Here is a 53,644-nt window from a genome sequence, read left to right as displayed (position 1 = left end):
TGGCAATCACAAAGCTCGGGGAGAAATTGGGGAGGAAGAAAGGATTGGGGGAGTGAAAGAAGTGACCTGGGACCATTATGTGAGATAATATCCCGACATTTGCCTCGTCCGAATCAAGAAAAACTCAGAAAAACCTTACTCAGGGTAGCTGACCTGAGAAAACTTCTACTTTTTCGACCGAGTATCCCCACCGGGAATTGAACCCAAGACTGCTCGTACCAAAGGCGAGATTGAGGCAATACGTTGTGAAACTAGTTGACTATACAAATGCAATAATCTAATTACAAGTGACAAATTTACCATTTCTGCACTAAAAAAGCACCATTTAAACACTTTTAGAACAGATTTTGAGTAGAAAATTGGTCAAATAATGTTTACAAAGTGTTCTTAGCGTGTCCTAAAAGTGTTCATTTTCAAAAACAGTGTCTAATTGAACATATTTTAAACACTTTGTCCAACACAGTATGTTTAGAAATTCAATAACCAAACTCCGAGAGACGATTCCTTATATCAAAAAGTTCTTATACATATAGGCTGAAAAACGCCATATTTTAGAATTATAAACAGCAGAAGATGTGAAATATTAATCGTAGGGATACGGCTGTTTCGGTGTAGGATGTTTCGGTGTAGGACGTTTTGGTGCAGGGCGTTTCGGTGGAGGACGTTTGGGTGTACGGATGTCTCGGTGTAAGGACGTTTAGGTGTAAGAATGGTTCGGTGTAAAAGTTCCAATGTTTACACCGAAACGTCCACTCTTCAAAATGAAAATTATTCGTTAGGGAGAAATAAATTCATGAAGTAGAAAATATAAATTAATAAATAAAATAAAAATTAAATGGTGCTGTAATTGACAGGGGTTACTTATTTATAGTGAGTCCCCTCGCTTCACTCTATGTCAGAACTTCTTATATCCTCAAATGTTATAATTATGAATTGATTTGGAAAACGTTTTATGGTAATGGTATATAGTAAAAAAAAATTGTGTGTGATGCATAAACATTGTGTACACCACACACACCTTATTACGGCAATAACTGTGCACAAATTGCAAAATACTTCACAATCTTCGAAAGGAAATTTTCAAACACAGGTGGTTTTTCTTCTAAATAACCGCTTTTATATCATGCATACCCAACAAGATTAGCAAATCTAGGAGAAGAAAACTGATTATGAATCAGTGTTGGGATCTTAATTATATTATTACGGAGATATAAATTCATGTTATAGTTGTAGAGGACAGTGTCAGAAAAAAGCCTCAAGAAAATTTTTAACGGCCTAAAGAACACAAGAAGAGGCTGAATCCTACCAGTTCCTGCAGAAATGGTTTCTATTATGAGTTACTCTTTTGTTCTTAAAATAGGTTCAAAATTGATGAATTGTGACCACTCCACGAAGCTAATAACAAAATGGACTTTGCATTAGACGCTTGAAGAAAAATCTCTTGGAACCATGATCTCACAACACTTAATGTTAATTGTCCCGGATTTGACGCTTTCACAAGGATATTTTCAAATTTAAAGAAGTTGTGTTGGACTATAAGACCAAATGTTCCATTGTTTTCCTACAAAACAATTAACAGTTGTGATAACAAAACATTATTTGCAGAAATTAAAAGGCTGTATGATGTAGCTACGAGTCATAGAATTTACTGACTGTGTCACACTTTCTACTGTTTGTATACCTGTAAACACTAGAGTACGTCCCGTCTGCATTTCCAAATTAAACCGTATTGATCAGAGTTATAAATATTTTCTTTTCCAATAACACGTATTGCTTCACATTCGCGACAAATGCATTGGCACCAGTTGGGATAAGCGCTTTTCCACAGCCCTTCAATTTTCCTATTATATATTCAAAACATGCCCAATGTGCTGATTCATTTCAATTGGAAGTGTGAAATTCGGTAATTTAACTCTTAATTGATTTCCTTATTATGTCTTTTGGTTTTAAATTGCGCTCCTAATGAGTAAAAGGCAGGCACATTACTTGCACTTAAAAATTAAATGTAAGTGAATGTGTGTTTCAGCGTTTATGAAAATTCCTCTTCTAGCGGAAGAAAGATGGAGCAATTTTGTATAATGTTCATATTTCCTGTTTGATATTCATTAAACCTTATTCTAATCCGCAGTGGCTCAGTGGTCGAGCGGTCACCTCTGGTGCATGGAGTCCTTGGTTCGATTCTAGTCCACGCCAAGTGATCTTTTTGGTGGACAAACATCGTGTGCGTGGGTTTTGTCCGGGTTCTCCTGTTTCCTCCCACTTTCTTCATCCCACCATTTCATTCATTTCTCATCATCATCGTCTCCTTTAACCTACCCGGCATAATCGTGAGACGTAAAACTTAAAAGATTTCATTTCATTTATTCTTATTCTAATCGTACGAAGAAGGAGCATTTTTGCTTATATAATAATAATATAATTTCTTAATATACTTTAGGAACGTAGGGATATTGCATTAAAACATGCTACGGTACACATTGTACTTTTGATGTGTTCAATTGGAGATGCTACGCCCACCCCATACGACATTCCAACCCTTGGCCTTGGCTTCCACATATGAAGATAACACGTGTAAGAGAACAGTGGTTGTTTTGAATACAGAACCTTCTTGAACCTTCTATATTCATCAAATAAACACATTATGACATTACCATTGAAAGGTTTACACATTCCATTGGTTTCCGGGGCCTGAAGGAAATGGTTGGTAAACAGGATATGGTATTTAACGTTCATATATATATATTCACCATGGTTAAAGTCATAATGTTGATAAATAAAATTCCTATTAAATCACGTGGTTGAGGAGAGCTAAAAAATCAATAATATCCAAGATCAACTTACGTACGTATACCATGAGGACAGCAAAGGTAAGGAAATAAAATCCTTTGCGTTCAATGTTGCCAGATCGTCTCACACAAAAATCCTACGAACGAATGTCAAATATCTCTCATGCTAGCAAAATATCCCTTTCTCAATATATGAATAGATAAGATAGTAGGGTGCTATCTTCTTCTTCTTCTTCTTCTTGGGGGCGCAGTGGCTCAGTGGTAGAGCGTTCACCTCCGGTGCTTCGGGTCCCTGGTTCGATTCAAGCTCGCGCCGTGTGGACTTTGTGGTGGACAAACACCGTGCTCGTGGGTTTTCTCGGGGTTCTCCCGTTTCCTCCCACTTTCTTCATTTCACAATTTCATTCATTTCTCATCATCACTATCTCCTTTAGCTTCACCCGCATAATCGTGAGACGTAAAACTGAAAGATTTCATTTTCTTCTTCTTTTTAAGTTTTACGTCCTACGAGTATGCTGGCTAGGCTAAAGGAGACGATGATGATGAGAAATGAATGAAATGGTAGAATTAAGAAAGTGGGAGGAAACGGGAGAACCCCGAGGAAACTCACGCACACGGTTTTGTCCACCACAAGGCTCACTTGGCGCGAGCTAGGATCGAAACAAGGATCCCCTGCACCAGAAGTGAACGTTCTACCACTGAGCCACCGCGACGTGGTGGGGTGTTATCGTATACAACACATCTTCTTCTTCTTCTTCTTCACCTCAACCATAGGTTGGTGGGCAACATGGAAATATTAAAACTTTTCTCTCGCTTGAGAGAGCTGTTTTATAATTTTAAGAGTAATTCAAGAATAATTTTAAAAAAATAAACCATCTTCATCTTAAATACTTCTGCTCATTCGTAATTGTGAATTGCTCTAACGAAAGTGGTGAAATGGTGACTAAAAAGAATCCTGGTGTCTTTTGAAGGAAATTGGTAAGGAAAGGTAAAAAATCTTAGGAATATGACTTTATTACAGATGCATTTTCCAGAAGATCGATAAAATTACTAACAGTAAGAACTGATATCTGCTAGAAGCAAGGAAACCAAAATAAACAAATGTTAAATTTCCAAAAGTTTCAAAAAAAAAAAAAAAAAAAAAAAACTTTTCAGTCGCAAGTAGTACAGGATACCCTGAAAATCCCTACATTTCAGACGCGTCGCTAAATTTCACTCTCAAGCCTTGAAACTTCATATACCGTGAGATCCATTCCTCAACTTGGCAACACTGATTTTTTTTTTTTTTTTTTTTTTTACGTCGCAACTAGTTTGTGATGAATTTTAAACAAGTTAATATTGGCAATTTTCGTATGCGTCCATTTTCATATCGGCATAATTATTGTAAAATATACACAGAACTTTCCATCTAGAACTAAGATGTAGAAGAACCTTTGGATTCACATCTTGATCAAGGTAGACTTGATGGATTAATTTGGAATTTGGCATTCATTTCCAGTCACCTTTTTAACTCCGCCATGGCTGGTTTCACAAGATCGTGCTGAGGAAAGGATCCCACAGGAGGCAGGTGCCTATCTCTGGCCTGCCGAAGCTGTTCCGCACATGAAGGGTCTTCACTACAGCGAAATTAAACTACCGCTATTGTTTAGTTCACTACGTTTCTGCTTTTCGGATATTTTTATTTGTTTTGAGGATATTACAGAAAAACTCTAAAATTAGCGGTAGTTTAATTTCGCAGTACTGAAGACCCTTAAGGCATGATAGTCTATCGTACCTATTTTGACGAGAATTAAAAAGTCCTTCCTTGTGGAAAGATTTTTTGCAAAGTACACACTTTCTTTTTTATCGAAGTAATAGCTATAAAATGTAATATTACAGTTTTAGATCTGTTTTCATCCTGTTAGATATTTCTTAACTTTATTTGTTTATTTTACTAGGTAAATAATATAAGGTAACAAGTATGATTCTAAATTAAGAATAAAGCTGTTCTAGATTCCATTAATAACATACAGAAATAAACTTACATCTAAAACTAAATATATACGTAATTTAAACAAACGTAACGAGTTTCTAACCATTTGACTTAACCAACATTTGTGTCTCTGTCCGTTCTTCTGTCTGTTTCACCACAACTCTAGTAAAAATTAATCTATTTTAATGAAACTTGGAATATGATTTCCTCCAATCTGTCAATATAAAGGAATAAAGATCCGCTCCACGTTGCAAGTTTTCACATACAAAAATAATTTTCTGTTTCAAATTACGTAAAAATAACTTGAATTCGATAAAAAAAAACGTAGTGGATGCTTTCTTTAGGAACGGTTGGAATTAGTCAAGGACAAGGGGATAAGTTCCCCTAACTTTCCAGATTTCATTATTGAAATAATATGATATTAAGAAAATAATTTTATGTGATCACTTTCACAAAAATGGTTTGATTCTGATGCAATATAGATTATACTATCTCTTAGGTTTCCCAATCACCCCATTACTCTTGAAAGTCAGTCAAGAATTTAAGGCCGAATTTCCGATGAAAAAAATGAATGCAAATAAATTTGATTTTATAACATGATGCATATTTCCTTTGGTCTTTTCAATGACTCCCCTGGACGCAGTAAATCATTTTTAATACGCGTTCCAGCAACCTTAGGCAAAAGAAAATATACACTAAACCATATGTATTGAAATGTCACTTGCTATCGAAATGCTTTGAAACTACTGTAGTTCTTAAGGAGTTTGATTTATCAAAACTCCTTTATATAGGTATATGTATTTATTAGGGATGGGCAAAACCGGTTTTTATAAAAATCGGAAACGGGTTTCTCGAATAACCGAAATCCGAAAAACCGACATTTCGGTTTTCTCCAAAATCGGTTCGGTGTTTCACCGAAACTGGTTTCGGTTTTCTCAAAAAACCGATTCGGTTTTTCACCGAAACCAGTTTCGGTTTCAACAAAAAACGGTTTCGTTTTTCAACTAAACCGGTTGTTTTCACCGAAACTTGTTTCGATGCAAACTTTTGGAAAACACATAAAACTATTTCTGTGCAAACGGAATCAGTTTTTCGGAGAACAACGAAACACTATTCTGCTCAGAAATAGAACCAATTTTGAAAGAAAGAAAAGAACGGAACCGGTTTTGAAGGAAACCGAACCGGTTTTGGGAGAAAACCGAAACCGGTTTTGGGAGAAAACCGAAACCGGTTTCGGTGAAAACTTTGTTTTGTGAAAATTTTCAAAACCTGTTTCGGTTTTCTAAAAACGGAAAAACCTGATTTTATGCTCACCACTAATATTTACCCAGTCTATCTGTCCGTCTTTGCTAGAGACTAAAAATCTCAAGAATTCCTTAGACGAATCACCATTGATTTTGGGCAGAACGAAGGGGGTGTAAAGTTGGGTATCCAGTTTATTAAGATGATATCCAAATCAAAAATGGTAGAAATCAATCATTCCCGATTTTGACGGTTATGACAATGGAGCACAAACGGAAATATAAAAGTAACCAAGAAAGTTCTGTCGCTTTTCTTGGAGGTTTGTGTTCAATGACCCTCACACTATGAGTTGAATGCGAATGGAGATAAGGCGAAGGCCAGTTGTTGGTATGGGTATATCCAACATATTACCTGGTTGTGGCAGTTCAGTTACACCGTGAACTTGCGTACGGACAGAGTGAACACGAAACCTCCTCAGAGCGTCATAAGGGCGTGTATGCTGTACGAGTTTAAACTGGGGTCAAATGCCACTGCAGCGGGGTGGGTGGAAGATATGCCAGGCCTTTGGTGAGGGTGTCGTGTCTACGTGGACAGTGCAACGGTGGTTTAACAAGTTTAAGGACAGTGACGAAACACACGAAGACGCATCAGGTGCCGGAAGACAAATACATGTACAAAATGAAGATCTTCTGGCAACAATTGAGGTGCACAGAGAAAAATCCGTTCTCCGGAGAGCGGTATATTGTACAAATATACGGTATCCTCTTGCTTACTATAGAAATCAGTACGAAGCATACGTTATCCGTATGCTACATAGGCACTACCCTTAGATGTTACATCATGCCGTTGCAGGATGTCTGCCATCTAACAGTTTTCCGTGTATCACATGCATATGCTTATGTTAATTTCATCAGCTATATGTTATATACGTCCATTCGTATGTGAGATCCTGACCACCTACATTGTTTCATACAGAAAGTACGTATAGATGGAATACTTATACAGAAAGTATTATAAAACATGCGTTTTCAGTTATACGTCTGCTGTACGTTGTCCAAAAACTACAGGAATTACGCATGTAACCTATCTTTTTAAGTACGACACCTACATTTTATTTTCTCAGTGTGAATATTGGCCACACATGTGAGGAACTGGGACTACAATTCAGTGTGGGTGGAGAAACCATTCGGCAGCACCTCCATCAACTTGGGAAGCACTAGAAGTTGGGTCGATGAGTTTTACATGATTTGACTCCGGGCCAGAAGGAAACGCGAGCAGACACTTGTGTTTCTTTCCTATCTCGTCTGAGGAAGGACACATTTCTGAACGGGTTGTTGACATGTGATGAGAAGTGGGTTGTGTACAAAGCTCCACGGCGCCGTCATCATTGGCTAGCATGCCATGAACCGGTCCCAAAACAGCGGAAACCAGCACTGCACCAGTAAAAGGTCCTCCTGTGTGTTTGGTGGACTGCTCGCGGCGTCGTACATCAGGAACTGCTACCAGCTGGTCAGAGCATCCATGCAACTGTGTACTAACAACAGTAGCACTGTGTTCAACAAAAACTCAAAACTCTGGAGCCAGCACTTTTGAATCGCAAAGGAGTCCTCCTGTTACAGGACAACGCTAAGCTTCACGTGGCAAGGATGACCCGGGACTAGTGATGTGAGGTGGAAAATTTTCCGTTGTAAAAAAATATCAGTAATCAACTAACAATTTTTCAGCAATCATAAAATTGGTTGAATTCATGTACAGAAATGTAAAAAAGTGAAAGATCGTTTAAAGAATCTGAAAATTTTAATGGCTCCCACAATTTTCAGTATCATGTAGGAACAAGTTAAACAATTTTCCATGAATCGAAATATTTTCTGTCTTATATGGAAAAATTGAAGAACTTTTTATGAGACGGAAAATTTTCATCATTTTGAAGCAAAAAGTAAAACAACGCTTTGTGAATCGGAAAGTTTTATTGCTCTGTAGAAACAAGTGAAAGGAATTTTCATAGATCGGAAAATTTTCATCACGATGTAGAAACAAGTGGAAAAAACTTTTCGTAAGCAGGACAATTTTACATATTATGTATAGTGATGTTAGGTGGAAAATTTCCACTATATTTAACTGCACATTCAGCTACAAAATTGAATTTCTGTAAAGGAAAGTTAGTCACCAACAAATTATAATTTTCCAATTAGCTTTCGGGAACCGGAAAATTTTCTAATATTTCAAGTTGGGAAGTAAACTTTCACACAGTGTTTCTCTCTCTCTCTCTTCACCTGCGAGCTCCTTCGTTGCTAAGCGGTTAGTATACCCGGCTTTGGCATGGAAGACCTGGCTTCGATTCCCAGCGGGAGCTCATGTAGTTCGGATTGTAATCAGTTGGTCCCGTCTTATATAGTCTCGCTGCTGAAAGGGACGTTAAACTCAAAATCAGCTCAATTCAACACCTCTCTCTCTCTCTCTCTCTCTCTCTCTCTCTGTGTGTGTGTGTGTGTGTGTAAAGTGCAGAGAACATGAGTTCGTAGAGTACAAATATCCAATTCTATTATTTAAAATTTCAATTTATCAAAAGTCATGAATGTTTTCTGATTCATGAAAACATACTCCACTTATTCCTACATCGTTGTTTAGCCGTAGAATTTGTTGGTAATAAATATTGTCTTAAAAAGTTTCATGAAGTGAAAATCTAACGATTCTTCATTTCAAGAATGTTTCAAAAACTTCAATGCGTTCTTCCCTCAGAATCCACCTTTGATCTTACAATATTAGATTTCGTCAGTTTAATACGCATAAGACGGTTTTCTCATAGCTTTACTACTTTTATAGATTTACATTCTGTAACATTTATAAATGAGTAGATATAATAGAGAGAGAGAGAGAGAGAGAGAGAGAGAGAAACACTATGTGAATTTTTACTTCCCAACTTGAAATATTAGAAAATTTTCTGGTTCCCGAAATCTAATTGGAAAATTATAATTTGTTGCTGTCTAATTTTCCTCTACAGGAATTGTATATTTCAATGTGCAGTTAAATATAGTGGAAAATTTTCCACCTAACATCACTATACCTAATATACAAAACTGTCCGGATTATAAAAAGTGTTTTCACTTCTTTCTACATCATGATGAAAATTTTCCTATTCATGAAAATTCCTTACATTTGTTTCTACAGGGCAATAAAACTTTCCGATTCACAAAAAGTTGTTTTACTTTTTGCTTCAAAATGATGAAAATTTTCCGACCCACAAAAAGTTCTTCATTTTTTCCATACAAGACACAAAATTATTCGATTTATGAAACATTGTTTCACTTGTTCCTACATAGTACTGAAAATTGTGTGAACCATGAAAATTTTCAGATTCTTTAAACGATCTTTCAATTTTTAACATTTCTATACATGATTTCAATCAATTTTATGAATACTGAGGAACTGTTACTTGATCACTGATATTTGTTAAGAGCGGAAAATTACCGGAAAAATATAGAAGAAAATTTTCCACCTCACATCACGGCTAAACAACGATGGAGGAATAAGTGGATTATGTTCTTATGAATCGGAAAATTTTCTGTTTCAAAATTTTCCGGAAAATTTTCATCAGTGTACAGGACAGACAATTCTTCGATTCATGAAAAATTCTTTCACTTGTTCGTACATAGTACTGAAAATTGTCTGAGCCATGAAAATTTTCAGATTCTTTACATGATCTTTCACTTTTTAACATTTCTATACATGATTTCAATCAATTTTATGAATACTGAGGAACTGTTACTTGATCACTGATATTTATTATGAACGGAAAATTTTCCAGAAAAATATAGTAGGAAGTTTTTCACCTCACATCACGTCTAAACAGCGATTAGAAATAAGTGGATTATGTTTTTATGAATCGGAAAATTTTCCGTTTCAAAATTTTCAGGAAAATTTTCATCAGTGTACAGGACAGACGATTCTTCGATTCATGAAAAATTCTTTCACTTGTTCCTACATAGTACTGAAAATTGTCTGAGCCATGAAAATTTTCAGATTCTTTAAACGATTTTTCACTTTTTAACATTTCTATACATGATTTCAATCAATTTTATGAATACTGAGGAACTGTTACTTGATCACTGATATTTGTTATGAACGAAAAATTTTCCGGAAAAATATAGTAGGAAGTTTTTCACCTCACATCACGTCTAAACAGCGATTAGAAATAAGTGGATTATGTTTTTATGAATCGGAAAATTTTCCGTTTCAAAATTTTCCGGAAAATTTTCATCAGTGTACAGGACAGACAATTCTTCGATTCATGAAAAATTATTTCACTTGTTCCTACATAGTACTGAAAATTGTCTGAGCCATGAAAATTTTCAGATTCTTCAACAATCTCAATTTTTAACATTTCTATACATGAATTTCATCAATTTATGAATACTGAAGAATTGTTACTTGTTCACTGATATTTCTTAAGAACGGAAAATTTTCCGGAAAAGTATAGAAGAAAATTTTTCATCCCACATCACGGCTATACAACGATGTAGGAATAAGAGGAGTATGTTTTTATGAATCGGAAAAATTTCCGGAAAATTTTCATCACTGCCCGGGACACCATTCTACGCATTGGATGTGTAACACTATTATATCGTCCGATTATCACCTGTTCCATTCCTTGGACAATCAGCTTAGAGGACGCTAGTTCAAATTGCTAGTAGAGGTGCAAAATACACTTGATATCTTCTTCACTTCACGACGCACCAAGTTCAACCGATATGGAATCCATGACCTTCCAGAACGTTTTCAGAGGTCGTCGATGCTGATGGGGACAATTTTTTTCTTCCAGATATGTCTTAGGTGACATATCGATGTTCGAAGGTGGTGGGTGAAAAAGCGACAGAACCTTCTTGATTACCTTTATACAGGATGTTTTAAAACAACACCGACAAAAAGTATAGACCAACCTGGGTGCACAAATGATTCCTTTTGGAGTTATGGGCTGCCGAAAACATGAAAAAATGAACTTTAAAGGTTCATAGCTCCAAAACTATGGGACCTACCGTAGTCGGCCTCCCAAAAATACATTGTATCTCCATCCTTAACTCTCTACTAAAACCGAAAGTGATATATATATTCACTTCAACTTCTGGTTTAAATATTGTTCTACATAGAGAAGGACTTTTTTTTTAAATCTACTTAGCGTTCTAGGACTAAGTGATATCTCTTAACCCTTTATTCAAACTGGAAGCAGCAAAAGTCAACCACTTCCAGTTTTAACATTGATCGTTGCAGAGTTAAAAACGATCATCGGTAACATGAAGAGGTTCTCTGCAATCAATTGAGCGTCCCGTGAATATTTCCATGTTCACTCTTAATCTCTTTACTAAAACCGGAAATGATAGATATTCACTTCAACTTCCGGTTTAAATATTGATCTACAAAGATGAGTTTTTTTTTTTAAATCTACTTAGCGTTTTAGGCCTAAATGATATCTCTTAAACCTCTATTCGAACTGGAAGCAGCAGAAGTCAACCACTTCCAGTTTTAACATTGTTCGCTGCAGAGTTAAAAACGATCATCGGTAACGTGAAGCGGTTTTCTCTAATCAATTATGCGTCCCGTGAATATATTCCATGTTCACTCTTAATCTAAGTAACTAACTAACTCTATGGCCTATGGAACCCGGAGGTTCAATGCCGCGTTCACAAAAGCTCTCCACTGATCTATCCTTAGCCAATTGGATTCAGTTTCTATTTTGTATTCCTATCTCTGAGAGATCCATCTTAAGATGAGAGAGGTCCTCCCATCTACGTCTAGGTCTTCCTAATGGTCGTTTTCCGATTGGTCTTCCAATCAAAACTTTGAAAGCGTTTCTACTTTCTTCCATCCTGGCTACATGACTTGCCCACCTGAACCTGCTAGATTTGATGACCCTAGCAATGTTTGGTAAACCGTATAAACTATGTAGTTCCTCGTTTTTAACTTTCCACCATTCGCCATTCCCGTTTCTCTTGGGTCCGAATATTCGTCTCAGGATCTTGTTCTCAAATACTTCCGGTTTCTGTTCTTATCTCAGAGTAACCATGCAGAATAACAGGCATGATTATCGTTTTATATAGTTTAAGCTTCAAATTCCTCTACAGAATTCACGACGACAAGAGATTTTGAACTGAATAGTAACACGAATTCCCTGCTTTTAGTTGACATTTAATTTCTTCGTGAATATGATTTTCCACTGTTCTTTACTAAAACCGCAAATGTTAATAATCTATTACTGCTTCTGATTTCAATATTCATTTGAGAAAATATCGTTATACAAACCGATATACATGTGACATTGTTACTTGTTTGAAATCTCAGAGATTTTCTTTCAACTTGTTGATGTATGTTTCCCCGCTGGACAGGATTGTAAAACCGTTAGTGAGAAACTGTTAATGCTGGCACCAGTGGAATTAATGATTTTTATTTTATTTTATATTATTATTTAAAGGAAAACCCTATAACAAGAGATACTAATATAAAAATATGTGATTGCCTATGTGTAACATATGCATGAACACTTTTTTTTATTTTTTTATTTTAAATTTTCCTTTACGAAGACTTTCATTCTTATCATGCATATGTTATGCCTTCTCTATGGCGAGTGAATTATCAATGTTTTGGACGATCGAAGAGGAGATGATTTTCAGGCGATATTCTAGTGATTTGTGGTCGGATGGAAATTTAAATGAATATGTTTAGGTTCTTGTTTTTACGAGCACAGATGAGAGTGATCACGGTGGCTCAGTGGTTGAGCGCTTACTTCTGGGTTCCCTAGTTTAACCCTCGACCAAATAAGTTTGTGGTGGACAATATCGTGTTCGTGGACTTTATCATTATACTCCCGTTTCCTCCCATATTTTCATTTCACTAATTCTCCCATCATCATTCACTTGCCTAAATCATTGCCTCTCTTGGTCTAAAGGGCATAAACGTGCGACTTTAACTCAAAAGATTTACAAGCATATATGGAAATAAAGTATTTACACACACACACACACACACGATTATATATATATATATATATATATATATATACAGTGACGGATCCAGGATATGATCAAGGGATCATCAAAACCATAGTTGCCGTTTTATCCAGTGTAAAGTAGGATTGAAGCCCATTTTATCCATTGTATAGGCCCTACCTGAGCGCCAATGGGGGCTATAGCCCCTATAGCCCCCCTTGGATCCGCCACTGTAAATATATATATGGATAGATAGATAGATAGATAGATAGATAGATAGATAGATAGATAGATAGATAGATAGGTAGATAGATAGATAGATAGATAGATAGATAGATAGATAGATAGATAGGTATGTATGCCAATAAGACGTAGGATTCCAGGTAAACGAAAAGTTTGAATGTGTGGATGAAGTAGATAGATGAGGCGATTAGGTTTGTTCCTTTTCATAAATGAGAAGTAGATATCTATTGGCGGATAAACATATCGTGATGTAGTAGGAGCTTCGAGTAAAAGGTCATCAATGAGCATGAATACTACGAACTTCAAACTGTGAATATACAGGGTGTTACTAAAATGTGTCACAAAATTTTTTGAACAGATTCCTCAAATTAAAATAAGGAAAGAAGTTCATATGGACCTATGCTTAAATATGGATAGTTTCGGAGTTATAGGGTACCGAAAACATGAAACAAGTAAACTTTAAAAGTTCATAGCTCGACTACTATGGGACTTATCGTAGTCGGGTCAAGATATCACTGAGGAACTGGTATGTAAATTATCCAAGTATCCATGTTTAAGAAATGCTCCAGTACTTGCACACCAATTTTTAGAGAGGTAGGTGGAGAGTGATCAAGTACTCCCAAAGAGTCTCTCTAAAATTGATTGTGCTATTACCGGAGGTACTGAAAGATGGATATTTGGATAGTTTACATACTAATTCCTCAGTGGTGTTTTGACCTGACTACGATCAGTCCTATAATAGTGAAACTATGGACCTTTAAAGTTTATTTTTTTTACGTTTTCGGCACCCTTTAACTATGAAACAATGCACTTCCGACCAGGCCCGTATCCACGGGGGGCTAGGGGGCCGGCACCCCTAAACTTTGGTTAGCCCCCCCTAAAAGTTTCACGATAGGCTTGCAAATGAACTATAATATAGTATGATTGGGTCGGGCCCCCCTAACTTCTACCGGGCCACCCCTAAATTGTTGGGCTGGCTACGGGTCTGCTTCTGACCACAGATCCATATGCACTTTTTTTCTTATTTTGATGGACGGAATCTATTCTCAAAATATTGTGACAATTTTTTTTTAACAACCTGTATATTATGCATATGAGACGCAAGATTCCAAGTAGACAAAAAGTTTGAATAATGGAAAATGGATGTGTGGATGACGTAGCTAGATGCGATGATTAGGTTTGTTTCTGTTCATTAATCGCAAGTAAATGTCTATTGGCGGATATACGTATCGTAGTGCAGTAACAGTTTGGCCTGAAAGCTCATCAATGTGCATGAATTCTACGAACTTCATTCTGTAAATATATATCTGGTATCTTTGACCCACACTCAAGGACTGACAGCGATTGATTGGATATTTATTATTACTAGTGATCAATCATCACAAGCGAACGATGGTATTATAATTGTCGTTTGTGTTGTATCATCGCATCTCATAGGACATATCTTATTGTGAATGTACTGTTACCACCCAGTGTAAGAGACTTTTTCGCTCTTACCTTCATACTCTCTAATATTATAGAACATTTGGTTAAATGATTATGTTGCCTGCTTTTGTTAAGTAACGTTATTTAGCCACCATTCTAAACACTTCTTACAAATGCCTTATAATTCGTAACTACTGGTTTAAAAGCCACATAATATTATGACAATTTTAGCTAGGAGAATTACTTTTTGTTACCGTTAAGTAGACTTGAAAAAGTTATTTTTTGCTGAGTTATCTAGTGAGCTTCTTTTCGTTAAATCGTGCTTCACTTTAACACCATGTTACTAGTAAAATACATGTACATGATTGGTAACCATACCAGTTTTAAGCATGAATGAGCTATAAAAATGCTTAATAATTATCTTTCATTGTCAATGTCTAATGTCCCACTCAGCACCGACATTGTAATACAAGTTGTGCAATATACAATGCAACCCGGAGTTTGGGATAGTAGAACTTTTGAACCTGAAGCGATTGGTCAAACCAAAATGAAACCTTCTTCATGCATATATTTTTAAACTAGAAAGCAACGATTGAAGTACACTAGGAACCACACAGTCTTGCCAGATGTAACCGACGGTGTATTTTTTTTTTTTTTTTTTTTTTTTTTTTTTTTGCAAAACACGTGAATTGACTCATACGTATAGATGTTCTGTCGTTAATTTTCAGTTTGTATAGTTGGGGTAGCTTGGAAAATATGGAGCAGAAAAAAGAATTTCTCAATTCCACCGATAACCAATCGGATGAGGCCTCTGTAAGGGGAAACTAGGGAAATCGTAGTTTTCATAAATTAACATTTTGAACTGGCAACACTGCCGATGTTTCAGTGCATCAAAAGGTGTGTTAAGAATCTGTCTACAATATGTAATTCTTGAAAACAACGATAAACAAACTTTGAAATTATCATGATAAAACCTTTACTTACATGCACCCGGCAACACTCCTATTATCACGAAATAAGTTACAGCTCTACAGGAGATACTGGATGTGCCCCCTGTTTTGATTCAAACACTGGTTCACACGTTGCAGCATGTTGTCAGCAACTTTACGAAGAGTAGAAGTGTTCATGTTCTCAATGGCACTGTGAATGTTTGTTTCTAGGTCTTGTATAGTTCGAGGATAGCTCTTGCTTTAAGTAGCCCCATAGAAATGAATAGCAATGTTGCCGGGTGCATGTAAGTAAAAGTTTTATCATGATAATTTCAAAGTTTCTTTTTCGTTGTTTTCAGGAATTACATAATGTAGACAGATCCTTAACACATCCTTTCATGCACTGAAACATAAGCAATGTTGCCAACTCGGAGTGTTAATTTATGAAAACTACGATTTTCCTAGTTCCCCCTTACAGAGGTCTCATCTGATTGGTTATCGGTGGAAATGAAAAATTCTTTTTTCTACTCCATACTTTCCAAGCTAATACAACTAAACAAACTGAAAATTAACGACAGAATATCCAGACGTATGAGTTGAGTCAATTTACGTGTTTTGTAAAGACAAAAAATAAATAAATATTATTTACAAACATTTATCGTTTAGTCTTCTAAACGTTAGTCTTCTTTTCATATTGGTACGTCCAATAGTGGAATTTAATATACTAGGCAATCCTCTTTCACATGCACTCGCTTATTTTGACCGTAAAATTAATATTTTTATAACGGACTATTTTTAATAAGTACCTTCATATCCTCAATTTCTAAATGTACGTGTGAAGTGGAAACAATAGAAACTTATTTCTCGTTATCTGTTTTTTGTTGTTGTTGTTGTTGTTTTGTTTTTACTCTATAGAGAGTACCGTCTCCTTTAGCCTAACCGGCATAACCGTGGGACGTAAAACTTAAAGATTTCATTTTTCACTCTATAGAGATTCAGCACAAAAATCAGTGGATCGATCTACCTCTTCCAGTTTTAACAAGCAAAAAAGAGCACAATTTCTTCTTTCAACCCTATAGATGTCTCTGATATTTTTAGTTATATAGATAAACCTTTAGCGGAACAATTATTTATATATCCTTGGATGTACTCATATAATATAAAATTTTCAGACAATAACCGGAACAAGAGCAGGTACACAATGAGAAAAGTATTGTTCATTAGTATATAAACAAAAGTTCATTCTATTTTTAAACTGGTGGTAAGAAAGCGTTCTTACTGTTTCAAAAATATAGTGTGTGTGTGTATCCTAAAAGTTTTAATTCTGAACCTGCTTTATGGTATAGCTCAGAAACGTTGTAAGAGATAACATGATTAAATTCAGGCCAATGAATTATTGTTTGTCTCAGTAACCAATTTGGTGTTTCCAAATATAACTTATTTCTCCATGCAAATGCATTCCATTTTCTGAACTATCAGATTGTAAACAAATAAATAAGTCCAAAGCTGGGGCTGCATTTCTTCTTAAGGTTAAAATTTACACCGCATAAAAACAGCTTTTATTAGAGGTCTGTGCGTTTGCTATCGCGGATATCGTCAACAATATAACATTTTTCTGATATATGGAGTATTTTTATTTTATTTATTTCTTTTTAGTTTTGAGGATGACGGAGAAAATTGTGTAGATACTCTTAATTTTTTTTCAGCCTTAGATTCAGGGGCAAAAGTGAAAGGGAACGCGGGTGGACGCTGCCCCACTGCCACATTTGTTAATGGAAACTTGACGCACCGTGACCCACTCTGACTCATCACTCACTATGACCCACCGTGAACCACTCTTATCCACTGTGACCTACTTTGACTCACCAAAATCCATCGTCATCAACTCTGAACACGATCCACGGCCTCTTCTGTACTGACTAAAGAGTTTACACTTGTAATAAAACAAGACTGTGAAATTGTCACTAATCGGAGTTTGAATTTCTAGTCAAACGCTCAAGCACCACTCTGTTAGAATAACGGTGAATCTGACCTTTATGATATAAAATGGTAAAGTGTTTGTCAGTGAGGAAATTGAAACAGTTCGAGGTGGGGGGAAATTAGTGTGTGCCTAAAATATATTTGTACTAAGAGAGTATTCTTGCAAGTGTTAATTTCTGAACGCATTCCAAAAGAAACTTCTATTCGCAGGAAAATACCCCTGTACAATATGGAAAAGGTTATGGTTTCTCAGTTTACAGTATTTTTCTCACAAAAGATTTAAAAAATAAGTTTTTCGTAGTGTATAAAGGTGCTCGGGTACCCTATGTGAGAGAATCTCCATAAAGTATGTTCATAATTGTAATTTGTGTAATCACTAAAACACCACGTTAAATTTAAGTTACAAATATGCATAATTGCAATTATTATGAATATTTATTCAAAAGTAGTTTACCTAAAGCAAAGAAGAGACTTATTAAAAATTAGGTACAAAGTTGAATAACACAAATAAGCCATTAGTAATACAAGTATACATTTTCCATAACTCGTAATTTGTCACCTTAAAAAAACGAATCTGAAATCTTGTTTATTTCCTGTTGGCCTCCAGAACTTTTTCGTGGTAAATCATCCGCAGCGGAATGATGTCCATCCTTCAGCCAAGAAATAACTAAAGTCTGTTCCAGGCAACCTGATAGGAAACTCCCCTACCTCCCACCACTTACCACTGCAGAAGGGGAAAGCAAGTCGGTGACCTTCACAGAGAGGGAAGTTTTTCTAATAAACAGAATCGGGCAAACTCTAAATTCGTTCGTCAATTCGCTCGTATCTGACATTGAGAAAGCATTGCTCTTCGTTTTAGCTATCAACCCCAAATAACAATCAACTACTGTTTTTAATTTTTATCCTGTAGAAAAGTATTGCATATCATTTATATACTAAAGTTTACTCTACTGTAAAACATTTTATTGTCTTGCCAAAAATCGGAAACATTAAAATCAATAAGACTTCAATCTGACAATTTTTTTATGAATGTGGAAGTTGATCTCTAACACGAATACAAAAACGGGAAATGATGGGTTTCGAAAATAAAATGTCGATAAAAAAAAATTGGAACAAACGAGGCATAAATCCAGGCGAAGGCGAATTAAAACGCTATATAAGCTTTTATTTCACAACAACTACAGATCACGAAGAGAAATATTAAAGTTAATATGCATAAGATAAGTATGACACGTTCCTTGTATGGGAAATAAGCACTAAGTCACCAAAACCTATTCAAAAACTAGGAGAAAGGGACTATTAAGTGGGCTTCCGGCTTCCGGACAATGTAAAGCGGATCTTTGAAGGTTGGTTGATAAGAAAAATGGTACATTGACTTTTCGCAGGTTAAAATCTAATGGAAATGTTTGTTTCTGCTACGATGAGCTTTTCAACCCTAAGGCAAAGCGTTCGTTATTTTTGTATAATTTAACAAACTCTTATTCATATATATATATATATATATATATATATATATATATATATATATATATATACAGAGTGTTGATTAATTCGTGTGTCAATTTCATTTGTTCACTGTGCAAAAGTGGTATGAGGTAAAGCCGTGGAATTTGGTGTAACTTTAGACGAAGGACATAAGTTTTGTTTCGCCATAGAAGTATGCCACTTGTACTAAAGATTGAAGAGATATAGGGTCAACGGTCAAATTTCGATTTTTTCCTTATGGGATTCCAATGTTAAATTCTGAAAGAGTCTGAAAAAACGTAAATCGAAGTGATAACAAAGAAAAAGCTGTATGGTATGATTCTATGTCGCCAGCCGACCAAATATGCGTCAATCAAGTGTCAAGATCAGAAGTCACGGTCAGACCAAGGTCACAGGTCATCTTGAGAACCCACTTGAATACACTGAAAACAACGCAATGTCCGTACCTCATCATGTCAAATGGGTACAATAATCAAGTCTTGTTACAACATAAGACTATCCTGCACGCTCGAGGCCGCTGTGGCCCAGTGGTAGAGTTTTTACCTGTGGTGCATGGGGTTCTGGTTCGATCCCAGCTCGCACCAAGTGAACTTTGTGGTGGACAAGCACCGCGTGTGTGGGTTTCCTCAGAGATCTCCCGTTTCCTCCCATTTTCTTCATTCCACCATTTCTCATGATCACCTTCTCCTTTAGCCTAGCCGGCATAATTGTAGGACGTAAAACTCAAAGATTTCATTCCATTTTATATTCTGCACGCTATAACCGCCCCTCTCTTGCAATTTAAATATTGCAAATGATTATTCCTATTAATGGAGACCGATATTTCTAAGACAATGAAAAGTAACTTCCCCCTTCTTCTGCAAGAGATGCTCAGCAAACAAAATTATTATTGGAATAATATTATCAGTGTTTATATATAGTTCTTTTCCTTCTTGTTCTTTTTAATGTAAGAACATCTGTTAATAAGATAGGAAAGGAGAAGGTTTTTTTTTTTCAATATTTCAGGTTCTATTTTTATCAACTTAACGCTCTGATAATTTACCCATACATATAATTTATCCATTAACAGATGTTCTTTTTAATGTAAGAACATCTGTTAATAAGATAGGAAAGGAGAAGTTTTTTTTTCAGTATTTCAGGTTCTATTTTTATTAACTTAACGCTCTGATAATTTACCCATACATATAATTTACCCATTAACAGATGTTCTTTTTAATGTGAGAACATCTGTTAATAAGATAGGAAAGGAGAAGTTTTTTTTTCAGTATTTCAGGTTCTATTTTTATCAACTTAAGGCTCTGATAATTTACCCATACATATAATTCACCCATACATATAATTTACCCATTAACAGATGTTCTTTTTAATGTAAGAACATCTGTTAATAAGATAGGAAAGAAGAAGTTTTTTTTCAGTATTTCAGGTTCTATTTTTATCAACTTAACGCTCTGATAATTTACCCATACATATTGTACTTGGTTTTCGAATTTACACCGTGTGCGTGGGTTTTCTCGGGTTCTCCCACTTTCTTCATTCCACCATTTCATTCATTTCTCATGACCGTCTTCTTTAGCCTAGCCGGCATAATCGTGGGACATAAAACTTATAAAGATTTCATTTTCGGTTTTCAAATTTATATTTTGAATTTTTTGTACTAATAAGTAAATACTTATTCAATTACCAACCCCTGCCATCCCTTGCTATTCCAACATTATGTCTCAAGCCCGACTGCCGAAAAGAAGGGAAATAAACAATACAACTGTTTACTGTTACAACTGTTACTTACCTCACCAAAACAGGCAAATGTAATTAAGTGTTTTAGAATACATAGTGTTATTATGAAAGTTGTCATTTATAATTTAGACATATTTAGATACAATTTATACTTCCGTGTGCGGGGGCTGATGGTGGAAGATGGAACACCAACACTTACCTGTACTTGAGCGTGGTGCGGGGAAAAACTTTTTCCTATCAGGTTACGTGAAACAGATTATAGCTCGTCTACTTTGAGCTTGTCTAGCGGTGGGCCATCAACATTGATGAACAACAAGTTAGACAATGTTTGAGCACTTAGTCTATTTCTAATATCAGTCATCTGTAAATTCATAAAGGGGAAATCCCTGTTCGCACTCTGTCGTGGAAATTGATAATACTTCTACCCGATTTCTGCAACTCCTCATCGACAATCTGCTTGTTAGACTTAAGTCTGATAACGATTTTTCTTTTTCAGTTCCGAAATACTCAGCAAGAAGTATCATCTCTCTATCACCATACAACATCTTTTCCACATCGACCATGTCAGCTGGCAAAGTCGACTCATGGAGAACAGAAACTTCATCTACCACGCCTTCGATAGGGAATCTTGTGAATAAATTATCAATTAAAGCCTGATAAACTGATGATTTCTTATTTGTTTATAAATTTAATTTTTGTAGTTACACATGAAGGTTTGATGCCATTACCAAGTTCCCTCCCCCGTCTAGAAAGCGAAAGGGAACGAGGTTCCTGGAAAGTGTTCAGAGGTGAATGGGAATTTCCCTCCTTCTTCCCCTTCAATTACCACACTGATGTTTGCCATGTGCCAAATTACGATGAATTTCAATTAAATTATCATAGTATAATTATTTCCTTGTTGAATTATCGATACTTTTCAGTGGAAAAAAGGATGAAATTTGAAAGTTCCAAATTAAGGTAAGTAGACAAACTTAAAGGGAAAAAAGAAGTGTAAAATTTTCCTTATAATTATGCATACAATCCAAACTTCAAATTTCCGTGTAATTAAGCTTACAGTACAAATTTTATCCTATTTTTCTCACAACTTTATGGGTTGATTGCCCTGTGCTGTAAGCGTTCCATATAATAAACATAAGTTCCAGCAATTATTATAGTAGAAAGCAATTGATATATGAAGCCAAGCACTGCACTTTTTGTTTCTGATTTTTTTTTCTTAAATAACATCGATCGTTTTCGAACATTTTTACAAACCAACTCACTACCAATTTTCCATATATAGAACGTGCCCCCCCCCCCCATAAAGGAGAATTTAAAAAATGCTAGGACACATTCTTTTTATTTTCAATAAAGAGTTAATACACTGAATTTCAGCTCCGTAAGTTTAACGGCTTGCGAGATACTAATTTTTTTTTCCCGCAAAAATTCAGATCCTCACTACCTCCTTAGGATATTATGCATTATAATGAAAGCAATATAACATCTCAGTTTGGATTAAGTCCTAACTATATACCAAAAGTAGTTTCATTTGACTTTGCAATTTGACCGTGATGATCAGGTACACATAGTTACATTCAATTTTTTATATAATAATTTATATATTTCCGTTGTTTCAAAAATGTATTTTCCAGTAGTTAGCTTCTCTAAAAACTCACAGGTCTCGAAAGCCAAGTAGTAGTATAAGTCCTATTGCTATTATTACAATTAAAAATATCAATATCCAAAAGTGCCTGAAGTTCTTTTTTCACTTGGTTAGATATACTCACCTCAGGTAAGTAGACAGAAACAAATGGAAAAGGAGGGGAAATGAAGGTCTTGAAAGTAAAACGAAGACAAATTTACTAGTCTTCAGAAGATACTGTCTACAATGCAATGAGCAGAGTGGGTCGGTAGATCAGACTGAGTCGGTGGGTTGCAGTGGGTCATGGTGGGTGGTGGGTCGCAGTGGGTCATGGTGGGTGGTGGTAAGCAGTGGGTCACGGTGGGTGGTAGGTCACAGTGGGTCATATGCGGTTGACCTACGACCCAGTGACCCACTCAGAAAACTTGACCCACTGACTCACCGACCCACTGATCCACTCCATCTCTGTTGCTGGCATCGAAGGCCGTACGTATTCAACAGCGAACTCGCTCATCGTACACTACACTATTATAACAGGGTCATAAAATCTGTTATAATAGTAATCAACATATTTACTTACTAAAAAAAAGGAGAAAAATCTATTTATTTATCATTTTAATGGGGAAGTTAACCCTTTATATTTTGGACTAGTCTCTCAATGTTCGGTGGTGCACTGAATGTTCCAATGCGGAGAACTTTCAAGAACATCTGTTATCCAAAAAAAAAAAAAAAAAAATCAGTTTAAGGGAGTATATATATAAAAAATACACTTTCATTAATGGATGAGGCTGGCCGGAAGAAAAGGTTCAATGTAACACATATTGCTCAATGCTCATGACAACAAACGCTAGAACTACAATTTGTTTCAAGAGGTATGTATCATATTTTTGATAAATCCCTGTTTGCTTTCTTTCTAATTTTCAAGCATGAATGTCATCTACAAATTATTCAATAATTAACATTATTGGAAAGTTTAAACTGGAAATTCCTTTGTTAACTTTTGAGCTCCTTCGTGGCTAAGCGTTAGCATATGGGGGTTTGGGGTGGGAGACACGGGTTTGTTTCCCGGCGGGAGCTCATGTGGTTCGGATTCCACGTTAATCTGTAGGTCCCGTCTCATATAGCCTCGCTGCTGTAAGGGACTTTAAAGTCAAAATCAACTCAACTCCTTCGTTAACTTTTTTTTTCAGGATTTCTCTCAGTGGTGAATACAAGATTCGTTTGGAACAATTTTCCAGGAGATATTATTATTATTGTTAATAATAGTAACAATAATAATATTCAAGAACAATGTGAAGTGACTAATTGACAGACTTGTTTTTTTTTTTCTGACAGATCGAAACATCGAAATATCAATGAAAGTGAATACATTTGAAATATTTCCATTTTGGATCCCAAAAAAATCCAATATATTTCTATCAAAAATTTTCTTGTATGCCTTATATCTGGAGAATTACATACAGTGTAGGCAAACCGAAACTATCAGTTAACTCAATATGATGTGCTGATTCCGTATAAAATACGAAAACTCGATTAAGGGGCCGTTCAAAAATTTTGGGTCCCCCTGATCCAAAAATTAATTACTGGGCAAGATTGCAATCTTTTGTTCCATTTTTTTAAATCACTCCTAAAATTCTTATCTTATTTTTTCATAATTCGACTAGCAAAAATAAGATTTTAATGAATGTTTAGGAATTATCCAAGATACAGCAGATATGATCAATCACAATTTTCACTTAAGCTGAGTCTCGAAACGAGGGTTTATTTTTATTATTATTTTAACATTCCTGATATTAATTTTCACAAATATAAGCTGTTTATAGCAAAGTTTTTTTTTTTTTTTTTTTTTTTTAAGGAGTTTGTTAATGAATAATTACAGTAACTGAAATGCAAGTCCACCTAGTTCAGTTTCCTAAATCCGTCTTTGGAGTTTTAGGCCCCTATGTTAACCCTCGCAGTACCTAGGTATTTATTTTTTGTAACGTGGACTACCATGGAAGAGGAAGGGTGTATTTTGTGCCCAGCGGTTAAGATTAAATATATCTGGGAAAAGAAACTAACTAGAAGCTCTCACAAAAAATCTACAGGGACTAAAGTGAGCAGTACATAGGGTGAGACTACTAGCTATTTATTATGATGTTATCTAGGCAGTGTTGCCAATTTGTGGGAAAATCGCTAAATCTAGGGGATTCGACTTCCAGAATAGAGACAAAGAATAATTTTTCCGATTAGCGAGATTTTTGATGATTTTTAAATGACAATTTGGCGACTTACTTACAAATCTAGCGACTTTTGTGTTGCGAACAACTTATCCTGTAATCAAGTACTATTTAGCTCGAATCAGATCAAATATATGTTTATTATCCTTTTGCTTATTTGAATCGGCGCAGGTCTTGACGAGCTGCAAAAGTACATAGCATTTATGTCCATACTCCCACTTTGATTGCTTTCATCTTTTGCCCTCTAACAGGGACCAACTCCAACCTTTAATGCCCTTTAGTTTGTAGAGACATAAATAAAATATATTACGAATAGCAAGCTGATTATCTGTGGAAGCGCGAATAAAAGGGGATAGGATGTAATATTTTTTCGGTGCTAACTTTTACTTTTGTTCGTTTTGCTAAATTAATTTTTAATTTCGTTGAAGTGTATCAACGAAATTATTATTATTACATTCGATCATAAAGTAAATATACATATTGTATCAAAAGTAAAATTATTGTTATTACATATGATTCTTTCATTTACGTTTTTGTAATGTGAGACAGACGGAATTCCACGAATAATTTTTTTTAGTGACTTTTCAATCAAGATTGGAGTCATTTCATCTCCCAGTTAGCGACTTTTTGTATCAACTTGTTGGCAACACTGCATCTAGGACTGGCAATTCTAAATGCCATTCATATCTCCTGCCAACGGGGGGTACTTTGTGCCCCTCAACTTAAAATAGCAAATTTATGAGACACATTAACGTGAAATTCTCAAAATGAGCAGTGCACGAGATAAGAGTAACCACCAAATTCAGAAAAGGAGGTATACTGGTGGTTTATTATACTGCCATCTAGGAGAGAGACTACTAAATGCCAGTCACACGTCCTACCAACGGGGGGAGGGTACTTTGTGCCCAGCAACTTAAAATAACAAATTTTAGGAGACATACATACCGTACGTTCAATTTGAACGACCGTAAGGTATAAGCTTTAGCTAAACATGTTGAGCAATTACATATTTCCTTACAATTTTAAAGAAACGATAAGAGTAATTACAAAAAATATACTGAGGTGAACACAAAGTACTCCCCTCCCCTGGGTTGATAGTCCGAGGGTTAATAAGTAACCTATTGATTTAAGAGAGCTAAATTACTTAAATGATTTTTTTTTCTTTTATGAATAACCACATGATCATGTATTGCCAGGTACATGCAAAAAACATTTCTGAATTAACAATACCAAAATATCACTGATTTTAAAATTTAATAAGCACTCAACAGGTACAAGAATGTGATATAAACTCTTCCGAATAGGATTTATCACAGCCATAAACGTATCACAGTATCAAAAAATGTATATCACAGCAATCGACACATATTTATATCACAGTACTTAATATCACAATACTATAACAACTGAATTTTATCAAATTTATGGACCGTTAATGAAATGATCAGTCATTTTTATTTTCAAATGGGACTTTTTAATGTTTTCCATACTATTATCGTTATTGTTAAGTAACTGTATATGTTCTTAAAACATGGCATTACATTTGTTGAATATCACATTCCTTTTGAGTGGCTCATGAATTTCCTTAAATTGTTGCAGGGACGTGGTAGCTTTAGCGTCTAATTCACCGCCCAAGTTCTGACCTTCGAGCGCCACTGAAATAAACAAAACAATATTAAAATCAGAGAATAGAATTATATATCATTACTATGTACTGAAGGTAGAAATCAATCACTTTAAATGGAATGGAAACTTAGGCACTAATTTATCAATCAATTTTTATACCAAAAGACAAGAAGTGATCTAGTAAATGTTTATATATATATATATATATATATATATATATATATATATATATATATATATATATATATATATATATATATATATATATATATATACAAAGTGGTGTGATAAAATGAGGAAGAACTACGGAGTAATATAGAAAAGTAAAGAATTACTCTAGATAAATTGTTGAATTGAATAGCTGGAGGGTACCGGGTTCGTTTCCTGATGGGGACACTCGGTCGAAAAAGTGTAAAAAGCTCTTTCAGGCCAGCCATCTGATTAAGATTTTCCTGGGTTTTCCTCATTCATACCAGGCATGTGCCGGGATAGTACCTAACATACAACCTCAGGTTGCTTTCTTCCTTCCCTTTCCTCACATAGTGTGATTGCCGAGGGACATCATCTCTCAAACATGACAGACGAACATGGCCATAGATGTCGAAAACCCTAAAATCTAAGTCCTAAACCTGATGTCTAGAGAGTCATTCATCCAACAGTGGTTTATCAATGTTGAAAACTATATATTAGTTGGACGATTTTTGATTTTAACGGCCTTTTACGAGACCGAGGCCATATGAGACGTTGATCTACCAATTAATGTAGGGCCCTAACCACATGAAGCCGCACTGAAAATCGGACACCGCACCAAAAGAATTGGTTCCGTCTCCACATTTATTGAAATTCAAATTGGAAGTAGTTAAAAATCTATCACAATTTTCCGTTTCAAAACTGATTCCCAAAAAGCAAAGCTTGTAATAGGGTATATATGAGAGTTTTATATGTATTCCGCATCCCAAGGATAGGATCCATCTCAGATCTTATTATTCACTGGAATCAGAAAAAAGCAAATTTAAACACTTCCTGCCTTTAATTTATTCCCATAGAAGAAATATATATTAGACTATAATTACTAGAGATTACATAAGGATCAATGTTAACAAACCAAAACCATATCCTGGGGCCGCGGTTGTTCAGTGATAGAGCGTTCACCTCCGGTGCATGGAGTCCTTGGTTCGATCCCAGCTCGCGCCAAGTGAACTTTGTGGAGGACAAACACTGTGTGCGTGGATTTTCTCCGAGCTCTCTCGTTTTCTCCCACTTCCTTCATTCCACTATTTCATTCATTTCTCATCATCACCGTCTCCTTTAGTCCAGCCGGCATAACCGTGGAACGCAAAACTTAAAGATTTCATTTTTTTTAAAAATTTCACTTCAAAACCATATCCACACAAAAAATTTAAATATCGACTGGGAGCATTAAATTCGAGTCATTATTCAGTTCAAAATCTCTTGTCGTCGTGAATTCTGTCGAGGAATTTGAAGTTTAAAATATGTAAAACGATAATCGTGCCTGTTTAGCTGTATTAGTTACGTAACATGGTCGCTTATTCTGAGGGAAGAACACAGACTGAAAGTATTTTAGAATAAAATCCTGAGACGAATATTTGGACCCAAGAGGAGCGGGAATGGGGAATGACAGAAACTAGCAAACATTATTAGGGGGATCAAGTCTATAATACTAATCTTGACAGGTCATGTAGTAGTCAGAATGGAAGAGAGTAGGAACGCTTTCAAAGTTTTAACTGGAAATCGAATCGGAAAACGACTATTAGAAATACCTAGAATAGATGAGAGGACAATATTAAGATGGATCTCGCAGAAATAGGAATACAAAGTAGAAACTGGATTCAGGTGGCTAAGGACAGAAGTCAATGGAGAGCTTTTGTGAACGCAACATTTAACCTTCGGGTTCCATAGGCAATCGAGTTTGTTAGAAGAAATTAACCTTATAATTATGATCATAGATCAGTGGCGTATTTAGTTGGGGCTTCCGGGCTTAAGCCCCCCCCCGAAATCTTACTTACTATAGTAAAGTATATTAAATATCTTGAAGAATTTTCACATTTTAGGCAAAGCTCCCCCCCCCCCCCGAAAGTTAGCAAAGCCCCTCCCGAAACAAAATCGTAAATACGCCACTGCCATAGATTATAGAAGGACCATAAGATTAGCAAGAATGAGTTAAGTATTTTATTTCAACACGTTAGATTGTATTCAGGTACCTAGGAGGATACCGTTTTTCTATTTCTCGAGACTGCTAAAGGTTAGTCCGCTCTTACAGAAGACAAACTAAAGTATAGAGTGATTCTAAGAGGGTTAAAATATATTAATTTGCAATTCTTGTACCTAAGAACCCTTCGTTTCTGCACATAACCATAGAAATAACCTATGTCGTTACTTCTATTATGTTATCCGCTTTCAAACACTTCTAGTTTTAATAAAGCGATTACGGTTAGGGTTGAGATGGAACCGGCCCTTGGGAAGCTGAGTGTATGTGTGTGTGTGTGTGTTGTGTAATTTTTAATGTATGAGGACCAAAAGTCTCATTCAGTGTGCAATGGAATCAAGTTCACTTTTGTTCATATTGGTTATATTGCACACTTAAGATCTGTATATAAACACCCTTTGACTCACCTCCAGATATTATAATAACTTACAATGTTAGAAGACAGTGTTAACTTTTCCGTGTGCTTCAAGTGTACCTGGAAAAAAATCGTAGTTTAAATTGCCAAATATCAATGTAAAATTATATCCCCTTAGGTTTGTAAGTTGATATACATTTACTTAGATTAAATTACAAAATTTATTGTTTTTCTTTTACATATTTTACAATAAATTTATAAGAAAATACATTTTTGTTGATAAAAATGTAATCTTACACCATTTCATATTAGTAATTTTACTTTGTAGGTGTGAATTGATTTACAGCTACCTGCTTGACAAACAGGTTGTCATCTTTTATTTGTAAATTTACCTATGACTTTTTTTTACAGTGCATAGTACAAGAAAAAATTTATATCCCTTTCTCTTACAGCTTTCGCATTTGAATTTGAGTCCCTTATAAATCTGTGCATTCCAAATATTGAAATAGAGTGTAATTAACTTTACCTCTTCCGGCTTAAATAGCGAGATAAGGGTGGATGGAGATTAAATATTCTTAAGTCACTGAAACCCTATCAAAAATGGAATTCTGGTTATTTTCCATTGATTATGAGTAATACGCAAGGGCGCAGATTTCTCCGTAAATTTCGGGGGGGGGGGAGGCATTCAGATGCAGAAGGTATATATATGAGGATTTTAAGACAAATTGCATTCAAATTATGCCAAATATTGTATATTCATAAATACAATTGGGGGCTTACATCAGTTTTGGGAGGTCCTTGGTAATACGAATCAATATTTGAACAAAAGTAGCAAATTTCTACAATTTTCTGCTTAATCCTTTATTGGGCATTGTTTCTCTCAAGCAACATCGCATTCTATTACGTTATCCGCACAAATTATAAATTCAGTGATCATTTAATTGGCATTGTTACTTTCATACAATATTCATATAATAGAATATATATGATATTGTATTATTATTATTAAACGTGACCGACCAGTTGGTGAAAGGATTATTGCAACTACAGATGATACAGGAGAAAGTCTCGGATAGAAACGTGCCAATCAGCAAATGTAATTCCATGAAGACCATCAATAGGGCCTATTATTATTATTATTATTATTATTATTATTATTATTATTATTATTATTATTATTATTATTATTAGTATTAGTATTAGTATTATTTCTTTTAACATTATGGAACTACGATACATTCCCGAACATTGTAACCCCATATTGAAACTAGAAATATTATACGTTTCTTTCCCGGTTACAATAGGGGACAAACGGGAGCAAGCGGTCCCGGATTCAATTCTCGGTTGGAACACTCGTTCGAAAAAGTGAAAAAGTTTTTTTCAAGTCAGGCATCTAAGTGAGGTTTTCCTCATTTACACAAGAGAAATGCCAGGATGATACCTAACATATAGGTTCCAGGTCTCTTCCTTCCTTCCCTTTTTGTGTGGGTAGTGTGATCCCAGAGGAACGTCATCCCTTATAAGTGACGCACTAATTAGGCCATAAATGCTGAATATCAAGAAATCTAATTCAAAATTCTAATATCCTAATTAAAAGGGGATAAGGGCAAGTGTAAAACCTACTTGTGGATCACTGAATTCATATATATATTTATATATATATAGTGTTCGAAGTGGAAAAAAAAGCAGACTCGACATACCGCTATCTAAATGTTGAAATACAATGAGGGTATGTTGGTTAAAAGATTGCATTTCTATTTACATAATGACTAAGAGCTTCTCTGTAGTTACAGAGGGGGGGGGGGAGGAAGAGGATGAAGAGACCTTGATTCCTCGCCAAGAACTTCATGGAATTTTTTAAAAAAAATATCCCCTTATCTTGTATTACAAGGCATTATAAACGTAAATGCTCAAAAACCGAGATTTTATATTAACAATTTCCTGCGGGGAAAACTCCCGGACCCCCTACTCGACTGACGAGGTAGTCCAATCCCCTGAAGATTCACCTCCACAGTAGACAACACCTAAATTCATCCATGCTCTAAACATGATATTTAGATGCATAAAGGCAAGAAGACATATCATACATAGGAAAGAAACAATTCAATACGGCACATCAAAATATAAACTAGATGAACGCCTTTGATCACGCCTTATTTTAAAAACAAAAGATAGGAAAAATAACAAAAATGTTGTGTTGTCAACTTAGAAATTATTTCTATATAAGAAATAAAAATTTTTAAAGTGCAAAGCTATTCATCACTTACTGTGCATAAAAATGGATTTATTAAAGATATTTAGTATCTACTCTCCAGTGATGGTATGTCTTGATCAGTGAAAAACCACAGGTGATATGCCTTCATCACATTAAAATCAGAGACGGTATGGCATACCATCGTATACCGTTTCACTTCGACCACTGTATATATATATATATATATATATATATATATATATATATATATATATATAGGCCTATATAGATAGATAGATAGATATAGATGTAGACTGCGCGGGATAAACAGTATAAGTAAAAAAAAATCAGGTTTTCAGGAGGCGATTTTTTATTTTACCAAGCATACATGTGAATCAGTTATAGGCTACGAAGAGTACCATTACGCAATTATTCAACCCGCGTTTAGAATTGACTTATACCAAATTAACCGGAGGTGGAGCATGGCATATAGATCTCCAAAATTTTGACTTATCTCACTTTAGCCAATTTCTGACTTATACTTTTTCTCTCGAACAGTATATATACAGGGCGGACCACTGTTAATATAAATGGGTATTACTCATAATCACAGTACTGTGAGAAACAACTTTTGTATGCTTGCTCCTTTCGCCTCCTCGTTGCAATTTCGAATTCAAATAACCAGAGAAGAAGAAAGAGTATCCACAAACACAGACATAACTCACTACATATACAGGATTGTTTGCAATCTTATTACTAAAGGCATTATACAATCAATGAAATAGGAAAAGTTGTTTTCAAACAAGCCGAAGGCAAATTACTCAAGTTAAGCTTGTTAAAACTTTAGCATGTTAAAAGATGGCTCTCCTTAAGGAAAGCGTACAAGTGAGGAGTGCGACCAGAAGCACGAGTTTGGCTAAGGAGAAAAGAATGTCTTATTTCTTGTAAAACATAAGTGTTATAGGTTTATATGCGCGAAATACTAGACCCTCGAAGAGAGGGGATAAGTATAAACCAGAACTTTATTACTCAAAAATAGAAAGTAGTGTAAAATAATTATATTAGAAAGCTTCAGAAAATCTCATTATTGGGCAATTTATCCAGGATTTAAGCAATTTTTAAATCTCTTGAGTTACGGACTACAAACTTTGTTGATGGGTGTTCTTTTCTAGAAACATATTTGTAAAAGTTGCGCCTATTTGCAACTAACGAAATTGAAACTGAAAATCACGCGTGGTCTCTTTGTGGCCAAAGAGTTCAAGTAGGCCTATGTGATCGCGGGTCCGATTTCCGGTGGAAGCTAATATATTTCGGGTCAGTTTTAAGGTGTGGATATCGTGTTATCAAAAATAAGTAGTAAATAAACCCAACCAAACTAATCAGTTAAACTAAAAATATAATATTATTAATATTGGATTGGTACGATTGAAATGTCCAATAGACATACAATATAGCCTACCATTATTATAGGTGAAAAAAAATGAAAATTCAATTCCAGGTTAGTGAGTTACTCTTAGGCTAAAGCAACACACTTTAGACATCGTTGAACCAACTATTAGACTCCCTGATGAAAGATTTGTGGTCTACTATGCAAAGAAGTATTAGTCGCACATTTCACCAGACGGACTTCAGGGAAGTTCTTCCTTGCCGAGAAGTAACGGAGATACCCGAAGAAATTATTGGTGGGATTAATGTTTAGCATCCTTTTCAGCCAAGCTTATATGAGATTTACATTGAATCAAACCGCATTAGCTTCCGCCGGGAACCGAACCATGGTTTTCCGTGTCATGTAAAAAGGTGGTAGTCGGTGAGCGAGATATCAGGAGAATACGATACGTGAGGAAAGATTTCATACTGAAGATCATAGTCTAGAATCACAGGGTCTCCCTTACAAAATTATTACTGAAAAGAATGTCAAATGTCTCCTCAATTCAGTTATCAACCATCAGAAAACCTGATGGAATGATTGCCGAGAATTGGGAAGAAACAGCCACTGGTCTCTTGTAGGGGAGACGGGGGCTGGTTGAAACACCATCTTGCTGGAAACAGTAACGAAAAAATATGAAGAAAGGAGCCATGCAACTCTGTCTTACTAGTTCAGCAGCTGTATTAGCCAACTTTCTTCATTGTATCCGAGTTTCATGGAGATCGCAGTCATCGTTCACAGTTTATCTAGAAAAAATTGTTTTCGAAGGTGGTGAGTAACTTTTAAGAAATTTTGTTTTTTCTTTTATTATTTCAGAATAACAAAGTTATGGAAATATAAATAGTATCCAGCAGGTGATTTGAAGTATAGTGTACAATTTTCATTGCTTACATTCGTATTTAACGGATTATGTGCGAAAGCATTTACATCCTTATCATGACGGTCAGCAAGGGGTTGGTTGAAACACAAATTTTTGGTTGAGGACACAAGATGTTGCATTGGACACCCTGTTCTTGTTTTGTTGGATAACTTTCGATCTCATTTTTAATTCCTGGGGTACAATGGCTCAGTGGTAGAGCGTTCAGCTCCGGTGCTTAGGATCCCGGGTTCGATCTCAGCTTGCGCCATGTGGATTTTGTGGTGGACAACCACCTTGCTCGTGGGTTTTCTCGGGGTTCTCCCACTTTCGTCATTCATTCATTTCTCATCATTGTCGTCTCCTTTAGCCTAACCGGTATATCCGTGGGACGTAAAACTAAAATATTTTATTTCATTTTTTCCATTTTTTTCATTTTTAATTCCAGTAATTGATTTTTGCAAAGGAGGAGTTATTATACTCTTATCTTTCCCTCTGCCCAGTTCCAGTTCATAAGATAAATATTTTTGTCTTTTTTTTTTTTTTTTTTTTTTTTTGTGATACATATTCTAACAGCAAACCTAGGGGTGTATATCATGCCACCTTTGAACTCACGAAATGTTCACTGATGGAACAGTTCTTTTTGTATACCAAAACTGCCATTCCGACAATGAGTAGGGATGCAGTTTTCGCGTAATTGCATAACAAGTAATTTAGATATATGTTGTATTGCAGTGGTATGTTTCATCATTGTCACGAACACATTTTCTGTATGGCTGTGAAAATAGTTTTGATCTGCTTCAAACTTTGTGAAAACGTGTAGAATCTACATTATATAATAGACAATCACATTTAACAAAGTATAAAGTACAATGTGGAATAATATATTCAATTTGTTTCAATCAACCGCACGGTGTGTTTCAACTTCCTCCGTGAACGAGGTAACTTGTAACACTCGCAGACCTGACGAAAATCGTGTGTTACTCCGTAATGCGAACCAATAAAAGAATAAAACTCTACATAACACCAGATGAGATTTCAAGCTTTCATTTGGTGTATGTTTTGTGAATTTCAGATAAATATCACAAAAGTTATGTAGGAAAATCTTAAAAAAAAAAAAAAGTGTTTTAACCAGCCCCAGTCTCCCGTACTCTCTTTTACCAGATGCCAATGAATATTACAAAACGAATATCATAAAGAACTAAAAAGTAAATACAACAATATCGTAAAGTATCCCTCACATGGATTTTGAACTTCAAAATGTTTTAATTGTTATAATTTGTATTTTTTTTTCTCTTTCGAAGAAAGAAAAACAAACGGGAAAGGGCAGGGACGTACGCAGGAATTTATTTCGGGAGGAGTCCAAAGCTTGTCGGGGGGTCCAAACACAATTTCAGCTTAAATTATATTTAAAAATTGTAAAATTGCCCCTAAAATTATACTAAATTTACAAAAACGTCCGGATTTGGGTGGTCCGGACCCCCAGGACCCATCCCCTGCGTACGTCACTGGGAAAGGGAAAACTGATTCGGATACGCATTTCAGAAATATTTTTTAAATCTTTACTTCTATTCATCCGCCGATAATTTTGCTTTCCTTATATTTTAATCCGGGAATAAAAATCCTTTGGTCACTATTCTCTTATATGCGTAAAACTTTCCATTTTGTTCAGTGGAAAAAAATTCATGCCGAATACAGACTAATAATATGGACAGGAATCTAATTATTCGGTGATATTTTTCACACGGAAACTTCCAGATAAGTGTCATAACCCCACCATCAGAATCTGAGGTCGCCCAACAGCTCAAAAAGAAACTGAATATAATATTCCCATGTTTCTAACTAGTTTGCTAAAGCTTCAGGCAGCGTTAACTCTTAAACGGGAGCGTTGGGGTATAACGTACCCTACTGTAAGTCTTTATAATGTGGCAGCATTGTTTCTTTACGATTTCAACTGTTATTCGAGGTACTTGTCCATTGATCTTTAACAAGTAAGCTGATGCAGTGGAATGTGTTTCATACACGTTTGACTAGAAAATATTCTTCGTTTATTTCAAGTGGATGCGAATTTGAATCATAATGGTATTACACAAAAATGTTATTGATTCGAAAATTACAAGAGATTCAATGTGGTTGGCAATCCTGGATTTATTAGTATCATTAGAAATTAATAATTAAGTAATGTGATATGTATTATAACAGTAATGTGAAATAAATCATGTTAAAATGGTACTGCATCAGAAAAATTCATCATAAGATATAATGGTAGATAAATTTCATTTAGTTGGCAATCCTGAGTATAGTATTACATATCATAGTTTATATATGGTACACTATGACTGCATTAGTAGTTTAAAAATGATTATGCATGTGATTGCTAACCTACATGAAAATCAACATATTGGGTATGATATTCCCCAGGGGCCTGCTAAAGTTACGGTAATTGATAAGGGTTAAAGACCTACTTGAAAGTGTTAAAAAAAAAAAAAAATGTACAATGCTTGTTGCTTGTGATAAACTATTAAAGAACGTCGTACTATCGAGATGACAAATGGGCCTTACTGCCTTTAACTAGAATTCATTTAGGATTATAGTGATGCCAACCTTAAACATCACAAAATCACACCCCGAGAGACAAAAATTCCCATTTTCCTTCTGAATTTCCCAGATTTATATACTACTGTTACAAAGACGACATAAATACGAAAAATGAAACTACAGTATGTTACTAATTTTTTACGATATCTGAGTGAATTATCCGTAAACTTCGATCTTCTATCTCTGTGAAATAGTTTATGAAGAAGTATTTTCCTTAATCGAAAACGAGTATATTTTATTCCCTGAAATACAGTTTTTAAATCACAGCTTTGTGGCATTAACTCCTACCAACCGTAATAAACAGTGGCGTATTTAAGGGGGGCTTACGGGCTTAAGCCCCCATCCCGGAAATTTTATTTACTATACTAAAGTAAATGAAACATCTTACAGAATTTTCACATTTCCAGAACTAAAGTCACCAACCCCCCCACCGGAAACAAGATCGTAAATAAGCCATTAGTAACAAATAATAATAATAATAATAATAATAATAATAATAATAATAATAATAATAATAATAATAATAATAATAATAATAAACTTTGTTCTCCATATATTTCATGAAGAACGTCTTGGAAGTTTATTGCTTCTAGACTGGCATTTTACTTTATTTCTTCCACTCACTCGTTCGTAGGTTAATTCTCTTTTCTTAACTAGCAGAACATAATTTCTGTTCCTTGGGGCTCTATTTCTTTTTAATCATCACACATAATTAGGCTGCTCCGCTAATCAGTTCTGCACTAGCATGCACCTTTCCGATAATAAAATAGATACATCAGGCCATAATTTGACAATTATCACTGATTTCGTGCTTATTTCCGGTTCATTATCTCTACTTTTCGCCCCTAGAGAATTCTATTTGCGTGGGTTTTATATCTACCGTATGTGTATTATATGAGAAATCCCATATGTGTTACTCTTTACCCCATTCTGAAAATTTAGCGTCAAAAAATCTCACGAAATGGGATCTTTAACACAGGTTGGCGTCACTGATTAGCACAGGATATGCATGTACTAAGAGAGGGGCTACTAGAATCGGATCAGCATTAGCGCTGTTTAAATTACTCGAATAATTTGTATGCTATTATTCGAATAAACGAATATTAATTTTCAATATTGGAATAATTATACGTTATCCCAATAATTATTCTATATTCGAATTATTTATCCGTTATCCGAATAAATGAAAATGTGCCCTTGTAGGCTATAGAACACAAATGATTAATGAAAATGAATGATGATAAAATTAATTTTTTGTGCTCTCCCACCAGCAATCGAAACCGGAATCATGTGCACACACACTCAGGGCCGGCCTTAGGCAATTTGCCGCAACCCCTCCCCCTTTCTCCAGAAAGAACAAATCTTAAAAGATACAATTTTAAGTATACTACCCCACAGTGGCGTATTTAGGGGGGTGGCTTCCGGGCTTAATCCCCCCCGAAATCTTACTTAGTATAGTAAAGTAAATGAAATATCTTGCAGAATTTTCACATTTCCAGGCAAAACCCCCCCGAAAGTTAGCAAAGCCCCTCCCGAAACAAAATCGTAAATACGCCACTGCTACCCCATCATGAAAAACGAAGGGGAGGGAAACGACACTCGGACTCAGAAGGCCTAAACACTACAAATATAACCTCGTATATGCTTTTTTGTTTAAATAATAATCTATTATGTTAGTGAAAGAGCAAATACACTTCCAGAGAAATTCTTTTTATAGAATTCAATATCGAGCTTCAATCTCAATATATCAGTTTGCAATTTCAGAGCAATTAGGTTATTTAGCTCACACTTCTTGATTTTCTTTCTACATCTGCTAAATAATAATAATAAAAGGAAAATTTGTTTCCATCTTCAATGATAAGGAACTTGTTTGTGACAAAGACAAGACTAGGGGCCGCGGTGGCTCAGTGGTAGCTTGGGGTACTAGGTTCACTCTCAGCTTGCCCTAAGTGAGCTTTGTGGTGAACAAACACCGTGTACATGGGTTTTCTAGGGGTTCTCCCGTTTCCTCCCGCGTTCTTCATTCCACCATTTCATTCATTTCTCATCACCACCGTCTCCTTTAGCCTAGCCGGCATAACTTGTGGGACGTAAAATTTAAAAGATTTCATTTCATTTCAAAGACAAGACTAGTTTTCATATCAAAACTGTGATAACTAACTAAATAGAACAAGTGTTCGCTACTGTGCGGCAATTGAGTTTTTGTATTTGACAACAATCAAGCAATTCATGCTGAGATTTATTTAACCACTTGCTTCAGCATTGTCCATGTGACCTTAAGTACCCGGCTATTTGGTAGCGTTTCCAAAGCGTATTTATTGCTCATGCGTACGCTTGGAATACGCTGACCATGTATTTAAATGTAGATGGCTAATCACAAACGCGAAATCAATAAAAACGCAGAGAAAACGTCAGCTCGAGCGTATTTGGTGCGTTTCGGAACAATAGATCGCCTGTTGTTTAAGAGATGTCTAAAGGAAGGACAAAAAGGAAAGACGTGTTGCCAGACAAGGGGATTTTTTAGAAAGAAACAGCTGCTTGGAAGATGCTTTGTGCAGAGTATTGGAACTTTGCTATTACAGACCTGGACCTGGCAAAAAGACCCGGAAACCCTGAATGGCTCACAGTATGATTTATAACACTGGCAAAAGTAAAATTACCGAGTAGCCACTTTGACCGCGTTCCCTGTGGGGGGTAACGCATTCTCAAGTAGCCGTACGCTAAACTAATGCAACCTAAACATGATTTATGAACGCAGTATTCAAATAGAAGGTCAGCTTAGTAAATTTAACTAAAATTATCACGAAGTTTTTTAAATAATGTAGCTATGACAGATTTTACCGCCCCTTGAAACTTGCCGCCCAGTGTTGCACATGTTGCAGAAATGGTAGAGCCGGTTCTGCACACTCTTGCCACTAGATTATCAGGTAGAGTTTTATCCGAATAAATGTTCGAATAATAAACATTATTGGAATGTGGCAAGAATCCATTATTCGAAAATTGAAGTAATAAATTATTTCAATTTTAACCGTACTATTCGGTATTCCACCTCACTACGCCAGTGGGGTTCGCAGTATCATAGCTTGTGTTGTTGAGAATTATGTTATTACTACATCAAAAATGAGTAAGCAACGTAAGAATCTGGAAATACAAGAAAATGAAGAAAACACAAGAAAAAAGTAAACAAGACATAAGCAAGAACTTTCTAAAACGGAAACTTTGTGTATCTGTTTTCTTGTTCTAAAACCGTGGGAATGTCGATGCTCTAACTAAAGAAATAAATAAATAAATTATAATACTCCCACTCCTAAACTCTACTTATCTAGCGAGCATAAGGCGCCCATGTTAGGTTTCCAAGGGGGGGGGGGCAAGTATAAGCGACATTTCAAATATAGTTTTAAATTTTGCTGTAGCTAATGTAAAAATTCTATTGGGTTTTCGGTATTCCGAAGTACGATTTCCTCTAGGGGGCGAGCGCCCCGTTGCCCCCCTTGATGGGCGCCCTTGCTAGCGAGACTTCTAATTGCAATCCTAGATTAGAGCGCTTACCTCTGGTGTGTGTTCGCGGGTTTTCACGCGGTCCTTCCCTTCATGTTCGCGGGTTTTCTCGCGGTCCTTCCCTTTTTTCCCACATTTTCATTTCACTAATTATTCCATTATCATTCACTTGTCTTAATTATCCGTCTCCGTTAGCCTAAAGGACATAATTATAGAACGTTAAATTGAAAGAATTCATTTAATTTTTATTTTGAAATTCTAGACGTTCTACCAGGGGCGGATCCAGGGGGGCGAACTTTCTTATTTTATATATATAAAGAAAACCCATCCCCAAGTTCGGAGCCCTTAAAAGTAACAGTATGACAACCCACCGTTCCCCCCAGAAGTCAGTCCTGGATCCGCCCCTGCGTCCTACCTTGTTCTGTCGTCTCTTCATTTTTAGTTTTACATTATTGGCGTATAATATAAAGAACCAGTTGAGAATGCATTAAGCGCATTGCCAGAACGAACTTTAAAAAAAAAAATTAATTTTTCTTATTAGCTTCTACAGGCTTTTTATACCAAGATGTACTTTATTATTATACTCATTAAACAATTATTGTAACATATTTATCCATTTATAATTTTCTTGAGTACTGTTTTTCTCGACATGTTTTGTTTAAGAGTTCAGTTAAAACGTTCTATGATATGTTGTTTTACGAAGACACGCTCAAAATGCACAGCTCAAAACTGAGAAATTCGCAAAATAACATCTCTCTCTCCCTGACTTACGGTTCCCGAGATACGGCTTCCTAAGTCTCCCGAAATCCGAACTTTTTTTTTAAACAATATCTGCGGAACAATGGCCAGCGGTTACTATTTGATACCAAAATGTTCATCATCCTCTTAGGTATTGATCAACATCAATAAAATCTCTCTATGACTCACGGTTCCTGAAATATGGCTTCTTAAATCTCCCGATATCGGAGCTCTTTTGGACAATATCTCGGGAACAGTAAAAGTAACGCATCCTTATTTGCAGTCTTCGGTAAAATTGACAGAAATAAAGGATAAAATGACCCACCATTATTAAAATTAAAATAGTACTAAAAATAAACTCCCCTCAAGTCTTTTATTATGACAATAGCAAAATGACAACTAGATACTAAAATTAATGAGAAAAGAAAAAGAGAAAAATCGAAAACTACCATTAGTCCATTTTGCTCCAAGCTTTAGTTGATTAGTTTGGCACCAAATACAGGATATTTAACGTCGTCATGATAATTTTTATGAAACGAAAATTTACCCCCTCTCGGTGTTTGCGTAATAAATACGATTTTTTTAAAAAAATAATGAAATCGAAACACAATCACTTTTACGTCCCACGATTATGCCCTTTAAGCTAAGGGAAACAAATGATTAGGGCAAGAATTGGCGGAATGATAATGTAAGAGGAAAAGGGAGTACATCGAGAAAACCCGCGCACCCCAAAGGTAAGCGCTTTATCACTACTGTGTCACTGTGCCCCTCGTTTGCACAATAAATTTTATACATATCCACTGACAGTAACCTGGCATTCTATCAAACAGTGGGATTTCAGTTGGAACCAAGGGCATAGTTTCTCCTCACAAGAATGTTCACGCCTAAAACAAACGTGTACCGGTATCTTTGAACTTCATACATTTTTTTTTTTAAATAGTATGGTTTAAAATAATAAAATTTGATTATATTTTACAATTACGGACTATTCATTATTGTAACTGGGATGAATGGGTGATAGATCCTGAATGTGAAATCATAATTGTCGAAGTGGGGAGCAAGGCAGTTGCAGACAGAACGAAAAAAACAAAACAAAAAAAAAAAAAAAACACTCTCTTCGTACTGGAATGTTTCAATAAGGAGAGTTCACACATTTCACTATCCATAATTATTAAACTTTATAAGATTAAGGACACTGTTAACTATTAATTCACCCATTAATTAAGGGCAGCGGTGGTTCAGATGTAGAGTGTTCACCCCTGGTGCGTGGTGTCCTTGGTTCGCTCCCAGCTCACCGTGTGCGTGGGTTTTCTCGAGGTTTCCCGTTTCCTCCCACTTTTTTTCATTCATTTCTCATCATCACCGTCTCCTTTACATTCGCCGGCATAAGCGTAGGACGTAAAACGTAAAGATTTCATTTCATTTTCACACATTAATTAGGCCTGCATTTGAAATATATGTTGATTATCCCTGTATGTAAATTACTGTATTGATCCCCTGTAAATTATTGATCCCCACTAAGTTTCTAGTGATAGAAAATTTTCTTCCGAGAATAAGTATTAACCTGGGGAATTCCCCTTCATCCCTTTAGAATATTGCATTCCGTTTAGTTCCCCACTACAGGAATGATGGGCGCCCAAAGGGGGGCTCGGCCCCCTGGCTCACGAAAATGTAAACGTAATATAGCAAACCACGTATATTAAATACCAGACGTAATATAGCAATCATGGAGATGGGTCCCCCTAGAAATTTTTCTTCGGACGCCCCTGACAAGCATATATGAAAGGCTCAGAGAAAGATGATAATAAATCACATTTTCTAACCTTCGAGAAAACTGATAAAAAAATTCTAACATTCCAATGTAATGCAATGTAATGGCACATACTAAACAAGCTTTTTTCTGCCATATATAGGTACATTTACCAAATCAAACTACCTACATTCTGTTCTGTGGTCCGATTCCACCCCATTTCACCTAATTAACTAATTTAACTGGAAGTGGCGCTTATCATTGTCTTTCGCTCACATATTGAAGCAACATGAAACGGTATGCTACATATGCAGCCAGTCGTAGGTAAAGTGATGCCATCTCTCGCCAAACTCTCATATCAAGATAGTCAATAATACTAGGTGCTAAAAGACACATACGACTTCGCAATACCAAGCAAGAACAAAACTGGATTATTGCAGGTAACTCATGACGTAAGCAGTTACTGGCAAATTATTGGTCGTGCGTGACTGGTGCGGAAGGGGTTAACTTTTTTAATTTCAAACTTCTTCAAATATATGTTCTCAGACTTATATGAATTTCTTATATAAACCAAATTATTATGTATCTACTTACATTCACTGTGGTTTTACGACGTATGTACACCACCCATTTGTTGCAGGTAAACTTCAATAGTAGCACCGTCACCCATACCAAGTGATATCGGGGTGTCGGTTTCTTCTAGTTGTTGCCCATCATAAAGAAACCTCGCCATATCTCTGGGCACTCCGTAACGGTCACAGAAGTAATCCATAACTCTCCTCATCTCCATGGCGTCTTTTAATCTTAATTCGATTTCAACTCCATTTTGAGACAACAGTTTAATCTTGACATAGCGGTGGGTTGTTGCTGGAGAGGTGCTGCTGGTTGCCATAATGTCCAGTAAACAAGACACAAAGTAACTAGTAAGCTCTCAAGCTTTCAGATTGAGTAGCGCAATACTTGAGTCGGCACGAAATGAGCCACGACTGATCGCTTCGCGTACCCGCAACTAAATGAGACAGTAAGAGTACTGTATTCTCTTTATCTTCCTCAAACCTCAAAACAGGGTTGGGTTTTTGTTTCAATCGAAAAAACTCAGTACTTAATTACCCAATCTATTGTATCGTAACGAAATCGACCCATAAATGGAAGTAAACTGTGTCATAATTATGTTCGTTACCTATATAGATATTTATCAATGGAATGAGGAAATTAACACTGCAATGAGGACCTTTAACTTCAAGAAGTACTGCTGCCTCTAGTGGCAGTTTCAAGAACTAAAATTTTTATTCTTTCGTAGGGACTTTTTTTTAATCATTCATCCCTACCCAGAATCTCACCCCTACACATGGTGGAAAAAAACAAACTTGCTGCTCTAAAAAGAACAAAGTACGAAGTAACAATGAAATAACGAATATACTGCATATGTAACGTTTCTCTGGAGTAATGTTTGTGTTTATCTTCCTCAAATCTCATACAGGGTTGGGTTTTTCTTTCAATCAAAAAAATCGTGCGGAATTATCCAAGTTACTGTATTGAAACGTAATCACACACAGGACCGTAGCCAGCCCAAATTTTTAGGGGGAGTCGGTAAAAGTTAGGGGGGGCCCGACCCAATCATATTATACTTTATCACCATATTATAGTTCATTTGCAAGCCTACCATGAAATTTTATGGGGGCCAGCCAAAATTTAGGGGGGGCCCGGCCCCCTCTTGCCCCCCGTGGATACGGGCCTGATCACACATAAATGGAAATAAACTGTAACTTACGATTGTGGTCATTACCTATATAGATATTTATCATACATTTTGAATTCTAAAACAGGTTTGCTATTATTTGTATTGTTAATATAATTAGTGAAGGAAGTATATAGAATTAATACGGTACTATTTCCGCCTTATGAAAGCATTTATTGTCTACACATAAGTGTGGTAAAATTGCATTTTTTGGAGGGGGGGTGCAAATTCTTCATTCCAATATATTATTTGCTATTTAATTATTAATGATAATTGCTGTTGTATATTCAACATTATATATTTAGTAATTTAAAAAAAAATTGGTTCGGAAATCATTTGTGAAAACTCTGTGTAAATTAATGTTAAAATGTGATGCAAGTTGAAACTCGTTTTGTGTTATCAGTTTAACGAACTATAACCTAAAGAATTGCAGCAACAACAGACTTTAAAGAAGGAGGTTCCGGAATCCGAAAAGTAAAATCTGAAAATTTTGGAATTCGGAAGAATTTCGATCTCGGAAAAATTCCGGAATACGGAAAAATCCGGATTTCGGAAATATGCCCATCTCGGAAGAATTCCGGAATTTTTCCTAACTCCAGATTTTTTTTAGTTCCGTAATTTTCCTAATTCCGGATTTTTTCCGAATTCCAGAATTTTCTAGATTCCTGAATTTTTCCGAAATCCGGAAAGTGATATTTCCGATTTCCGGAATTTGGATTCCGGAAAATTTTGGCTTTTTTTTTTTTTTTTTTTTTTTTTTTTTTTTTTTTTTATAACTGTTAAACCGCAGACGATAACGTCGTCTCTTCGGGAGGGATAAATATGGTAAACATTGGTTATGATTGATACACATATATGGTCTATGAGATTCGGCTACAACAATAATAAAGAAAGTCACTTTATTCATACAGAGGTGAATTATTATTGTTGTTGTGAACCATGTGATACAAAACAAGAAACAGATATGGATGGGGAAGGTTGAGATGTAAGTGCTGAAGACAGACAGTGGTCAATGTATGGTTAGACATAAGGAGTATTGAAATAATGAAAGATATGCTTATTTGAAGGGCTGAGCGAATGATGAGATGAAGTGCATGGACGCCACAGTACACAGGGAAGTGTTAGTATTCACAAATGAGCTTATCTTCTGTGTTGGGGCTACTCAACACTGATGGCAGACATGGGGGAAGCCCTTGTTAGAAGGAAACTCACTGTGCAAACGATGGGTATATGTGCGGATTGAATTCTGATGGATGATAGGTAGCGAAGAAATGATGGTCAGGGTGTTCCGGATGCTTCTGGCCATAGATGGAGAGTAGATGTCGCAGTGGAGGATAGTAATACTTAGGCGAGGTGGAAAAGTTACTATCAAGATATATAGTGTCCATAAGCGTATGGTGCTGAGTTCTCCATTTCTTATCTACGTAGCGGGAGCGAAGATCTTCCAGATGGCGTGTGATGTGCGGAAATGTGATTCTTTCGTATAAGAGACGTGTGGGACTAGGCAAGCTTATTCGAAATGCGAGTCTCAAAGCGTGGCGTTCTATAATACGTAGGCGCTCGTAGAAATCGTCATTCGCACTAACCCAGGCGGTGTGACCATGAGTGAGACATGGGCGAAGGAAGACCTTGTAAGTGTTTAGGACGGTATCCGCGTGCAGGCCCCAGGTAGTACCAACCAGGCGTTTTAATAGATTTAAACGGTTTTGTGCTTTCTCCTTAATAGATAGAAGGTGAGGTTTCCAAGATAATTTGGCATCAAAGACTACCCCCAGGTATTTAACAGTAGAGCTGGGATTGATGGGTACACCTTCTACGTTAATAGCGAGTAAGGATGGATTGCGGCGTACTCGACTGCGTCTCTTGTTTGGAAGTATCACTAGGGCTTGTGTTTTGGTACAATTCAATTTTAACTTCCATCGATTGCACCAGTTGCTAAAAGCATCTATAGCTTTTTGCAGAGAAATGTTGATTTGGTGCATAGTTTTGCAACAAGCCAGCAGTGCAGTATCATCTGCAAATGTGAAAGTGTAAATAGGCTCAGGCATCACGGGCAGGTCACTAACATACAATATATATAATAATGGTGATAAGGCTGAACCTTGTGGGACACCAGTACAAGGAAAAATTGGAAAAGATAAACTATTATTAATGGAGATATAGGCGAGACGATTCGTAAGAAAGTGATACACCATACGTATATATGCGGCCGGAAGATCGAAGAAGTGTAACTTATATATAAGACCATTGTGCCACACGCGATCAAATGCCTTTTCAAGATCGAAGAGAAGAAGGCATGAGGGTGCAGTTCTATTATAATGGTTCGTGATGATGGTGCTAAGACGTAACAAGTTATCGAGGAGGCTATGTTCAGGTCGGAAACCTGCTTGGTGTTTAGGCAACAGATCATGAACTAACAGATGGCTATGGAGTCTCCGGACTATGATGCGCTCAAAGATTTTCCCAAGTGTGGAAGAGAGCTGAATGGGCCGATAAGAAGCTGGATCTGTTTTATCTTTTTTAGGTTTCAGAAACATAAGTACTTTAGATACTTTCCAATCAGATGGATAGTAGCCAGTTCTGAGGACAAAATTGTACAGCGTTGCCAAAATATGAAGTAAAATAGCAGGACCTTCTTTAATATGGCGGTAGGTAATGCCATCAAACCCTGGTGCCGTGTTTTTCTTGTGACGTATCACGTCTGTAATATCCATTGGCGTTATTGGGGCCGTTAAAGGATGCTGATCATCCAGAGTATGGTCCATGTTAATTCTAAGGTACCCATTATGAGGGTTTGTATATCTGGCAATGCGCCTGTAAAGAGTTGATCCATCTCGGAAAGAGGGTTCTGGCGTGAAGGTGGTTTGAAGAACTTGGGCAAAGGCATCAGCTTTCGCAGAGTCCGTGGTAAGTGCAGAATTCTTGTCGAGTAGAGGGTAGTGAGGAGTGCTGGTTTTCCCAATTAGCCGGTTGAAATGTTTCCAATATTTAGTTGGATGGCTCTCCTCAGCTAAAGCATTAACTGTCTTTATCCAGTTGCGCTTTTTAAATGCTCGGATGTAATTTTGAACCATGCGAAGATACTGACGATGAAGTCGCAGTGTGGCTTCATTACGGCTGTGTAGGTAATCCTTGTACGCTGTTCGAGCTAAAGAGATGAGAGAGAGATAGTGAGGTGGTAGTTTAGGCCGGTAAAGATTAAAATTTTGGCCATCCGAACTTAAAAGAATAAAGAATTGAAAGTAAGAAATTGTGAGCTTTAATGTTGAAAAGGAAGTTATCTAAACATATATTATATTTATAGTTGTTATTCTTTATATTTCTCGTTACAAATTTTTTTTTTAAAAAAAAAGAGAGAGAGAGAGAGAGAGAGTCATAGTCTCAAGTACAATTATTTCCATGTAATGGTTATTCCGCCGTCAAATTAGCCTGGTATTTAAAATTAAATGTTTGATACATTTAACTTGTTACAGTATTTGCACGAGTTAGTACACATCTTCTTATCCCAGGAATCCAGGGTACAAATTAAAAGAGAAACGGAGCATTAATAGCAGATTGAAGGATTGTTCTACTCCCTCTTCTGATTTCCTCTCAATTTTTATGAACATATATTAGTAATGGTTTTCAAAAAGATATATAAAAAATTCTTGTAGAAAGACAATGAAACAGTATGGGGGTAGAGTTGCCCACGAAAAATGAAATGAAATCTCTGAGTTTTACGTCCCACGATTATGCCGGTTAGCCTAAAGGAGACGGTGATGATGAGAAATGAAGGAAATGGTGGAATGAAGAAAGTGTGACGAAACGGGAGAATCCCGAGGAAACCCACGCACATGGTGTTTGTCCAACCACAAAGTTCACTTGGTGGGGACTGGGATTAAACCCGGGACCCCAAGATGTTGCCCGCGAAACAACATGAGGCAAGAAATAACGTTTTCTCGTCTCGTTCTGGTAAAATTTGTAGAAGTTCCTTCTCGCGTCGAGTCTCGGAAAGGTTTCCCTCATCTCGTCTTGAAAAGTTTCTCGGGTTAACTTTACATTTCCCGCCCCAGGTGGTATACTTACTCAGAAACAAGTAATTACACTCCTATTAATTTTATAAAAATGGGTTAAAACTTCCCTAGCGTTAAACTAGTCCGTTTCGTCCTCTACCCTACTTATCCCCATCTTACTCTACTCTACCCTACCCTACTCTACTGTACCCTCTTAATGTTCTTCAATACTTCTAAGTAGTTTGAAGCTGAGCCATCAGATGGCGCAACCCTCGGCCAATAGAAGTATATTAGAAAATTAAAAAAAAGAGATTGAAACACAATAACTACATTATTTAAAGCAATAATAAAACCAAACTTAGAACATTATCGTAGCTCAACATTATCTAGTGCATTATCCGTGCAAAATTTTGATTTAGTCATTATGTCCATTGTTACAACCATTCATTGTTGAAAACGCGGAACACGATATCTTAGTCAGTAATTCACCAATGGATCTCAAATCACGCAGACGTATGCACTAGTACAATATCTAGTGCATTATCCGTGCAAAATTTTGATTTGCTAATTATTTCCATTATTGTGAGCACTCCATTGTTGAAAACGCTGGGCACAATATCTCGGTCAGTAATTCACCAATGGATCTCAAATCACGCAGACGTATGCACTAATAGATCATCTAGTGCATTATCCGTGCAAAATTTTGATTTGCTAATTATTTCCATTGTTGTGAGCACTCCATTGTTGAAAACGCTGGGCACGATATCTCACGCATCCTACTTATAGATGCGCATCTGCAGCGTGAATTGTAAAGGTTACCCAGTTTCTCATCTGGTTTGTAAATTAATGTACAAAAAACTATGCCATGATTATTTTTCTCAATTTTTATCTAGAAGCCATAATAATCCTTTCGTGTCACAAGAGGCCCACGCAGTGTATAATATAACAACATTCAAACCCATTGGAGTATATTATGTAATGATTTGAATAATCTTTAAACACTGATAAATGTTCTTCATTATATTTGTATAGCTACTTTATCAACGTATAGTTTTTATAGGCTACTATGAATCAGGGGTAAAAGTGAAGGGGAACGCGGGGGTATACCGAGCACCCATCTCCAAAACATATGTACGCCTTCCCCCAATTCCTAAAAAATACAATGGGTAAAGATAGGCAGGGAGACGTCGGGACGTCATGCCGTTACCTATCTTCCCTCTACCATTGCAGATCCACTATTACCCCTGTTACTGATCTTGTAACAGTAAGACAATGTTAGATGTCTAAGACTTAGGTGAACTACTGAGTCTCGCGAAATCTTTTGTCTCGCCTCAAAAACGAGATAATAACTTATCATATTGCTCGTATTATCTCGGATTTTAAAACGTACTTCTCATCTCGTTAATAACATTATGGTAATTAGTAACACCAGATATTTCATACAGTTAGGTAATATTGGCCAGCTCATTCACAGTTATCGCCGTTATTTCCTGGTTTCTAAACCGCATTTCGTGAAATGAAATCATTAAGTTTCAAGTACTGCGATTATGCCAGGGTAAAGGAGACGGTGATCAGTAATTCTTTCTGGTCACACTTAGTATTCTGGGGGGCATTGCTGATACTATTCTATTTATTATATTATAAACGTATTATTTTGACCTACTCCAGTGGAGCACTCTCTGAGCTCCGTGGGGGGTGGGGAAGCGGTGCCCCCCCAAAAAAGTCTGGAAGGAACGCTGACGGTGATGGTGAGAAATTAAGGAAATGATGGAATGAAGAAAATGGGAGGAAACGGAGAACTGCGAGAAAATCCACGCACTCGGTGTTTGTCCAACACAAAATTCACTTGGCTCGAGCTGGGATCGAACCAAGTACCCTATGAACCAAGGATCCCATCTACCACTGACCCACCGCGGCCCTTAAACCGCATTTCGTTTCTCTTAATCTAAATATGGACTCAAATTGCTTTATAATGCTGACTTGAAACAAAATTATTTTTGATCGATCGGGAATTGAACGTGAGTAAAAATTACAACCATATAAATACTTGTACTCGCAACAAAAGTATGGCCAATAAAATAAAATAAAAAAATCAATCATAATTTCTTAGGTATACAAAGTAACTGAAATTTGATTCCTGACTCAAAAACCATAGTACACTTTTAAACAATTTAAATATTTACTCATTGAAACAAATTCGCGATATTGCCGATCTGGTACGGTATTCCTCCAAAAAGTAGTTCAAAATAAATTCGATTTTCAAACTTTATATCATCATTAAACTTCCATATTTCTTCAGTTACGACTAGAACTAATAATACAGGTCTCTTCTATTGCAAAAAGTCTAGAACCAATATAATGCTGAAGTCACCAATATGGAGAATGTTTTGTCAACGAATTGTGTCAAAAACATTATATAAACTGATATATGCACATTGTTCTGTAAGGCACTAAAAAAAACTTGTAAAAATATATTGTAATATTTCAATATTCTAATTGGTATCTGTCTGTTGTGTGATAAATAAATAAATAAATGTCTTGTAAATTATTGCACATTCCTTCAGTGGCGGATCTACCCCCTTGGCCTTGGGAGCCTAGGGCCCCCACCCCTAGTTCTCTGAGTGACAAAAATAATTTAAGCTACTATTTTCATATTTTTGAAACTTTATAGTGAACCCATGATATAAGTATCCTTGTCTGGGCTCTGGCTGCCCCCTTCCCCAAGTTTTTACCCTCTAGATTCGCCACTGCATTTTCTATACTGCGATATGTTAATCTTTGTAATAAATGGAGTAATTTGTATAGACAAGACGTAAATAATATCTCAGTATACTCGTCAGAGAATTGGCTAATAGTTAGGAACCTACCAAATTATGAAGTGATTTGACATACAAATATAACGTGTTTTTTATCGTTAGCTATATTACTTTATATAAAAAGGTGCTTCTCTGTAGACGAGCGATTACTTTTGTCACTATGCCACATTAAGTGAAAATATGCATACATTACCCATGAAATGAAATGTTTTTAATTTCGGTTTTGCTTTTTAGGCTAAAAAAGACAATTAATTAGTAAGATTGAATAATTTTGAAAGAATTAGAGAAATCAAAATATGGTAAGAAACGATATAACCCGAAGAAAACTCATGGTTATGATGAAAAAGTGAAATGAAATTTAATCCTTGAATTTTACGTCTAACGCTTATGTCGGCTAGACTAAAAGAGACGGTGATGATGAGAAATGAATGAAATGGTGGGATGAAGATAATTAGGGGAAACGGGAGAACCCCAAGAAAACCCACACACACAATGTTTTTCCACCACAAAGTTTCCTTGGCGCGAACTGGGATCGAACGAGGGACCCCATACACCAAAGGTAAACGCTCAACCACTGAGCCACCGCGGTTGCCTATTAGAAACTCACATGGGTTCGGATCAACGAGGGAACTGAGTTAGCATTGTGCCTAATTGCTATCAATAGCGTGAAAAAAATGTAATAATTGATTTTCAGTTCACAAAGCAATGTCTACACAGTTCAAAATTGTTTAACAGGGAAACTTGGACTAATTTTGCAGAATATTGTCCATTTTGATATATACGTGTATTATCACTCATAAAATTAACAAGTAATAACAGATCAGTCTGTTTTATAGATCCGTTCTAATACAGGATGTCTATCGGTCACGAAAGTCACGAATGTCACAAAAAAAAGTCACGAAATCAGAAAATGGTCATGAAAGTCACGAAAAAGTCATAAAATTTATCTTTTGGGTCACGATTTTTTTTTAACTGTTCAAATGTAAGTACAGATTGTAAAATTTTGTTCTATAAAACGTCAAAGTTCACCACCAAAAATGTCTATGAACAGCTTTAGACGCTACCAAATCGCAAGCAAAGTACGTTTCTATCGCATGGATGAAAATTCGGCCTAATTGGCACCCAAATTCACTGTTGAAAATATTAGAAAATTTTATGATTTGGTAAAGAAAAGGTCACGAAAAAGTCACGAAATTTCATTTTGGGATTTTAGTAGAGACCCTGTAACATGAATAAATACATAAACGTTGCCATTTTCTTGTTTTTGGAAATTTAATAATTTTGTCTTGAAATTCAGACTACAGTTGGCCCTACGTTTGCAAGTATATTTCCTTATTTCACAGTAGGTAAGCCTAATTTCGCAATTATTACCTTTTTGTTACCGGTTTTGGGATATATGTTGTTTTGTATATCTAATTCAATTAATAATGAATTTAGTACACGTGTGAAGACTTTGACATTGTTTATATCATACGTTTTCTTCATATGCATTATTGTTAAATAACTTTTGTCTTATTCAAATCAACTAATGTCAAAAAAATATATCTATAGAAGAAAAAAAGTATTTTAAAATACTAAGCTTCATGACATACACATTCAACTAGAATATAAAATGTAATTTTATAGGCTACTGTTAATGATAAAAGTAGTCTCTTCAATGAAAACAATAGTCTAACCTGTACGCAGAGGCGTAGTTAGAGATTTCGGTGCCTGGGCCGAAATAGAATTCGGTGACCCCTACACTCATCTCACCAAACTTTTCCTTCTGTCGATTTTTTTAACATATAAGAAGAGCACTTTTTGGTGTTATGCTACGCTGATTTTGTTATCAGTCTCCTTGGACAGACCATTGCAACAGCCAAAAACGATCATTAGGTATTCTTTTACTAATAAGAGCTGTTTTCAAGATGCTTATTTTGGTCGTTTTATTTAAAGTTGACAGAACTACCTTTGGTTGGTATACAATTCCACTTGGAGAACAGTTTATGGAAATTGTCAACTATTTACACCTTTTCATGCTATCGATAAGAACTGAAATTTCGATACGTTAGAAACGAAATGGGAGACAATATTAATTTCCACACAAATCTCTCGATACTATAAGAAAAGTACATTCAAATACTACATAAACCACTCTAAGACTTACTAAAGGTACATGCAAAATATTAGAAATGTTTACTAATGAAAATTTAATAATTCGCTATTTATTAGTTCAAATAGTACTTGATTTCTTTCAATAAAATATCAAATTTCGTCCACATATTATATTATTGTATTCCTTAATTCTAAGTGCCATTTATGATGCAAGTACCATTAATTATTAGTTACTTATACTCAGGGGTAAAAGTGGATATGAAAAGGTAGGGGGTCCCCGGTGCCTATCTTTGCTGTTTGTAATATTTTTAGAAAGTAGGGGGACGTCTCAGATATTTTCCGGAAGTGGGGGGACGGCGTTCTTCCTCACTTTTACCCCCTGTTTATACCTAACTTCTTTTTCTTAAGCACAATATTACTTGTAACAACCAATTTTCTAACGTTACAGTTAAATTATGTGTCGTTATAGTTAACGTTCGTTCTTTTTATTTCTATGTTTCATTTGTTCCATTTGCTGCTGTTACACTTTATCTGTACCTTTATTTTCGAAAACGGAAATTATATTCTATTAATAGTGTTTAAGGTGGATCACCACCCGGAAGTCAGTACATGTTTTAGCTCATTGCCTTAACTACTGCGCAATGAAACGTTACATATTATAAATATTGTACTATAAGATAGAGTAATGTCTCAGCTACAGCACAAGACACTGATTCATTTGCTTGTGTCCCCTGATATCGAAAAATGTAACAAATAAAAGAAAATATTTGATTCGTTTTACAATGAGCACACAAGATGGCACTTGCTGTAAGATCTTACAAGAAGTGCTCAGTTTTACAAAATGTTTATTTGTATGAGTAAAGTATTTTACAGTAACGATCTTATTACGAAATAGATATATTGTTTGACCGTTTTTCGCGTTATCTTTCATATTTTATTTAAATATTAATTTATATTTAAGGAAATAGATTTTGAGACGAAACTTGCGCAGAACGCCATAATGCGTTGTTGCCAAATTTGTACGTTTACTGTAGTAGTCACAATAAGAAAATTCGTGGATTCTAGCGTTGTAGTTCGAGAAGCGGAATTGCAGTAAGGATCGAAAACTAATTTCTCTAGTAAGTAT

General features: G+C 35.8%; 1 pseudogene across 1 annotated transcript; it reads right to left on the bottom strand.

Moving 5' to 3' along the window:
- Window positions 1-25,874: 25,874 nt before the first annotated feature.
- LOC145671843 (small ubiquitin-related modifier 1 pseudogene) lies at window positions 25,875-42,906 on the bottom strand (annotated as a pseudogene). Its single transcript, XR_014128537.1, has 2 exons — window positions 42,473-42,906; window positions 25,875-26,265 (listed from the first exon to the last, which is right to left on the bottom strand). The product of XR_014128537.1 is annotated as a small ubiquitin-related modifier 1 pseudogene (transcript).
- Between the last annotated feature and the right edge of the window lie 10,738 nt (window positions 42,907-53,644).

This window comes from Thermobia domestica, chromosome 15 (assembly GCF_964235325.1).
Source record: "Thermobia domestica chromosome 15, izTheDome1.hap1.1, whole genome shotgun sequence".
NCBI lineage: Eukaryota > Metazoa > Arthropoda > Insecta > Zygentoma > Lepismatidae > Thermobia > Thermobia domestica.
The sequence above is the reverse complement of the archived record's forward strand: the minus strand, read 5'-3'. Positions and strand labels throughout refer to the sequence as shown.